The 60,030-nt window shown below is 53.0% G+C and overlaps 2 protein-coding genes across 5 annotated transcripts; both read left to right on the top strand.

The window, feature by feature from the left end:
• Window positions 1–3,557: 3,557 nt before the first annotated feature.
• Window positions 3,558–22,868, top strand: EIF3B (eukaryotic translation initiation factor 3 subunit B). 4 transcript variants are annotated; one of them, XM_032145611.2, is made up of 18 exons: window positions 3,558–3,787; window positions 5,529–5,648; window positions 5,954–6,011; window positions 6,526–6,654; window positions 7,265–7,422; window positions 9,156–9,287; window positions 9,365–9,431; window positions 9,840–9,886; window positions 12,267–12,477; window positions 13,972–14,044; window positions 15,487–15,609; window positions 17,340–17,418; window positions 18,201–18,339; window positions 20,175–20,300; window positions 20,834–20,911; window positions 21,270–21,378; window positions 21,530–21,647; window positions 22,403–22,868. In XM_032145611.2, the coding sequence occupies exons 3-17, from the start codon at window positions 5,958–5,960 to the stop codon at window positions 21,631–21,633; spliced, it is 1,629 nt and encodes a 542-aa protein (XP_032001502.1). In that variant the 5' UTR covers window positions 3,558–3,787; window positions 5,529–5,648; window positions 5,954–5,957; the 3' UTR covers window positions 21,634–21,647; window positions 22,403–22,868. The 4 variants fall into 4 exon arrangements, with proteins under 4 accessions (XP_032001502.1, XP_032001500.1, XP_058290367.1 ...); XM_032145609.2 differs by having other exon boundaries at window positions 3,587–3,787; window positions 22,408–22,868; XM_058434384.1 differs by lacking the exon at window positions 3,558–3,787 and having other exon boundaries at window positions 22,540–22,868.
• A 3,932-nt stretch (window positions 22,869–26,800) lies between these two features.
• Window positions 26,801–59,792, top strand: LOC116463021 (kinesin-like protein KIF19). The gene is made up of 15 exons (XM_058434437.1): window positions 26,801–26,935; window positions 30,167–30,277; window positions 33,818–33,905; window positions 35,501–35,612; window positions 36,287–36,446; window positions 39,324–39,518; window positions 43,749–43,901; window positions 44,815–44,937; window positions 46,613–46,763; window positions 48,977–49,154; window positions 49,285–49,398; window positions 51,972–52,158; window positions 57,051–57,175; window positions 59,162–59,297; window positions 59,691–59,792. Exons 1-15 carry the CDS (start codon window positions 26,801–26,803, stop codon window positions 59,790–59,792), a joined length of 2,070 nt encoding a protein of 689 aa, XP_058290420.1.
• The last annotated feature ends 238 nt before the right edge of the window (window positions 59,793–60,030 follow it).

Here is a 60,030-nt window from a genome sequence, read left to right on the forward strand (position 1 = left end):
CTGTCACCCAGGCTGGAGTGCAGTGGCGCGATCTCGGCTCACTGCAACCTCCGCCTCCCGGTTTCACGCCATTCTCCTGCCTCAGCCTCTCCGAGTAGCTGGGACTACAGGCGCCCGCCACCACGCCCGGCTAATTTTTTGTATTTTTAGTAGAGACAGGGTTTCACCGTGGTCTCGATCTCCTGACCTCGTGATCCGCCCGCCTCGGCCTCCCAAAGTGCTGGGATTACAAGCGTGAGCCACCGCGCCCGGCCTACACTTTTTTTTTTCATAAAACATTTTAGCATGAAAAGCAGGAAGGACACCACAAACTAGTGAAGACTTTGGGAACATCTAGTCTACGCCCCTCAGTCCTGAGGAAACTTGTGCCTGAAGGTGGGGTAGACTGCTGAGTCTACTGAGCAGTCTCAGCTGAGTAGGGCCGAGTCTTCCAAGGAACAGACCAGAGGTGGCCCAGAGTCCCTGTCTTGCCTTCTTATTTTTTTAGTACAGATTAGCATCTCAAACTGTAATCATCCTTTCAGTTTAATGTTTCAGCTGATCCGGGATTTTAACTCTAAATGTCTTTTTTGGCTCATTAACTATTCTTTCTCTTTCTTTTTGCTATTTAGTGTTGAGAATTGTTCTCTTCTGTTTTTCCTGGAGACCGGTTGGGAATCCGTGAGCCATGTGTAACCAATGCTTGGGCTGAGAGTAATCAGGGCGATGTGTCTTCATGGTGTAGTTACTTCATTTATTTCTTTCCTAGGCGTGGGCAGTTTCTCCCAGACTAGACGCTTTGAGCTTGTGGGAAGGAGTACGCAGTTTGTGTAAAAGCTGAGCTTTTTATTGCAGCCTTATAAATTCAGATCAGGCCTGTCAGGCCATTTAGTTGTATGGTAAGTGCTTTAGAAGTTACCCCAGGATTTGACTAGTTTCCTTAGCAGGGTGTCCGGCACTGCAGTGACTGGCAACTGCCTTTTTCCCTTTTTTTTCTCTTGTTCGTCTCAATTTTAGCATCTTTGAAAATAAAATGACGATTATTTTTTAAGGCAGCATTTTCAATATTTCCTTTTTTTTTTTTTTTTGACACGGAGTCTCACTCTGTTGCCCAGGCTGGAGTGCAGTGGCTCACTGCAGCCTCTGCCTCCCCACTTCAAGTGATTTTCCTGCCTCAGCCTCCCAAGTAGCTGGGATTATAAGCATGCACCACCATGCCTGGCTACTTTCTGTATTTTTGATAGAGACGGGGTTTTGCCTTGTTGGCCAGGCTGGTCTCGAACTCCTGGCCTCAAGTGATTTGCCTTCCCGGCTTCCCAAAGTACTGGGATTACAGGCGTGAGTCACCATGCTGGGTCAGTTTTCAATGTTTCTGAAAGTGTTTTTTTGAGACGGAGTCTTGCTTTATTGCTAGAGTGAGCCACCATGCCCAGCCAACTTTTGAGAATAAATACAGTAAAGAATATTTTCGGATATCTGCATATTTAGTATGTTGAAATTATCATTATTATTATTTGAGATGGAGTCTCTGTCGCCCAGGCTGGAGTGCAGTGGCGTGATCTTGGCTCACTGCAACCTCCATCTCCTGGGTTCAAGTGATTCTCCTGCCCCAGCCTCTCCAGTAGCTGGAATTACAGGCACCCACCACCATGCTTGGATCATCTTTTTTCGTATTTTTATTAGGGACAGGGTTTCACCATGTTGGCCAGGCCGGTCTCGAACTCCTGGCCTCAGGTAATCTGCCTGCCTCGGCCTCCCACAATGCTGGGATTACAGGCGTGAGCCACTGAGCCTGGCCCTGTTCTAAATTCTGACACGTGATGCTTTCCAACAGCCTTGCGAGGTATTTCATCACATCGAGGACAGCTTCACATACCACTAAGAAAAAAGTACTATTAATCTCAGTGGGGGTGGCAGCTCCCACCTGTAGTCCCTGCTACTTGGGAGGCTGAGGCAGGAGGATTGCTAGAGCCCAGGAGTTCGAGGCTAGCCTGGGGAGCATAACAACACCCTGTCTCTTTGGGAAAAAAAAAAGCTGTTTCAGGCGCTTGTATATTCTCCAGTCTCCTAGTTTAAGTGCCGGTCTCTGCCCTGATAGTGTTTTTCAAAAAGCCTCTTTGTGATATAATAAGAAATGTGTATTTGGGCTCTGCCCTGGTTCTTGGCGCTCAGTGTCTAAACCCTTGGAATTTTCAAAGTGGTGTCTTTTTGTAGACAAGGAGTTGATTGATGGCTGGGGCTCCTTGCCAGGGAACCAACCACGTGATTAGAGGGCGGGACCCTTTAGGTCTCCCCCTGCCATCCAGAAGGAAGAGGGCTGAAAGTTGAGTTGATCACCGGTGCTCAGTGATGTCATTAATCACACCTCTATAATGAGATCTTCATAGAAACCCAAAAGGACTGGGTTCAGGGGGCTCCTGCAGGGCGGTGGCCTGGAGAGCACAGGGAGGCTCTGCGCTTCTCCTCCATCTGCCTTTTCGTCTGTACCCTCTGTAACGTCCGTTATAATCTGGCAACCTAGCTCTCTGAATTCTGTAAGCTGCTGTAGCAAATTAATGGAACCCAAGAAGCGGGGGATAGTGGGAGCCCTGCTTTGTAGCCTGTCGGTCAGAACTGGAGGTGACAGCCCACTACTTGCGATTGCCATCTGAAATGGGGGCCGGGGCCAGTCTTTGGGGCTGAGCCTTCAGCCTGTGGGATCTGATGCTAATTCCTGGTAGGTAGTGTCTGAATTGGATTAAGTTAGAGGACACCCAGCTGGTGGCTCCTGGAGAACTGCTTGATGTGGGACCCACATCCGGTGTCAGGCGTTGTGTTGAGTATTACGTGAGTTGGAAAGACACTGCCACATCCCTGTCTCCTGCAGTTCAGTTGTTTATCCTTAGAGCTTTTTAACATAAGGAATATTGGGTAGAGTTGTTCTGGACGAAGGTGCCTGGTGGTGGGCTCTTTGCAGCGGAGAGAGGTGGGGAAGCTCACCCCAGACACGCCTCCTCTTTGGTTTTCTTCCCGATCCCATGTGAATGGCCATCTAGTTCACAGCCTGAAAACACGAAAATCACTGGGAACGGGGTGGGAGAAGAGTTACTACTTTCATCCCAGTTCACTCGAGAGAGGGTTCCTCCTCGAATCATTTCTAGTAGTTTGTGCTGTGAATATATTGAGCATTTACATATTTACTTGTTTGCTACGATCTTCTGTAAAAAGTCAGTTCTCATTGACGTTGGGATGTAGATGTTGCAGGAAACCTTTCAAAATCTAGGGGTCTCTGGAAGACCTAATAGTGGATATTCCTTAGATTGTCTTCTTCATTCGCATTTTGCATTGTTAAAAGCTTTTCGTTGTTATTCTCTTGTAGTCTTTGGTTATTGCCAGAACTTAATTGACCTGTCTTGACTGTTTACATTTCCATCAAAGGGAGAGAGGAGAGTTCCAGTCCCACCAGCTGTCCTGTTTAAAATCTGAAACAAGCTAGGGTTGAGATTTCTTTTGCTCACAGTGAAAGCATTTAGACGATTCATTGTCTCTTCTTGAAGACTTGTTTAGTGTGCTCAGTTAATGTATTAAAATTTTTCTTGGTAAAAAATGATCATTTGAAAAATCTCTCTCGTTCAGAATTACTGGGAGATGTACTCAAAGATCGGCCCCAGGAAGCAGATGGAATTGATTCGGTGATTGTAGTGGACAATGTCCCTCAGGTGGGACCCGACCGACTTGAGAAACTCAAAAATGTCATCCACAAGATCTTTTCCAAGTTTGGGAAAATCACAAATGATTTTTATCCTGAAGAGGATGGGAAGACAAAAGGGTGAGTGTTCTCCTGTTGGAGAAGTATCATCTGTGTCTGGCATGTCGTGATGAGGGAGTGTTGCAGGAGCTCCCTGCAGACACAGCGCCTGCCTCGCCCAGGCACGTGGGCCTTTGGCTTCTTCAGGCCGCCCTCAGCTGGAAGCTATCCAGAGCAGTGAATGAGAAGATGATAAAGTTTGTTTTTTTAAGTTAAGGTCTTAAGGTTTTTAAAATTACCTAGAATAGGCCAGCATGGTGGCTTACACATAAACTCTCAACACTCTTAAAGCCTGAAGCCAGGAGTTGGAGGCTGCAGTGAGCTATGATAATGTAGCTGTACTCCAGTCTGGGTGACAGAGCAAGACTCTGTCTCTAAAATAAATAAATAAAGTAAAAACTAACTATAATAGTTTTAGTTTCTAGAAAAATTATCAAATGCAGGTAATGCTACTGCGTTTTCTATGTTGGGCAGTCAGTTGAAGGATGGCCTCTTGACCCTCCGTTACTCGTGTTATAATGAAACATTCTCTGAGATTCTTTCTTCTTTTTTTTTTTTTTTTTTTTTGGGGGGGGGGGCGCGGGGGACAGAGTCTCGCTGTGTCGCCCAGGCTAGAGTGCAGTGTTGCAATCTCGGCTCACTGCAAGCTCCGCCTCCCAGGCTCACACTATTCTTCCGCCTCAGCCTCCCGAGTACCTGGGACTACTGGCGCCCACCACCACGCCTGGCAAATTTTTTGTATTTTTAGTAGAGACGAGGTTTCACCGTGTTAGCCAGGATGGTCTCGATCTCCTGACCTTGTGATCCACCCGCCTCGGCCTCCCAAAGTGCTGGGATTACAGGCATGAGCCACGGCGCCCGGCCTCTCTGAGGTTCTTTCTAATCTTGCCTGTAATACACAATATTAGACTACTTTTAAGTTTTTTTGTTTGTTTGGTTGGTTGGTTTTTTGAGACAGAGTCTCACTCTGGTCCAGGCTGGAGTGCAGTGGTGTGATCTCGGCTCACTGCAACCTCCGCCTCCCGGGTTCAAGCAATTCTCCTGCCCCACCCTCCCAAGTAGCTGGGCGCACTACCATGCCTGGCTTATTTATTTATTTATTGAGACAGAGTCTTGCTCTGTCGCCCAGACTGGAGTGCAGTGGCACGATCTGGGCTCACTGCAACCTCCGCCTCCCAGGCTCAAGCGATTCTCCTGCCTTAGCCTCCCGAGTAGCTGGGATTACAAGCATGTGCCACCACGCCCGGCTAATTTTTGTATATTTAGCAGAGACAGGGTTTCACCATGTTGGCCAGGATGGTCTCAAACTCCTGACCTCAAGTGATCTGCCCACCTTGGCCTCCCAAAGTGCTGGGATTATAGGTGTGAACCATTGTGCCCGGCCAAGTTTTTTTTAAAACAACTTTATTGAGATATTTGATACACAATAAATCTGCATAGTTTTAAAGCATACAATATAATAGATTTTGATGTGTACATATCACGAAACCATCGCCACAGTCAAAATAATGGACGTTTTGATTAACTTTTCTATAATTTATGATAATAAAACTAGAGACTTCGGATCTTCTGGTTAGGGTTTCCCTCTCACTTAGCTCCCTGGCTGTGGATCTGTCCCTCGTGTGACTGCCTTAGGCTTGAGGCAGGAAGAGCAGCACAGATACTCCTGGCACCGAGGGCTTGTCCGTGGAGGGGGGTGGGGCGGACAGCGCATACCTGCCTAGCCTTACAGTGTGCGTGTGTGCCAACGGCCCTCTCTCAGGTATATTTTCCTGGAGTATGCGTCCCCTGCCCACGCTGTGGATGCCGTGAAGAACGCCGACGGCTACAAGCTTGACAAGCAGCACACGTTCCGGGTCAACCTCTTCACGGATTTTGACAAGTGAGTTCAGACTTGGCCACAAGGAAGTGGATGTTGACGCGCGAGTGACTGGCTGTGTGCAGGTGGCTTGGTGCTTCTTGGTGCTGGTGTCTGTCAGGTTGTTCACGTCCTTTCTGGTCAGGCTGCCGCAGAGCCATTTCACAGCCCTGCCCCACACTCCTGGCCTGCAGTACCCCTCCCCGTTATGCCAGTCACAGCCTTGTGGGCGGGCAGGCAGGAGCACAGCAGGGCCATGCTGGACCCCCCACAGGGTGCTCTTTCTAGTCGTCAGGGCGTGGGGCTCAGCAGTCTCCTTTCTCCTCCAGGTATATGACCATCAGTGATGAGTGGGATATTCCAGAGAAACAGCCTTTCAAAGACCTGGTGAGTGGCCTGAAACCTGCATCTCAGTGATTTAAAGAAATGTTGCTGGGCGTGGTGGCTTACACCTGTAATCCCAGCACTTAGGGAGGCTGAGGTGGGAGGATCGCTTAAGCCCAGGAATTCAAGACCAGCCTGGGCAACAAAGTGAGATCCCCCCCTACAAAATGTAAATAAATACATACATTAGCTGGGCCTGGCATGCACCTGTATTCCCAGCTACTTGGGAGGCTGAGGTGGGAGGATCACTTGAGGCTGGGAGGTTGAGCCTGGGAGGTTGGGGCTGCCATGAGCTATGATTGTGCCACTGGACTCCAGCCTGGGCAACAGCGTGACTCTGTCTCAAAAAAAAAAAAAAGAAAAGAAATGCTAGATGATGTCTTGACTTTAGGTTAGGCTGTGACTTGGGAGTTAAGGTTGTGGACTGAATTTGTCATATCTTTAAGAGCAATAGTTGTGAATGAGTTTTTTATTAAAATTAATGAAATGTTATATTCCTTGCTTTTTTTTTTTTAAGGGGAACTTACGTTACTGGCTTGAAGAGGCAGAATGCAGAGATCAGTACAGCGTGATTTTTGAGAGTGGAGACCGCACTTCCATATTCTGGAATGACGTAAAAGACCCTGTTTCAATTGAAGAAAGAGCGGTGTGTATTTGCTGCCGCTGGGGGCAGGGGGGCAGGGACTCACCTCTTCTGTATTTCCTTAACAAAGTGGAACTTTGTTTCTATCAGAAAACTGAAGAGCAGGTGATGTTATATTTTCTTTGAGATTACTGTCTGAAAACAACTTCTTTTATTCCTCTTCCAGCTTTGAAGTAAATCCTGAGAAGTGAACAGGCTTTGTGTATTTCACTTAAGACTTTGCAGAATAGGCCGGGCGCGGTGGCTCACGCCTGTAATCCCAGCACTTTGGGAGGCCGAGGTGGGTGGATCACGAGGTCAGGAGATTGAGACCATCCTGGCTAACACGGTGAAACCCCATTTCTACTAAAAATACAAAAAAATTAGCCAGGCATGGTGGCGGGCACCTGTAGTCCCCGCTACTCGGGAGGCTGAGGCAGGAGAATGGCATGAACCTGGGAGGCGGAGCTTGCAGTAAGCTGAGATCGCGCCACTGCACTCCAGCCTGGGAGACAGCGAGACTCCATCTCAAAAAAAAAAAAAAAAAAAAAGTTTGTAGAATAGATTCATTGTAGGAGGGGTCTTTGTGTTTGCCGTTTTGTCGTATTAACATTGGCACTGCCTTTTTCTGCAGAGATGGACAGAGACATATGTGCGTTGGTCTCCTAAGGGCACCTACCTGGCTACCTTTCATCAAAGAGGCATTGCTCTATGGGGGGGAGAGAAATTCAAGCAAATTCAGAGATTCAGCCACCAAGGGGTTCAGCTCATTGACTTCTCACCTTGTGAAAGGTAAGCTGTTAGAGAAACATAGAGGAGTCTGTGCTTTTCACCCCATGCCAGCCTTCTACAGGTGATCCTTCATTTTGTAGCATTTCAAACTTAGTAGAAAAATACAGGAGTACAGAGAACGCTAGTATGCTTTTTACTGAGATCTTCTCACATTTGGTTGCATTTACGTCATCATCTCCTGTACAGATACTTTTTCCTGAGCCATTTGGGAGTAAGTTGAAGTAACATGTCCCTTTAGCCCTGAATGTGTATTCCTAGAAATAGGATTTTGTTAGCGCGACCACAGTGCGGGTACTGACTTCAGGGATTTACCGTTCATTTAGTACTTTAATGTATTGCCATATTCTGATTTTGTTACTTGATCTAATAATGTTCTGTATAATATTTACTCTCCTTCAGTTCAGGATCTGGTCTAAGGTCACATATTTTACAGATAATAAATTTTCCTGCCACTATCACCCGGGCTTGGCGCCCCCCAGTGGCACCATTGCAGGCTCGTTGCAACCGCAGCCTCCCAGGGTCAAGCGGTTCTCCCACCTCAGCGTCCTGAGTAGCGGGGACCATAGGCACACGCCATGACATATGGCTAATTTTATTTTTTGTAGAGATGGGGGTCTCACTTTGTTGCACAAGGTAGTCTTGAACCCCTGGGCTCAAGTGATCTCCTGCCTTGACCTCCCAGAGTGCTGGGATTACAGGCGTGAGCCACTGCACCTGGCCAAGCTGTGGTTTTTGATCTAGCTAATTCGGCTGTTGGAGCCCTGCTAGGGAAAGGGGCAGTTGTGGAAGGCAGTGTGAGGGCGAGCTGGGGCCACTCTAGGGAAAGGGGCAGTTGTGGAAGGCAGTGTGAGGCGAGCTGGGGCCACTCTAGGGAAAGGGGCAGTTGTGGAAGGCAGTGTGAGGCGAGCTGGGGCCACTCTGTTTTCGCCCTCACGGGTTGTGTCTGCCTTCCCCTCTGGTGTTGTAAGGGACCGTCTGTTACTGTGTGAACTGAGTAAGCAAGTGCGGTAGCTCCAGACAAACCAACAGTCAGGTAAATCATGGCTGTGAGGAGCCCCCAGGCTCTGAAGTTTCCCATGAGACCTGTGCTGGCTTTCGAACTGGATGGGACTTTTTTTTTTTTTGAAACTGAGTTTCACTCGTTGCCCAGACTGGAATGTAGTGGCACGGTATCAGTTCACTGCAACCTCCACCTCCCAGGTTCAAGCTATTGTCCTGTCTCAGCCTCCCGAGTAGCTGGGATTACAAGTGCCTGCCACCACGCCAGACTAATTTTTGTCTTTTTAGTAGAGACAGGGTTTCACTATGTCGGCCATGGTTGGCCAAGCTTGTCTTTAACTCCTGACCTTGGGTGATCCACCCGCCTCAGCCTCCCAAAGTGCTGGGATTACAGGGGTGAGCCACTGCGCCCAGCCGTATATTTTTACCTTGTTAGTTTTTATTAGACATGGGTAAAGATAGAATTCCACACTGCGCCTCCCTCTGGATAACTCAGCAGCCTTGTGTGGGATCGGTGAGATCTTCTGTGCTGATCTTGGAGAAACCGGAGCGCCTGTGGTGTATTGATATCAGAATGAACAAGCGCTGCCGCTTGTGTCTCTTAGGGCCGGGCAGTGTGGGGTTTGGGGAGAGAGCTGGTTCCACGAGTTCTGATGGCACGTTCTGGCTGCACAGACACGCTGTGATCCTCTCCTGAGAGGAGGATAGTGTACAGTGTTGCCCTTCTCTTCTAGATACCTGGTGACCTTTAGCCCCCTGATGGACACGCAGGATGACCCTCAGGCCATAATCATCTGGGACATCCTTACGGGGCACAAGAAGAGAGGTTTTCACTGTGAGAGCTCAGCCCATTGGCCTATTTTTAAGTAAGTGGACCATTGTAATGAGCTCTGCAGCCTTTGTCTTTTTATGGGAATACCCTGGCACTTCTGTTTCTTCTTAGGTGGAGCCATGATGGCAAATTCTTTGCCAGAATGACCCTGGATACGCTTAGCATCTATGAAACTCCTGTAAGTGGCCTCAGTGATGGAAAACGCCCCGTCCGGTCCTTGCTTGTAACCGGGGTGTGGTGCCTTTCCTTGTTTGTGCTAGAAGAGGAGGAGGAGGTTTCACAGATGCGTAGGAAAGGCCTGTCTCCTGCGCCTTTTTAACTGTCCCTGCTCTGGGCAGAGCTTTTCAGTCACTCCTGCCCACCTGGCGCAGCCGTGGGAAGTCCTGGATGGGAGTTAATGCAGTGGGCTTCGGAACTGCAGTTCTGGGCGGTGGGTGGGTGGGTGGGTTCACTGTCATGCTCTGTGTGCACTGCGCCTAGGCAAACTCACATCAGACCCTTGTTTCCTTTTGTAAAAAGTTAAGTGTGTTTCTGAGACACCGACATGATTTGACTCAACTGCAACCTTCCTTTGTTTTTTGGGCAGTCTATGGGTCTTTTGGACAAGAAGAGTTTGAAGATCTCTGGGATAAAGTGAGTATTCTTACCAGTTTGGTATCTTAGTGTGTTCAGGCTGCTTAACACAATACCATAGGCTGGGTGGCTTATGACAGCAGAGATTTCTTTCTCCCAGTTCTGGAGCTTGGGAGCTTGAGGTCAGGGTGCCTGCAGACTGTCTGGTGAGGGCTCAGCTCCCTCCTCATGGACAGCCCCTCGGTCCAGCCTTCCCTGGAGGAAGGCCTCTGCAGCCTCTTCTGTAAAGGCTCTGGTCTCATTCCCAAGGGCTTCCCCCTCAGGACCTCCCACCCCCAAAAGGCCCCAACCCATGCCATCATCCTAGGGGGGTTAGAATTTCACCCTGTGAATTTTGGGGACACAGACATGGTCCACTGCAGTTAGTTTCCTTTATTTGCTCTCCTCCTTTAGCACTCAGCTTTTTGTTGTTGTTGTTAGAGACAGTCTCGCTCCATCACCCAGGCTGGAGTGCAGTGATACGATCTTGGCTCGCTGCAGCCTCCACCTCCTGGGTTCAAGTGATTCTTCTGCCTCAACCTCCCAAGTAGCTGGGACTACAGGCATGTGCCACCAAACCCGGCTAATTTTTGTATTTTTAGTAGGGATGGGGTTTCACCATGTTGACTGGGCTGGTGTCAAACTCCTGACCTTGTGATCTGCCCACCTCAGCCTCCCAAAGTGCTGGGATTACAGGCGTGAGCCACCATGCCCAGCCTACCACTCAGTTCTTAACCAGTTGGAGAGAAAACGGTGAGTTTGTTCTTTTTTTTAAAATCTTTTTTTTTTGAGGCAGAGTCTTACTCTGTCTTGCAGGCTGGTGTAGAGTGGCGCGATCTTGGCTCGCTGCAACTTCCGCCTCCTGGGTTCAAGCGATTCTCCTTGCCTTAGCCTCCCGAGTAGCTGGGACTGCAGGTGCCCGCCACCATGCCTAGCTAATTTTTGTATTTTTAGTAGAGACGGGGTTTCACTATGTCAGTCAAGCTGGTCTCAGAACTCCTGACCTCAAGTGATCTGCCCACCTCAGCCTCCCAAAGTGTTGGGATTACAGGCGTGAGCCACCACACCCAGCCATTTTTAAATCTTTTTTGAGTTGGAGTCTTGCTCTGTTGCTCAGGCTGGAGTACAGTGGCGCGATCTCGGCTGACTGCAACCTTCACCTCCCAGGTTCAAACGATTCTGGTGCTTCAGTCTCCTGAGTAGCTGGAATTACAGGCGTGCAACCACTACGCCCAGCTAATTTTTTGTATATTTTAGAAGAGACAGGGTTTCACCATGTTGGCCAGGCTGGTCTCGAACTCCTGACCTCAAGTGATCCGCCTGCCCGCCTCAGCCTCTCAAAGTGCAGGGATTACAGGTGTGAGCCACTGCGCCCGGCCTAAGGTGAGTTTGTTCTGGACGCCAGGATGGAGGCTTGAGTCAATGGGCAGCAAGGCTGCTCAGCACTGGGCCTGCCACCCTCCAGGCACCACTTCAGTGACCCCTTTCCTGTGCCCAGAAATGAATCTTCAAGGCCAGAGCCTTGAGTCAGCTTCCTTCCATCTACCTCGTCTTTGACCTAGAAACTTGGTTGCGGGGGGAGGGGGGGTTTCCAGCCTTTTAAGGAAGAGAGGGGACTCTGCTTAGGTGAAAGGTTTTCCTGGTACTCTTCCATCCGAGGCAGGGTTTGGGGAGCCTTCAGCTCATTTTCACCAGCAAAGAATGGGCACGTTTTTATTTATTGGAAAACTTGGGACTGGTCAATATCATAGCAGTGAACTTCCAGCAATCCAAGGACATTGATGTTTCTTCTTTCGTTTTTACATTCTTGGGCAAGATTATGGCTTATAAAATGAAAAGCCCAGGATGCTGGTTCTCAAAAAAATGCAAAACAGCACATAGCGTGTATAAAGATGTTTTTCATGTAGGTGAGCTCAGGAACCGTTCGTTACAGCAGCTCTTCTGTAGAGTGGTTGATACAGTGGAGGGAGTTGCCCTTGTTCTTGCTCATTCCTTACACTTGATTTGCCGTTTTCCCCATTTGCACCTTAATTAATCTTTAGATGACATATAGCCAGATCTGCCAGCCTAAAACTTACTTGCCTTAAAGCAGCAGTGTGCTGTGTCTTAAGAGTGGGCTGATGGAGCCCAGGCTGGAGTCCATATGAGTCTGTGCGTGATGGTGGGGTCGCTAATATTCTGTCTGCATTCACTCCTTGTCACAGTGAGCACAGTAGTGCCACAGGGTCCTCGTGAAGCCACGTTGCATGCCCAGAGCAGTGGCTGTGCGGAGGGAGTGCTCAGCGTCAGCTATGACAGCATTGAGCTTTTATATAGCAAATGAGTTGTTTTATTCTTTTCTGCTTTTCAGTTTCGTCATTACTTGGTCTTTGCTTTAACATTTTATTTTCCTTTTCTGCAGAGACTTTTCTTGGTCTCCTGGTGGTAACATAATCGCCTTCTGGGTGCCTGAAGACAAAGATATTCCAGCCAGGGTAACCCTGATGCAGCTCCCTACCAGGCAAGAGATCCGAGTGAGGAACCTGTTTAATGTGGTGGACTGCAAGCTCCATTGGCAGAAGAATGGAGACTACTTGTGTGTGAAAGTAGATAGGACTCCGAAAGGCACCCAGGTATGTAGATTCCCACGGGAACTGACGATTTCTTATCCTGAGCTCTGAAGTGGCTACCGTATTGTTCAGAGGGTGTTAATGGATTTTTTTTTTTTTTTTTGAGACGGAGTCTCACTCTGTCACCAGGCTGTAGTGCAGTAGTGCGATTTCAGCTCACCGCAATCTCTGCCTCCTGGGTTCAAGCACTTCTTCTGCCTCAGCTTCCCAAGTAGCTGGGACTACAGGCGTCCGCCACTATGCCTGGCTAATTTTTGTATTTTTAGTAGAGACAGGGTTTCACCATGTTGGCCAAGCTGGTCTTGAACTCCTGACCTTAGGTGATCTGCCCGCCTTGGCCACTCAAAGTGCTGGGATTATAGGCGTGAGCCACCGCACCTGGCTGAGAATACTATTTTTTTTCTAAGCACAAAGAGTAGTATACTCAGATTTTTTTTTTTTTTTTTTTTTTGGGGGGGTTGATCATTTAATATTTATTTTATCAAAAAATTGCCTGAGGCTGGGCGGGGTGGCTCACGCCTGTAATCCCAGCACTTTGGGAGGCCGAGGCGGGCAGATCACGAGGTCAGGAGATCGAGACCATCCTGGCTAACACAGTGAAACCCCGTCTCTACTAAAAATACAAAAAAGTAGCCGGGCGTGGTGGTGGGCACCTGTAGTCCCAGCTACTTGGGAGGCTGAGGCAGGAGAATGGCATGAACCCGGGAGGCGGAGCTTGCAGTGAGCCAAGATCACGCCACTGCACTCCAGCCTGGGCAACAGAGCGAGACTCCATCTCAAAAAAAAAAAAAAAAACAAATAAATGTTTTTGTCACCCTACAAAGAAACAACATGCCTATTAGCAGCCTCTGCCCAGCTCCTGGCATCACGAATGTCTGTGATTTCCCTATTCTGAACACACAGCTGGAATTGGATAGTATGCCACCTTCTGTGTCTGACCTCCTTCATGGAGCACAACGTTCCCACAGCTGGTCCACGGTGCTGAGTCTGAGCAGTAATCTCTTGTTGGGTGGACCCCGTTTCTTGGCCTCCTTCCTCTGTTGATGGACATCAGGGCAGTTTCCCCTTAGACTCCTGGAGTAGGGCAGGACTTCTTGAAGGTTATGGCTACAGGACACCCCACTGTCTGAAATGGTTTACCCAGCCCCATTGGTGGGCCTTTAGGGCCCTCAGGACCCTGGCCTGCAGCCTGCAGTGAGGACCCTGGGACTGCTTGTGCCCAAGTGTGGCGGGCAGGGCGGCTCCTGGAGGTGGGATCTGGGTCAGAGTTACTTCATGCTTGTCCAGTGGCTTCCAGTAGACGTGGTGCCGGCAGTTCTCCTCCAGCCTTAGAACCGTCTTCTGTCCTGAGGGCTGTGGCTTTCATCACTGCAGATGATCGTGTGTGAATCAGGCATGCACACTGAATCTTTCATTGTGAAGTTGACCTTTGATTTAAACCTTTTCTCATATTTTCACTGTCCAGAATGTCACCCCTTCCCCCTTTTTTTTAAACAGGGTGTTGTCACAAATTTTGAAATTTTCCGAATGAGAGAGAAACAGGTACCTGTGGATGTGGTCGAAATGAAAGGCAAGTTGTATTTTAGTCACTTTGAGGTGAATGGGGCCTATGTGCTGTTCTACTCTTGGCTTTTAACACTTCCATGTGAGGGATTGTCTGAGCAACTGAGTCAGGACTGTGAGCCCTCACCATGAATAGCCATCTCCAAGTCACAGAACATGTTTAGAGCCTGAGCAACATAGTGAGACCCTCTCTGTACAAAAAAAATAAAATCGGCCGGGTGCGGTGGCTCACGCTTGTAATCCCAGCACTTTGGGAGGCCGAGGTGGGTGGATCACGAGGTCAGGAGATCGAGACTACGGTGAAACCCCGTCGCTACTAAAAATACAAAAAAAATTAGCCGGGCGCGGTGGCAGATGCCTGTAGTCCCAGCTACTCGGAGAGGCTGAGGCAGGAGAATGGCGTGAACCCGGGAGGCAGAGCTTGCAGTGAGCCGAGATTGCGCCACTGCACTCCAGCCTGGGCGACAGAGCGAGACTCCCTCTCAAAAGAAAAAAAAATAAAGTCAGCCAGGTGTGGTGGTGCGCACCGGTAGTCCCAGCTGTTTGAGACGCTGAAGTGGGAGGATCACTTGAGCCCAGGAGCAGAGGTTGCAGTGAACTGAGATTGCACCCCTGCACTCCAGCCTGGGTGACGGAGCAAGACACTGTCTAAAAAAAAGAGAAAAGAGATTGAGCCTGTGTTCTTGTTTGGCTTTTTGTTTTGCCATGGAAAAAAGGAGGAAGGGAGGATAAAAATAGGTGAGAAAATGTGAAACATGGCCGCCCTGCCAGGTAGGGAGACTGGAAGTCAGGATCCCACTGTAGATGCACACTGGGTGTGAGGGAAGTGGCATCCACAGCTGCCGACAACGTTGGGCTCCTGCAGTCCCGCTGTGGGTGTCCTGCTCTCAGGAAGGGAGCGGTTTCACATAGGTCACTTCACACGAGTGGAAGCAGCTGTCTCTGAAACTCCAGGAATGTGCACCTTTCTTGCTGTTGCTTGTTCTCTCGTCCTTTTAATGAACTTTTAAACGTTGGGGGATATTTCTCTGTGGCTGAATAGTGACCATTTTATTTTTTTTATTTTTTATTTATTTTTTATTTTTGAGACGGAGTCTCGCTCCGTCGCCCAGGCTGGAGTGCTGGAGTGCAGTGGCGCAATCTCGGCTCAATGCAAGCTCCGCCTCCCGGGTTCACGCCATTCTCCTGCCTCAGCCTCTCCGAGTAGCTGGGACTACAGGCGCCCGCCACCACACCCGGCTAATTTTTTTTTTGTATTTTTAGTAGAGACGGGGTTTCACCGTGGTCTCGATCTCCTGACCTCGTGATCCGCCCACCTCGGCCTCCCAAAGTGCTGGGATTACAAGCGTGAGCCACTGTGCCCGGCCTGAATAGTGAACATTTTAACTGATTAAGAGCATTATGTTCTGAATTGACCAAAAAGGGAGTGGTCTGTTTTGTCCATTTTAGAAACCATCATAGCCTTTGCCTGGGAACCAAATGGAAGTAAGTTTGCTGTGCTGCACGGAGAGGCTCCGCGGATATCTGTGTCTTTCTACCATGTCAAAAACAACGGGAAGATTGAACTCATCAGTAAGTAATCTGGTCCCTTTCCTCCTCTGAGCAGGTCAGCACGGGTGATGACCCAGTTGCTGCCCAGCAGTGAGCATTTGACTGGCCTAGGACCACTGCTGGGCAGGCCGGGACTCGCCTGTGAATGGGGCGTGTGGGCTTGGCTGATGGAAGTGAGCGATGGCCTGGAGGTGCCGCCTCCTTGCGGGGTGCCTCTCTGAGCCCCGTTGGGTCCTCACGTTTAAGCGAGTATTTCCAAGGCTTCCTTTCTCTGCCATCGTCTCAAGTGAAGCTCTTTCTCTTCTGGCTGTAGCTGCTGTCCCTGGGCTTGGGGTCACTTCCTGTGGACATACTCCTGCCAGTCCCCAGTCTGGGTTGGGTGCCTCTGACCAGGGTGCGCAGAGCTGTTGCACATGGCTGTGCCCTGCCCCCGTGCACCCGGTTCCAGGGGCGCCACAGTGCACCCATCTGGGGCTCGCTCCTCACAGTGGTGCGGGGGCCCTTGCCCATCTCACGGCACCTGCCGCCTGTGCCCTCAGCTCCTCATTTCATCCTGGGGTCTCTGCTCAGCACAGAGCCTGGTGCCCGCGGGGATTGAATGAGCCATTGCTTGTTGCTTCATAGGCATGGTGTATATGTGTGTGGCAGCCAGGAGGTGGCGATGGGCTGTGTTCCTCACACACAGGTCTCTGGCTGCCATGTGCCCTCCTCCAGAGCCATGGGTTTGACCCTGTACCTGGAAGAGGTTGGAATCTCCTGGCCGCACCTTTCGCAGCATGCTTCTGTGAGGAGTTTAGTTTTCACTTTGCTAGAGCTTGGCAGGGTGCGTGGTGCCCTCAGTTGGCAGTGGATCACAAGATTGGCTGTTTCATTAATTCTGGTTGATACAAACATACGGGCAGTTGCAGACTGTCCAGAGACTTGTGTAAGTCTTCTAGGTCATAAAACATAGGCAAGCATAGGCACCTTGTACCTTCCAAACATGCTGCATGACACACCTCTCCTGAGGTTTGGCATGGACGCTGGGGCCACAGCATGTGCTGCATCCCATGCCCGTGGCTGTTGGGGTTTTCGCTTGTGCAAGTCTGAGACCCCTGCCCCCTGCCAGCGTGCACTGTCCTCCCACGTCTCCTCCCCACGTCAGCCTACCCCACGCCTCTTTTTTGGATGTACCACAGGCTGAGGGGAGAGAGGCCACAGGTTGTCAGCTCTGTCTGAGATGCAGGGAGCATATGCTCTGAGGGGGACTTGAGCCAGCCCCAGCTGGCCTTCACTTCTCACTGCTCCAGCGGCTCTGCCCGAGATCCCTTCCGGAAGTAAGAGTTAGTACTTGCAAAGATGATGACTGTAGTCAGTTTCAACAAGCATACAGCTTATCCAAAGGCACCTTGTCACTAGGAGAGTGGCTTTGGTCATTCAGGGTCACACTTCTCTGACATCTCTCTGTTGGGGTCCCTGCAGCAGTGAACATTTGCTGTAAAGGGAATTCTTTGTCAAGTTGCCTTGGGAAATAAGATAGTATTGTTTTGAAATACCCCTGTCGCATCTTCTTTTTTTTCCCCATTTAAAGTATGGATCATGACTTAGGGGGTACTTAGCGATGGACTTTGTAAAATTGTTTTCCGAGGTGGTCCAGCATTACCAGCTCTGCACGCGTGGGCAGCATGAGCACGGCCAAGTCCTCCAGCTTTGGCTGCCCTGGCACTGTGGAAGCCCTCGCAGCTCATGACGGGCGTGCTCTTTCCTTTCAGAGATGTTCGACAAGCAGCAGGCGAACACCATCTTCTGGAGCCCCCAAGGACAGTTCGTGGTGTTGGCGGGCCTGAGGAGGTAGGTGTCTGCGCTCTGAGCCTGTCCGCCTTGTGAGTAGCACTCTGCTGCGGCAGAGACCCCTCAGGCACCTGCACCCAGCTTCTTGGTAGAGGGAGTATTGTGCACTGAAAGGGTTACCCCGGTGTCAGTGGATGGGACTTCATTGAACCTTTGCAGACCCATGGCACTCCAAGACTCAGGCCAAGCTAGGACAGATTGAAATAAGTGCTCCCAGATGCTTTCGTGAAGTGACCAGGCAGACCCGTCTGCGGGTTGTGGTTCTTCGTGATTAAACAAGTGCCTTCCAGCAATCCAGTAACCTCCCCCCGGGGGTCAGTCCCATGTCTTCTAGTGGGAAGGGTATTCGTTACGCAGCTGTGAGGCTGCCTTACCTCTGTGGTTGGTGTCACGGTGTCGGTCTCAGCTGTGTTCCAGCAGTGTGTCGAAATCGTGGAGAAACTTCCAGCTTTCTGCTCTGAGTTAAAAGAATACCCTTTTGCTGCTGCTCTCCCTTGCTTCATTGTACACACTTGCTACTGTATTTTTGGAGGCTTACTTAGCCTCCGATAACATTTCCAGTAAAAATAATATGATGGCAGATGTGTGTAATACTCACTGCACACTCTGCATCTGTGATTTGTTAAGTCTCACAGCGGCCACCAGAGGCTGTTGCTGTGCTTGTTTCCGTGTTAATGCCGAGGCTGGCTCCCTGGGGACCCCGTGCCGCAGCACCTATCAGGAGTGGGATGCCAGGAGGTATGCGTCTCTGTGAAGCCCGACGGTCCTGTCTGTCTTTGCAGTATGAACGGTGCCTTAGCGTTTGTGGACACTTCGGACTGCACGGTCATGAACATCGCAGAGCACTACATGGCTTCTGACGTCGAATGGGATCCTACTGGGCGCTACGTCGTCACCTCTGTGTCCTGGTGGAGCCATAAGGTGCAGGCCTGTGGGGCATAGCTTTGGCTGTGGATAGAAGCAGGGAGTGCCGGCCAGCTGCTGACTGTGGTGCTGTCCTGGGACCTCAGGGAAGGGGCACCAAGCCTCTGTGTTTAACAGAAGCCTTGGCTGGTGTTAGTGGCAGGAGGAGGAGGAGGATTCTGGATTGTAGAAGAGGTGGTGCCGAGTGCAGGAGCAGCCTCTGCTCATGGTTGCGGGAAGGTGGGGGCTCTTATCCTGGGCCCAGGGACCCCTGAAAGGAAGTGAGAATGTCTGCAGAGAGGAGTCATTTCCTTTGAAGTCTGAACAAAGTTCTGTAACCGCAGACATTAAGATCTGTTTTGGGGTCAGTGGTTGAGTCCAGCTGCCGCGTTACCCACAACTCTTATTCCAAAACTGCTGGTTAAGTTTCTCGAGGACTTTCAGTATTTAATGACTTGTAAAACGTTGATGGGGGTACTGACACTTGACCCAGTCCATGCAAATAGAACCTGTGAAACCAAACTCGGGTAATTTTGTTTAATGAGATACAGAACTTGTAGGAATATCAACTTCCCAAATATTACTACAAGTGTCTAGAGTTAGAAATCTTCACATTCGAATCAGGATATGTTGATCACAGCCTGTGTCCAGGTATGTTCTGATGTCACTGCGGTGGGGCCTGCCTCGACACTTGAAATCACTTTAGGCCAGGCACAGTGGCTCACACCTGTAATCCCAGCACTTCAGGAGGCAGAGGCAGAAGAATCACTTGAACCCAGGAGCTTGAGACTAACTAGCCTGAGCAACATAGCGAAACCCTAGCCCCATTTAAAAAAAAAAAAAAAAAAAAAAGACCTTTTAAGCTGTTGACCACTCTCCTTGAGTTATGAACACTTAGCTCCCTAAATGCCGGCCTGCAACAAGGAGTTTATGCTGCGCGCCAGTGAAGGGGCCCTCCTTCATGAGAGAGGCCTGCTATGAGGAGAGCGGAACCAGGCGGCGCGTAGGGATGCAGTTAGCTTACATCCAGCACAGGGTTCCGCACAGCTCACACCCGGCCCAGGGTTCCGCACAGCTCACATCGGGCACGGGGCTCCGCACAGCTTACATCCGGCGCGGGGTCCAGCAGCCAGTAGTGCCATGCAGTTAGCTTATACTCGGCACGGGGCTCCGCACAGCTTACATCCGGCGTGGAGTTCCGCACAGCTTACATTCGGCACGGGGTTCTGCACAGCTTACACCCGGCACGGGGCTCAGCAGCGAGTAGTGCCATGCAGTTAGCTTGTATTCGGCCCGGGGCTCCGCACAGCTTACACCCGGCCCGGGGCTCCGCACAGCTTGCACCCGGCCCGGGGCTCCGGCCCGGGGCTCCGCACAGCTTGCACCCGGCGCGGGGCTCAGCACAGCTTACATCCGGCGCGGGGTTCTGCACAGCTTACACCCGGCACGGGGCTCAGCAGCGAGTAGTGCTATGCAGTTAGCTTACATTTGGCACAGGGTTCAGTCCAGCTTAAATCCAGCACGGGGTTCAGCGGCGCAGTAGTGAGGCCAGTAGCTTACATCCAGCATGGGATTCTTACTGCCAGCCGGAATGCGCAGGCCTGTGCTGTGATGAGCGCTGCTCCAGCTGCTCTGTGCCCTGCACTCTGGGTGCCCCGCACTCTGGGTCGGTTGCATAATGGAGGTGTCTTTCATTGACTGCCCACCTCCCCTGCTGTCAGCTCAGCACAGGCAGAGCTTTGTTTGCTTCACACGTGTTCCCGATACCCAGGACCTTGTTCAGCAAGTGACATAGTCACTGTTGTGGCTTTGCTGACCTCTCTGTGTCCTGGTGTGTCCCTGCCCTGGCCTAGGTGGACAACGCGTACTGGCTGTGGACTTTCCAGGGACGCCTCCTGCAGAAGAACAACAAGGACCGCTTCTGCCAGCTGCTGTGGCGGCCCCGGCCTCCCACACTCCTGAGCCAGGAGCAGATCAAGGTCAGCATGCCCCCACCCCCTGCTGGGCACATGGAGGCGATTGTGGCGTTGAAAACGAGTCAGTTTTTTCTGTTATTGTTAGGGTGGTGACTGGGGGATAGAAACGTGACATTTGCAAGGGTGCCTTGAAGACGACGCAGGAACAGTGAGAACTGAATGGAATAGAACAGCTTTAGGATAGTAACCTGAGGCCTTCAGCTTGTTTAGGGAAGTTTTGCATGAACCGGAGGGGTGGATAAAAAGATGCCAGGGCCATTAAAAAGTCCTGGTGGGATTAGAAGCGGCTTGTCTGGGATTTACATTATTGTGGTAAAATAGGCCAATGGTCTTAGGTCAGAGCGAAGAGGAGGGTTAAATCCCAGGGAGAAAGTCTGTCTCAACGTGAAAGATGGAGGAAGGAGCAGGCGAGCGCTCCTGGGATGCTGTGTTCTGTGAATGACCCTGGGTGTCATGTCATGTTGGCAACTCTGAAGATTGCATTTGTGCTTGTTGCTTTGAATATTAAATCCTGAGTGATGGGTCTTTTGTTTCAGCAAATTAAAAAGGATCTGAAGAAATACTCTAAGATCTTTGAACAGAAGGATCGTTTGAGTCAGTCCAAAGCCTCAAAGGTGAGCCTTGTTCCCCAAAGTGAGGGCCGTGCTGCGACATCCGCCGTCACGGCAAAGGCGGGGCTGCTGTGTGTATGCTCAGAGTTGCCTCTGCCCCGAAGACACTGGTTCTGTTCCGCTCCCTAGGAGGGATGCAGTGGGGAACTGGGGTTGGCATGGGGACCTGGAGTTGGTGACCTCACAGCTGCCTTGTGGGCGGGGGGCAGCGTTGGGGGGAAAGTGAGAACGAATGGACTGGCCATTCCTGCTTGAATGCTTCCGTATCCTGTCCTTCTGGCACCGTCCACCTGGGTGTGGGCTCTTCGCGACGGAGGCCCATGTCTTACCAGTTCTGTGCTTTTCCCAACCTCATGCATAGGAATTGGTGGAGAGAAGGCGCACCATGATGGAAGATTTCCGGAAGTACCGGAAAATGGCCCAGGAGCTCTACATGGAGCAGAAAAACGAGCGCCTGGAGTTGCGAGGAGGTAACTTGGAGATCCCTCAGTCACCAGGAGCTGGCCCTTCTGCCGCCCATAGGCCCCGGTGCCCGCGGACTCCCACGTTCCTTCCCACTGGCCTCAGCGGTGCCACTAGGTATGTGCCCCCGTGGGTGATCTGCGCCCTTTGTCCCCTCAGGGGTGGACACTGATGAGCTGGACAGCAACGTGGACGACTGGGAAGAGGAGACCATTGAGTTCTTCGTCACTGAAGAAATCATCCCCCTCGGGAATCAGGAGTGACCTGGAGCGCTGTGGTGAGCGTCTGCAGGGGGCGCGATGGGGGTCCTGTTGGCTGCTCTCATGCTGTTTCAGTTATCCCCATCACTGAGGAAGCATCTCCTTTAAGGCAGGGGTGAAGCCCTAGTGTCATGTGCCCAGGGTTAGCTGAGCCTCGTGTGAAATGTGGAGTCGGTGCCGACGTGGCCTGGACTGCTCCCTCTGACCACATTGCAGATGGCGCCTTTCAGGCAGTGCTGGGTGAGGGAGGAGCTGTGGCCAGGTGTTGGGAAGTGCCAGGAAGAGGAGGGTGGCCATGCCTGGCCATTTCCTGACGCCTGTGCTAGTGACGGCCGCGGTGTGTCCACCGGAAAGAAGCACTGGCGTGCGCGGCTGTAACTATGGTTTCAGCAGTTCTGAGACAAGAGCCTTCTAAATCGGGCTGGGGAGCAGAGTGCGGGAGCTCCTGAGTCCTGGGGGCCTCCGCGCCTCACAGCATTGGCACGTGTGGGACAGAAGGCCTAATGGGGTGCCTGAGGGTGGCCTGGTTGCTGTCCCCAGGGCGGGACCATGAGCAAGTAGGGGTGGCACATGGGCTCAGCTCTCTGTGGCCGGGGTGGCTCCTCTTGCAGGACTCAGCGTCAGCCCCAAGGCGATGTTCGGGGGTCCTGCAGCCTTTTGAGGTGGTGCTGTTTAGGGCCGCCATGCCTGTCTGTCCCGGGGACGGACTCCACCCACTGCTCCCGCGCTGAGCTGCAGGACGGAAGCGTGAGCCACAGTTCCTCTGTTGCAGTGCAGCCATGTGTGGTGTGGAGCTGAGGCCATCCTGCAGGAAGCCCACGTGACTCCCGCCTCCTCCCCGTGCTCTCTGGCTCTGGACTGTGACTGCGCCTGGATTCTGCCATTGCGACACATTTTTGTGCCTTTCAGCCCCTGGTGTCTGCAGTGGGGGGTTTAAGGCACCCGCTTCCACTTCTTTCTTGTTTGGAGTTTTCTGTTGGAACCGCCGGTGTTGGCTCCGTAGACTTAGCAACGTCACCGGCAGCACCTTCTCCTGCGCCCACTGATGTTTCCATGGTGCCTGTACACAGCCGAGTGGCGTTTCCGTTGAAGGACTTGCATCCCCATCACGGGCAGTGGTGGACATGTCCCGGAGACCCACCGGGAGGGCGCCGCCATGCCTCGTACCCCCACCGTGCAGGTTGTGGCCAGTTTTCTCCACAGGTTGAATGTGGAAATAAAAGCAAACTTCTATGAAACTTGTCTTTCTCCTCTCTTTGAATGTAGATAGAGACCTTGAACTTGGTGCCTGCCTCCCTCCCCAGTGGCAAGGGCCTGCTTGCCAAGCCAGACCTCTCTGCAGGGCACTGTCCCATCCAGTCGTCACGCACACTCAGCCACCCTGTATCCAGCAATGCGCTGGTCATGCCACAGTCTTTTCTGTTGCGTTGTTTTCTGTGAAAGATGCTGGTTATTTTCCCTGGTGAGAACCCTGTGACTTTTCCTTGGAGTTAGACACATTGGGAAACTTGTATTGAGAATGGTCAGTTCTGCCCGTTTTTTTATTTTGAGACGGAGTCTCGCACTGTCACTCGGGTTGGAGTACAGTGGCGCAATCTTGGCTCACTGCAACCTCCGCTTCCCGGGTTCAAGCGATTCTCCTGCCTCAGCCTCCTTAGTAGCTGGGATTACAGGCATGCGCCACCATGCCCAGCTAATTTTTTGTATTTTTAGTACAGACAGGGTTTCACTGTGTTGGCCAGGCTGGTCTCAAACTCCTGACCTTGTGATCTACCCGCCTTGGCCTTCCACAGTGCTGGAATTACAGGAGTGAGCCACGGTGCCCGGCCAGTTCTGCACATTTTTATGCGGTCTTCTTACGATACTGAGCTTGTTTCCTGTTGGGAAGGGAGCACACAAATTGGGGGAATTTCAGCCCCTCCTGTTTACAGGGTCTCACTTCCCAGCAGCACCTGTGACCCTGCAGTTTCATCCACCTCTTTTCAACTCGTCAAACCTGAGGCAGCCCTCAGAACTCACAGCCAAGGGCCGTTTACAAACCTAAGGCAACGTTTGGAGACTGGGAAGGGCTGTAATTCACAGGGCAGAGGACCTGGGCTCCTGACTCCTGGAGGAGTCACACTGGGTCTCCCGGGCGTGAGGAGGCTGCCTTGGTGCATTTTCTTTTCTACGAGCCCTGCATTTCTCTCATCTGCGATTCTAAAATTCTAGAATTGTCGCAATCCTGCCGTTGATCCTGTGTCCCTCCAGTGCACATTTGATTAGTAATTCTTGTTTACACTCATGCTGCTTAAACTCTAGTGCGCCAAGAAACAGTTTTTCTGATTTCATGGAAAGCAGAAAGGCACACAGTTTACCGTATGACAGATTTTTAAAAGATATTCTAAAAAAATTAACTTTCCACTGTTTTAAATGTATTAGTTGTCATTGTTTCATATAATTCGTAAATAAAGGATTTCTGAAGCCCTTGTGTTGGTTTTAACTTTGCTACGGTAGACGTGGATCTCCCAGAGCCGGCCTGCTGTGGAGAGACTTCCTGGGGGTATCAGGGTCCTCACGGCTGGCAGGCTCGGGACATCGGGGGGTCGGGGGGTGCTTGGGACCCCTGCTGCGGGCATGTCCTTGATTGTGTTTCAGGAGGCTGAGGCAGGCAAGAACGCGGGGACCCATAAACGCGTTCCCGGCAAGTGCCTTGGTCAGACGCTGGAGGCTCATCCTCCTAGAGGAATGGGATGTGGATGTTGGAGGGGTAGCCGAATCCACCTGGCAGGGGTTTCCTGCTGCACAGCCTTGACCCGGGTGCCAAGAAAGAGATGGATGTGGCCAAACACATGCCCTGGCCTCACACAGCTGAGCTGCTTACAGGAAAGGCATGGTGGCTCTTGGGAGGGCTTGAGTCGCCCACTCTGGCAGGAATAGACCCCCGGGTCCTTTCAGCTCCGTAGTTGGAATCATGAAGTTGGACTTGCCAGGCTTGGCTTGAATGGCTTGGATCTGATTTTAGTGTGATTTCTTTAGTTTTTGCTGTTGTTGTTGAGACAAGGTCTTGTTCTGTTGCCCAGGCTGGAGTGCAATGGCGTGATCTCGGCTCACTGCAACCTCCACCTCCCGGGTTCGAGCAATTCTGCCTCAGCCTCCCGAGTAGCTGGGACTACAGGCGTGCGCCACGCCCGGCCTGGCTTTGGCGTGATCTCTGTTGGTGGAGGAGTGGGTTTCTGTGCTTGGCACCGACAGTGGCTCTGGGCAGTGTTGTCTGGCACTCTGGTTAGCACAGCCTGGCGGGATCAGGCGACCTTGGGGAGCAGGTTCACGATGCGGTGTCTTCCCATGGGCTTGCCGTGGAAAAGGAGCACAGCCTTTAGGTGTTGAATACACCTGAGAGCCAATTGAGCGCTGACTGGGAAGGGAGGAGACGTGGTCACGGGCCAGGCGCGGTGGCTCACTCCTGTAATCCCAGCACTTTGGGAGGCCAAGGCAGGCAGATCACCTGAGGTCAGGAGTTCGAGACCATCCTGGCCAACATGATGAAACCCCGTCTCTACTAAAAATACAAAAATGAGCCACAAAAATGTGGCAGGTGCCTATAATCCCAGCTACTCGGGAGGCTGGGGCAGGAGAATTGCTTGAACCCAGGAAGCGGAGGTTGCAGTGAGCCAAGATTGTACCACTGCACTCCGGCCTGGGTGACAGAAAAAAAAAGTCGCCGTTGGAAACAGCACTTGCGGTCGAAGTTGCTCAAGTTGCCGCGTGAAGCTTCAGCTGCTGCCATTTGTCTGCTTCAAGGGAAAAGCTCCAGGGCCATCCTGGTCTCTGCGTGAGGGGCCCTGGGGTGGGCAGCACCTCTCCTGGGCTCACGGTGGGAGAGGGACCCACCCTGCAAAGAAGAGGGACCAGCCCCTCCACCTGTGTCCCGGTTGGTGTCAGGCCGGCTCATGTGTACCGGGTGAAGCACATGGAAACCCGGGGTTGCCATAGCGAGGGTGGAGACAGGCTGCTGCGGTGTCTGGCGCTGTCCCTGTGTGCAGAGGTGATCGGGAGGGCCACCCTGCTCCTTGAGGCCCCAACCACGTGAGCGGTGCCAGCCCGGCTCCCCCGAGGCCCAGCTGATGTCACCTAGGCGGAGCGGAGCTGAGCGCAGGCAGGTCTCACCTCTGCTGGGATAGCAGGGAGTGTGTCTCCTGTCCATGCCCTCCCGCCAGGCCGCAGGTCCCTCCCCGGTCCGGGGCAGCCCGGCGTTGAGAGATGGAACCCAAAGACCAGCCACTAATGGTGAGCGCCCTCCCTCATGTTCCCGCCCCCCCACAGTGTGAGCACCCGACGCCGCCTACCAAGCCTGCAACCCCAGCGACCCCTCTGCTCTGTTATCAGCCCGGTCTACTCCACCACTTTCCCTCCCTGGGAGCTAGCTGCCCTGCTGTTCCCCACCGCCTCCGCATCCCCGCCTTGAGCCTCCAGGCACCCTCTCCACCGCTAATCCCCATGCTGCTGGCACCTGGGTGTGCGGGCTCTGGGCTCCCCAGCCCCCTCCCTGGGCCCAATCCAGGCCATCTGCTGGGGGACTCAGAGCCTCTGCTAACTGGACAGCAGTGAGCTGAGCTGGGGACTTGCCCCAGGGCTGTAGCTGGGTAAGAAGAAATGCCAGTCATGACTGTCCCTCAGCCACAGCTGCTGTTTCCACCAAAAAATGTGTCCCTTTTATAGAGGGGGAAACGAGTGTCCTGGGGCCACAGCTCCTATGCAGCTGGGGTGGGTTTGAGGCCGGGATCTGGCCCTCAGAATAGGGAGTGGGGATGGCGAGGCCCCCGGTTTCCCCTTGGGGAGGTTTCCCATGAAGGAGCTCAGCATCTCTTCTGGAGGTGGCAGGACCGGGAGGTGAGGGCTTGGGCCGGCATTACCCGTTCTGTGCCCCAACCTCCCCATCTGCTCAGCGAGGGAGGCAACATCTTGTTGGGGGCATGGGCAGCCCCATGGGAGTGAAGTCAGAGCCCACCCTGAGGGGCACGGGGCTGAGCTGCTGCCTTCACCTCTTTACGGAGACTGAGCAGATCCCAGAGCCAGAGGGCCAGGGAGGGCTGGGTCGCGGGGACGGGGGCCTGAGGGTGAAGAGGCTCCCTCAGGGAGACTGAGCAGATCCCAGAGCCAGAGGGCCAGGGAGGGCTGGGCCGCGGGGATGGGGCCTGAGGGTGAAGAGGCCCTGTGCAGCTGCCCTGGTGACCGCCTGCAGGTGGCACTTCGGATCCGCCCGCTCAGTGACGCAGAACTGGAGGAGGGAGCCGTGGTCATCACCCACAAAGTGGGGGACCAGGTGAGGCTGGGGCTCAGGGGGCTCCCTGCTGTCACACGCTCACAGACGGGGCTCTGTCCCGGAGGTGTGGCTGAGACTGACACCAGGCCCACCCCACTGGGCCCAGTTTCTAGTCAGGGTTGGGGGCACACAAAGTCAGGGAGAGATGAGTGCTACCAGGAGAATACAGCAGAGCCCATGGGGGTGGGCAAAGTCAGGGCAGGGGAGCAGGCTGGAGTCTCCCAGCAGGAGCATGCGGGGGGGCCACAGAGCGGGGAGGGGGCTGGGAGGAGGGCAGAGCCTTCAGCAGGCCCAGCTCTGGAATTGCGTGGCTGGAAAGGGCCTGGGTGGCTGCAACTCAGCAGGGAAGGGTGCCAGTATGCTGCCCGGCATGGGGATTTCTGCAGCTTCGAAGCAGGCTAAGAAGCCAAGCTGTTGCCACAGGTTAGGGATGTCTGTGCCCTCGATGGTCACTCATAAGAAGAAATGCCCACTGTGGGGTGGAATCAGTGTTGTCAAGTGGATCAGGTTTTCCCGTTCGTCATTAGAGAGGCAGCTCCATAAGGAATGAGACATGGCCCCTGGGAGTCATGTGCACTCAGGGGCAGAGGACCCTGGGTGGGTCAGAGGGAGCTCCCCGCTGAGCAGGGGGGCCGGTCCTGGTCCCAGGTCAGGAGGCTCAGGGCATCGTTGTCTGCAAGAAGATGAAATGGACAGAAGGTCAGGTGCACAGACATCCCCAGGGGGAGTGGACTGCAGAGGGGGCAGGTGAATCAGTGCTGAGTTCACGGAAAAGCAAACGAAAGAAACCAGACAGGCGTTTACGTCGAGGGGAGACAGGCTCTGCAGGAAAGGACACGGGAGAGGGGGTCGAGACCCAAGGAATCAGCTGAGAGAGTGGGGACAAGGAGGGTGGGAGAGGATGGTGGCTTCACAGGAGCTTTGCAGAGGTCCTGATGCTTTATATGATGCACCTGCATCATGGATAAAAAGAATGGAAGTTGGCCAGGCGCTGTGACTCACACCTGTAATCTGAGCACTTTGGGAGGCTGAGGCTAGTGAATCATCTGGGTTGGGAGTTCGAGACCAGCCTGACCAACATGGAGAAACCTCGTCTCTACTAAAAATACAAAATTAGCCAGGTGTGGTGGTGCCTGCCTGTAGTCCCAGCTACTCCGGAGGCTGAGGCAGGAAAATCACTTGAACCCGGGAGGCAGAGGTTGCGGTGAGCTGAGATTGTGCCATTGCACTCCAGCCTGGACAACAAGAGTGAAACTCCATCTCAAAAAAAAAAAAAAAAAAAAAGAAAGAAAATGGAACTCACGAGAAGGAACAGAGTTTTGCTCTTGTTGCCCAGGCTGGAGTGCAGTGGTGCGATCTCAGCTCACTGCAACCTCTGCCTCACGGTTCAAGCGACTCTCCTGCCTCAGCCTCTTGAGTAGCTGGAATTAACAGGCATCTGCCACCATGCCCTGCTAATTTTTGTATTTTTAGTAGAGACGGGGTTTCACCGTGTTGGCCGGGCTGGTCTTGAATTTGTGACCTCAAATGATCCTCCTGCCTTGGCCTCCCCAAGTGCTAGGATTACAGGCATGAGCCTCCATGCCCAACAAAGCCTGCTTTCTTAACCACCAGTGCCCACCTGCTTCCTGTAGGATTACTCCTGCAGCCCAGGCCTGGCCGATGGCTGGCACACGCGGTGGGGCTGTGTGGACAGGAGCTGCCCAGAGTCATCCTGTCTTTTGATTGTCTCCATCTTTGGAAGGAGAAAAACATAAAGAAAAGGGAGTTAGTTCACTTAGATTGTGGAAAAGTGCTGGCTAGAAGCCAGGAAGCCCCAGGGACCCAGCCCCAGCCCTGCCACTGACTTCCGAGAACCAGTGGCTGGCCCTGGTCTCCTGGGATCTCAGTTTACAAAGCTGTGAGCCAGGGTGGGGTGCGGTGGGCTGTCCGATGGTGGGGTGCTTGGTCCCACCTAGTGGTGCCTCCCTAGACCCTGTGGCTCCTCTTGGCCACTGGGGTCCCCAAGGTCCTCCTAGCCAGGGAACTCCTTGCTGGATTAACCAGCTGAGGGCGAATTTGGTTTCTAATTGTCCTGTGTCCCCCTCCCAATTCCCTGGGAAAGGCTCCTTTGAACCTATCTGTCCCCAGGGACCCGCATACACTTTGCATCATAATTAGGTATTTATATGAGAGGGTCCTGGGGGCGACCTGGCGCTCAGAGAGACAAACAGCAGGGCTGGGGATCTTGGCTGGGTCATCCAGGCTGGAGTGCAGTGATGCGATTACAGCTCACTGCAGCCTTGAACTGCTGGGCTCAAGCAGTCCTCCTGCCTCAGCCTCCCATGTAGCTGGGACCACAGGCATGCACCACCATGCTTGGCTAATTTAACATTTTTTTTTTTTTTTTTTGAGATGGAGTCTTGCTCTCTTGCCCAGGCTGGAGTGCAATGGAACAATCTCAGCTCACTGCAAGCTCCACCTCCCGGGTTCAAGCGATTCTCCTGCCTCAGCATCCTGAGTAGCTGGGATTATAGGAGCCCGCCACCATACCTGGCTAATTTTTTGTATTTTTAGTAGAGATGGGGTTTCACCATGTTGGCCAGGCTGGTCTCGAACTCACGACCTCAGGTGCTCCACCCGCCTTGGCCTCCCAGAGTGCTGGGATTACAGGTGTTATTCACTGTACCTGGCTTGGTCCTTTGTTCTCCCGTTTCCTGTGTGTGGTTCAGCCCCAGTGAGCCACAGGAGACAGGGCCAGGAGAGGAAACACTCAGGGTCACGTGCAGAAACCCTGAGCACAGCAGCCGGGCACCAGCTCGGCACCTCCCATCCCCTTCCCATCCCCACCCCGTGGGTTCATCGAAGGAAGCCCTGGGCCCTTGAGGGAGGCTGGTGGGTGCTGGGCTGCTGTCCTCGATGTGTTTTGACCAAGGTAGCGTTTCCCAGGCGTCAGTGTGGGTGCTGGACTGCAGAGCCCAGCAGGCCTGGGGGAGCTTCCCGCTGTGCTTTGAGGGTGAAATAGCAGTAAACGCTGCTCCTCAGAAGCAAGTGGAGAGGGTGCTGGGCCGGCGGGTGGGTGCAGGCCCCCAACCCTGCTCCTGGCTCAACCACAGAGGCCCGCAGCCCTTCCCGGACCCGGACCCGGACCAAGCTCCTTGGAGGGGTCCAGGGTGGGTGCCAGGCCTGGAGTCCGTCCAGGGTGCAGACCCTGCCCTATCCTGATCAGCCTGGTCGGCTCGTTGCTTGCAGATGGTGGTGCTCATGGACCCCGGCGAGGACCCTGAGGACGTGGCGCGCACACACCGGTCCCGGGAGCGGACCTTCATCTTCCACAGGGTGTTTGACCAGCATGCATCTCAGGTCTCCACCTGCCCCTGCCATCAATGCATCCTCCTCTGGGGCTGGAACCCCCTGGTGAGGACATGGTGGCCAGGCAGTCTCGACCCCGTCTTCTCACGGGGTCTCCCTGAGGACAAGGAGACTGTGCAGAAAGCCCATCCCAGGGGTGGCAGGAGGAGACCCTTTCACAGTGCAGTGGCCACCAGGTTGCGGCTTTGCACGGGCACTTTCATTCATGCACTCAGCCCTTTATTCCACAAAGTGGCCCTGTGTTCCATGGGGCTGGAGCGCAGCCCTGCCTACCCGCCCACATCCTGGCAGGGGGGCCGACCAAATGGAGAAGCAGGCGCGTTGTGAGCACACGGGGTGTCAGCGAGAGCCTGCAGAGGGGCTGGACACTAGACCTGGGGGAGGACAGAGCCAGAGGGACAGGGATCCGGGCGGAGGCTTAATCATGCCCGTTTCACAGCAGAAGCACCCTACAAGAGGTCGCATGGTGAGGCCCGGAGCTGAGCGTTTGGACCCAGAGTCAGATCACACTCCCTCCTAGTCCTCCATGCCAACACCCTCTACTAGGGACAAACACTGTCAATACGTCACCAGACCCCCACCTGGGAGGGGGGCCACAAAGGGGAGCCAGGACCCAGGGATGGGTGATGGAGTGAGGGGCACCCCTTGCTGAGTGGGGCAGGTGGGATTTGAACCCTGGCCTCCTGAACTAGGAGCGACAGACCATCACCAGGGTGAGCAGTCGGGAGATGTTTGGCCCCAAGACAAAGCTCAGCGGAGGACTTTATGCTCCTTCCAGGTCCTGCAGCCAAGTGACTTCCGTTCCTGTGGTGAAGGGTAAAATCAGGGCTCCCCATGCCCTCTGCACCCCACCTTCCTTTAACTTCTTTTTTTTTCTTTTTTTTTTTTTTTTTGAGACAGGGTCTCACTCCATCACCCAGGCTGGAGTGCAGTGGTGCTATCTCGGCTCACTGCAACCTCCACCTCCCTGGTTCAAGCAATTCTCCTGCCTCAGCCTCCCGAGTAGCTGGGATTACAGGCGCCTGCCACCATACCTGGCTAATTTTTGTATTTTCAGTAGAGATGCGGTTTCACCACGTTGGCCAGGCTGGTCTTGAACTCCTGACCTCAAGTGATCAGCCCGCCTCAGCCTCCCAAAGTGCCAGGATTACAAGTGTGAGCCACCGTGTCTGGCCCCCACCTTTAACTTCTGAGAAGCCACGGGCCCCAGGTGTGCACAGCTGTCCCCGAGTGACCAAAGATGGTTGCAGAACAAATCACTCCAAAGCCAAGTGGCTTAGAACTGTCATTGATAATCGTCTTGCACAGTTCTGCGGGCTGACCCGGACCTGCTGGGCAGCAATCTGATGTCAGGGGGCTGCGGTCATCTGGGCCACGTGTCCACGGTGGTCTGTTCACACGACTCTCAGTGGATGCTGGAGATGGCTTGGCCTTCCGCTGGGGCTGTCGACATGAGATCGTACAGATGTCTCCTCCGTGTGGCTTGAGCCTCCTCAAAGCATGGCAGCCTGGGGGCTCCAAGAAGGCCAGGTGGAAGCCACCAGGTCTATTGGAGGCATGGCCTTGCCTCTGCCACCCTTTGCTGGCCAAGCCAGTCCTAAGCCTGGCCAGGTTCAAGGGGAGGAGAATGAGACTCAGCTTCCCAGTTGAGAAGTGGCAAAGAAGCTGTGGCCATCGTTAACCTACCACCCAAGTCCTCTCGTCTTCCCACTGGAGCCTGGCCACTGGATTCACATGGAGAGCTTCTCGGGAAGGATGCCGGGTGCAGGAAATGGGCCCGCTTAGAACACTTAGGCCGCCTGTTGGCACCAGGAGCTTAACCCCTGGATTCGGGACTCAGCGTGAAGATAGAGGATTCGCTAGCAACGGCAGCTCCAGCTGCTGTCTCAGAAAACAGCTTCTGTCACTCTCCAGATCTGAACGGCATGGAAAGTTACAAGGGCCCAATCGTTGACATTTATTAAGGCCAAGCGCAGTGGCTCACGCCTGTAGTCCCCACACATTCGGAGGCCAAGGCAGGAGGATCACCTGAGCCCAGGAGTTTGAGATCAGCCCAGATGACATAGAGAGATTTCATCTGTACAAAGAAAGGTTTTTTTTTTTTTTTTAGATTAGCTGGGCATTGTGGCACATGCCTGTAAGTCTCAGCTACTTGGGAAGCTGAGGTGGGAGCATCTCTTGAGCCCGGAGTACAAGGCCTCAGTGAGCTGTGATCGTGCCACTGCACTCCAGCCTGGGTGACAGAGCAAGACTCTGTCTCAACACAAAACAAAAACGTACTTACTGAGTGGCTACAACACACCAAGGGCTGTGTTCAGGGCCTGGCACACACTGCTTCACAAGCCCCACAGCCACCCCATGACTCACACAGCAACAGGTCCTTGCTTTACAGATGAGGAAGCTGAGGCTTGGGGAGGCTGACGCCCTACCCAGGTCTCTACAGCTACAGGGCTGTGGACCCAGGATTCGGTCCCAGCCATGTATGTCCAAAGCCAGAGGTAAGTGGTGCTGGCCTCGGAGCCTGTGCAGCCTGGGCACAGAAGCGGCTTCTTCCCTCTGGAAGCTCAGTGAACAGCCAGGGCTTCTGGGATATTTAAATGACACAAAGGCCCTGGAGGGGGCGCCAGAGATGCAGAGGAAGGGACTGCTGCTTCTATCAAGTCCAGCCAAACCTACACACCCTCATGCACCAGCCCTGGAGGTGTCCTTGCTTGAATGCCCCTGTGGACAGGGAGATCACCACCTATCTTCCTAATGCTGGGTATTGCTGCCTATGTCAACTTCTGCCAGCCTGAAACTTTCACTCCCTGGTCCTAGTTCTGTCCCAGAAAGAGGAGTCATGGTGCTCTTTCCAGACTCACAAGTCTGTTGCCACCTTGAGCCCTTTGCCACTCTCTTCTTTCTTCTGTTCTTTTTTCTTTCTTTTTTGAGATAGGATCTTGCTCTGCTGCCCAGGCTGGAGTGCAGTTGTGCCATCACAGCTCACTGCAGTCTGAACTCCTGGGCTCAAGCAATCCTCCTGCTTTAGTCTCCTAAGTACCTGGGACTACAAGCCTGCACCACCATGCCTGGCTTTATTTATTTATTTATTTATTTATGATGGAGTCTCACTCTGTCGCCTAGGCTGGAGTGCAGTGGCGCGATCTCGGCTCACTGCAAGCTCTGCCTCCCGGGTTCACCCCATTCTCCTGCCTCAGCCTCCTGAGTAGCTGGAACCACAGGTGCCCGCCACCACGCCCGGCTAATTTTTTGTATTTTTCGTAGGGATGGGGTTTCACCATGTTAGCCAGGATGGTCTTGATCTCCTGACCTCGTGATCTGCCCGCCTCAGCCTCCCAAAGTGCTGGGATTACACCGTGCCCGGCCGTGCCCGTGCTCTTTTTAGCCTTCCCTCCCCTGAGTATGGCTCTGTATCTGTCCGGAGGGCTTGGAACCTGTGCAGACACCACACACCTGTCCTCTGCAAACGGCCAGGCCCCCTGACTGTGGCGGGGCTGTCTGTGTGAATCTCGGTCCTCTGTCTCTCCACAGGAAGACGTGTATGCTGCCACCATCCAGCATTTGGTGGAAGGCGTCATCTCTGGGTACAACGCGATGGTGTTTGCCTACGGCCCCTCAGGTACCATCAAGGGCAGTGTCCCAGGAGTAATCGGGGACTGTGACAGCAGGGTCTCGCTCTGTTGCCCGGGCTGGAGTGCAGTGGCACAGTCACAGCTCACTGAAAGCCTCGACCTCCCGGCCTCAGGCAATCCTCCCACCACAGCCTCCCAAGTAGCTGGGACTGCAGGCATGTACCACCATGCCCGGCTAACCTTTGTATTTTTTGTAGAGATGAGGTCTCCGTATGTTGCCCAGGCTTGTCTTGAACTCCTGGGCTCAAGCGATCCTACTGCCTCTGCCTCCCTAAGTTCTGGGATTACAGGAGTGAGCCACCATGCCCAGCCTGGTACTCTTCTTTTTTTTTTTTTTTTTTTTTTGGGGTTTTTTTTTCTTTGTCACCGCGGCGGGGGGGGGGTGGTGCCATCTCGGCTCACTGCAACCTCTGCCTTCCAGGTTCAAGCAATTCTTCTGCCTCAGCCTCCCGAGTAGCTGGGACTACAGGCGTGTGCCGCCATGCCTGGCTAATTTTTTGTATTTTTAGTAGAGACACGGTTTCATCATGTTAGCCAGGATGGGCTCGATCTCCTGACCTTGTGATCTGCCTACCTCGGCCTCCCAAAGTGCTGGGATTACAGGTGTGAGCCACCGTGCCTGGCCTTCTTCTTTCCTTTTCTTTCTTTCTTTCTTTTTTTTTTTTTTGAGACGGACTTTTGCTCTGTCACTGAGGCTGGAGTGGTGCAGTGGTGCGATCTCAGCTCACTGCAACCTCTTCCTCCCAGGTTCAAGCAATTCTCCTGCCTCAGCCTCCTGAGTACCTGAGATTACAGGTGCCTGCTACCACACCTGGCTAATTTTTTGAGCTCAAGTGATCCTCCTGCCTCTGCCTCCCTAAATTCTGGGATTACAGGCATGAGCCACTGCGCCTAGCCTCTTTTTTCTTTTGAGACAGGGTCTCTCACTCTGTTGCCCAGGCTGGAGTACAGTGGTGCGGTCATAGCTCACTGTAGCCTTGACCTGCTGGGCTCAAGTGATCCTCCTGCCTCACCCTCCCAAGTAGCTGGGACTACAGGTGTATTCTACCACACCCAGCTAATTTTTCTATCTTTTGTAGAGATGGGGTTTCACCACGTTGCCCAAGCTAGTTTTGAACTCCTGGGCTCAAGTGATGCACCTGCCTCAGCCTTCCAAAGTGCTGAAATTACAAATGTGAGCCACCACATCCAGCTCTTTTTTTTTTTTTTTTAGATGGAGTTTCGCTCTTCTTGCCCAGGCTGGAGTGCAACGGCTCAATCTCAGCTCACCGCAAGCTCCACCTCCCAGGTTCAAGCGATTCTTCTGACTCAACCTTCTCAGTAGTTGCGATTACAGGCGTGTGCCACCGCGCCCAGCTAATTTTTTGTATTTAGTAGAGACGGAGTTTCACCATATTGGTCAGGCTGGTCTTCAACTCCTAACTTCAGGTGGTCCACCCGCCTTAGCCTCCCAAAGTGCTGGGATTACAGGTGTGAGCCACTGCGCCCAACTCTCTTTTAATGGCCAGCACTTCCAGGTGAAGCATCTCAGCCCACCTCGGGAGTCCCCCAACCCTGGCAGGTGTTTCTGCTCCTCCTCCAGGTGCGGGGAAGACCCACACCATGCTGGGTGTGGACGCGGAGCCTGGCATCTACCTGCAGACCCTCACTGACCTCTTCCAGGCCCAGGATATACTGTCCATGTTTTCCTCGAGGTGAGCCTGCCTTGATTGCCTTGTCTGCAAAAGGGTGATGGACCAGAGAAAACAATTTTTTTGAGATAGAGTCTTGCTCTGTCACCCGGGCTGGAATGCAGTGGTGCAATCTCCACTCACTGCAACCTCCACCTCCCGGGTTCAAGCAGTTCTCCTGCCTCAGCCTCTCAAGTAGCTGAGATTACAGGCATCCGCCACCACGCCTGGCTAATTTTTGTATTTTAGTGGAGACAGGGTTTCACCATGTTGGCCAGGCTGATCTCGAATTCCTGACCTCAGGCGATCCACCTGCCTCAGCCTCCCAAAGTGCTGGGATTACAGGCATGAACCACCGCACCTGGCCACTTTTTTTTTTCTTGAGACAGAGTCTCGCTCTGTTCCCCAGGCTGGAGTGCAGTGGCACAATCTCGGCTCACTGCAAGCTCCGCCTCCTGGGTTCATGCCATTCTCCTGCCTCAGCCTCTTGAGTAGCTGGGACTACAGGCATCCGCCACCACCCCCGGCTAATTTTTTGTATTTTTAGAAGAGACGGGGTTTCACTGTGTTAGCCAGGATGGTCTTGATCTCCTGACCTCGTGATCCAGCTGCCTCGGCCTCCCAAAGTGCTGGGATTACAGGTGTGCACCACCATGCCTAGCCGCCTGGCCAGTTCCTGTAATTCTTTTGCACCAAAGCTACTTTGCTCCCAGGCTTTCTGTTCCACCCCAGATTTACAACAAAGTGATCCGGGACCTCCTGAACCCATCCTCGGAATTTCTGGACCTCAGGGAAGATTCCAGGGGCAGCATCCAGATTTCAGGCATCACGGAGGTCTCCACCTCAAATGCACACGAGGTGAGGGTCACGGGGGCCCACAGAAGCAGACGTGGCTGAGCCACGGCAGCCACACACATGCCAGAGCTCACGAGGTCCTCCTTCAGGTTCACTGAGCAGAGACAGACTCGCAGTTCTCCTGTTGTTTCCAAGTGCGGACCTGATCTGGGGGGTCGGCACCCTTGGCTCCGGCCTTCTGCCCAACGCTCAGGGCACTGTCACTGACAGAGCCCACACTCTTGCCTCTGCCTCCAGAGGCAGGCTCGGGATCCTTTTCAACACGGCACTCCAGGGCCGGGCGCAGTAGCTCATGCTTGTCATCCCAGCACTTTGGGAGGTCGAGGTGAGTGGATCGTCTGAGCTCAGGAGTTTCAGCCACTGCACTCCAGCCTGGGCAGCATGGTGAGACCCAGTCTCTACTAAAAATAGAAAAATTACTTGGGCATGGTGATGGGCACCTGTAGGCCCAGCTACTCGGGACGCTAAAGCACGAGAATTGCTTGAACCCAGGAGGCAGAGGTTGCAGTGAGCCGAGATTGTGCCACTGCACTCCAGCCTGGGTGACAGAGCGAGACTCTGTCTCAAAAAATAAAATTAAGGCCAGGTGCGGTGGCTCACGCCTATAATCCCAGCACTTTGGGAGGCCCAGGCAGGCAGATCACAAGGTCAGGAGACCGAGACCATCCTGGCTAACACGGTGAAACCCCGTCTCTACTAAAAATACAAAAAATTAGCCGGGCATGGTGGCGGGTGCCTATAGTCCCAGCTACTGGGGAGGCTGAGGCAGGAGAATGGTGTGAACCTGGGAGGCAGAGCTTGCAGTGAGCGGAGATCGCGCCACTGCACTCCAGCCTGGGCAACAGAGTGAGACTCCGTCTCAAATAAATAAATACATAAAATAAAAAACACAGCACTCCAGCCAGTCACAACCCTCCGAGCTGGCTCACGTCTGAAACCTGTTTGCTATCCCTGATGCTAAGAATCACTCTGGTAACACGGGCATGGAAGCTGTAAACATCTCCCCGCTGGCTGTCTTTCCTTCCAGCTCTGCTCTCTGAGCCACACCCAGCACTACCAGCAGCGTGCGCTTCCTGAGACAGATCTGGCTGCGCATCTTGTTTGCTCACAAAATTCAACAGCTCCCTGTGGCCTCCAGAATGAGTGTAGACCCAGCCCCTAATGACCATGTGCTCCAGCCATGCTGGCACCAGAATCCACAGGCCCTTACCATTGTCCCTCACGGGCTGGAGTTGTGGGGGAGCCTTCTGGCCTACTCTTGTTTTCTGTTTTTGTTTGTTCGTTTGTTTTTGAGACAGAATCTCGCTCTGTTGCTCAGGCTGGAGTGCAGTGGCACAATCCCAGCTCATTGCAGCTTTGAACTCCTGGGCTCAAGTGATCCTCCTGCCCCAGCCTTCCAAGTAGCTAGGATTATAGGTGCCTGCCATCACGCCCAGCTAATTTTTTTTGTATTTTTAGTACAGACAGGGTTTTACCATGTTGCCAGGCTGGTTGTGAACTCCTGACCTCAAGTGATCCACCTGCCTTGGCCTCCCACAGTGCTGGGATTACAGTCATGAGCCACCACACCTGGCCCTGCCTCAGCCTTCTGAGTAGCTGAGACTATGGACACGTGCCACCATGCCCAGCTAATTCTTAATTTAATTTTTTTTGTAGAGACAATGTATTGCCATGTTGCCCAGGCTGGTCTCAAACTCCTAGGCTCAAGTGATCCTCCCGCCTTAGCCTCCCAAAGTATTGGGATTACAGGTGTGATCCACTGCACCCAGCTCTGTTCTTTTTCTTTTCTTTTCTTTTCTTTTTTTTTGAGATGGAGTCTCACTCTGTTGCCCAGGCTGGAGTGCAGCAGCATGATCTTGGCTCACTGCAACCTCCACCTCCTAGGTTCAAGCAATTCTCCTGCCTCAGCTTCCCAAGGAGCTGGGACTACAGGAGCCCACCACCATGCCCAGCTAATTTTTGTATTTTTAGTAGAGACAGGGTTTCACCATGTTGGCCAGGATGGTCTTAATCTCTTGACCTCGTGATCTGCCCGCCTCGGCCTCCCAAAATTTTGAGATTACAGGCATGAGCCACTGCAACTGGCTGGCTCTGTTCTTTAATAACAGCGACTATATCACTTTTCTCCCCATATATATTCTATAGTCCTGGCATGAGGGTAGTGCATAGTAGGTGCTCAGCAGAGGCTCAATGGCATGACTTTTTTTTTTTTTTTGAGACGGAGTTTTGCTCTTGTTGCCCAGGCTGGAGTGCAATGGCACCATCTCGGCTCACAGCAACCTCCACTTCCCGGGTTCAAGCCATTCTCCTGCCTCAGCCTCTGGAGTAGATGGGATTACAGGCCTGTGCCACCACACCCGGCTAATTTTGTATTTTTAGTAGAGACGGGGTTTCTCCATGTTGGTCAGGCTTGTCTCGAACTCCAGACCTCAGGAGATCCGCCTGCCTCAGCCTCCTGAAGTGCTGGGATTACAGGCGTGAGCCACCGTGCCCAGCATGATTTTTAAAGCTGCCTGCATGGCAAATGTGTTTCAGCCCATCCGCCAACTCCAGCAAATCAATACAACTGGCTGGAGTTCTGTACTGAAAAGGGTCCTGGGGCTGCTCTGGGCTCTGAAGAAGAGGTGGGCAATCCATTGGTGATGTCTGCCACAGGTAGAAGAAAGAGAGGGGTCAGTGCCAGTGTTAGGGATCTGCCATTTCTTTCAAATCAACTCAATCGATCAGTTCTTGCTGCACACCAGAAGCTGCTTCTACCTGATGGGGTCCTGCTGTAAGCATCCCAGCCACAGGGGCCCCACAGCTCCTACTCTTGCCCAGGTGTTCCTGGAGGGCATATGTCGCCCCTGACCTCCCGCCTGCCTCTGCCTCTGTCCTCAGATCATGCAGCTCCTCACCAAAGGCAACCGGCAGCGCACTCAGGAGCCCACGGCCACCAACAAGACATCGTCCCGCTCCCACGCCGTGCTGCAGGTCACCGTGCAACAGCGGAGCCGCAGCACAGACTTGGCGGAGGAGGTGCACGTGGGGAGGCTCTTCATGCTGGACCTGGCAGGCTCGGAGCGGGCATCCCAGGTTCCAGTCCCTGTTCGTTTGTTTGTTTCTCGAGACATGCTCTGTCATCCAGGCTGGAGTGCAGTGGTGCCGTCATAGCTCACTGCAGCCTCAGGTTCTCTGGCTCAAGCTGTCCTCCTGCCTCAGCCTCCAGAGTACCTGGGACCACGGGCGCATGCCACCATGCCCAGCTAATTTCAAAAATATTTCAGGAGATACAGAGTCTCACTATGTTACCCAGGCTAGTCTCAAACTCTTGGACTCACGTGATCCTTCTGCCTCGGCCTCTCAAAGTGCTGGGGTTACAGGCGTGAGCTTCCGCACTTGGCTGTCAGTCCCTCTGACTTGCCTCCACCCTTTTCAAATCCATGATAATTACTCGCTTTGTGTCTGTCCCCCTCGAGGCTGTGAGCAGGACCTTGTCTATCTTCCAGCCGCACCTTCAGCACCTAGAACAGTACCTGGCCCAGAGGCGATGCTCGCTAGTTGCTTGGTGAGTGAATGAATCCTCGACAGGAGTGGGCGAGGTGGCCCACGGAGCCAGTGTTCATGGAGGGCGTCCTGCCTGCCAGGCCCTTCCTGGGTGCTCGAGACACCAAGACAGACAGCACCCAGACTTGCCCTCCAGGAGCTCAGAGCCCCCCAGGGAGACAGACGTCTGAGCAGAGAATGACAGCACAGGGAGGCACATATTTTAAGATTCCAGGTGCACAGAGGCCACAGGAGCCCAGGGGAGGAAGGGGTGGAGGCGGTGGGTGTCAGGGTGAGCCTGAAAGGGTCATTAGGAGACTGAGGGTATAAGAAAGAATGTTCCAGTTGGGGGGAAGGTATGAGCAGAGCTGGTGGGAGGATGGTGAGATTCACCACGGTGTGAGGCGGCTGCAGGCCCGGCTCATTGTCACTGCTGGGGACCAGCCCCAACCCCCTACCCTAAGCCCCGGCTCATCTGTCATTGGCTGCACCTGTCGCAGAGGGTGGGCGTTGTGCCCACTGCCTGTTGCCCCCGTGGCCTGAGCATTTCTCAAGGGATGGACCCAGCCAGGGCCAGGGACAGAGAAGGGACTGGATGAAGGTGGTGTCAGGATAAAAATGACATTATCAAGAAGTGACATTTTAGGCCAGGCACGGTGGCTCACGCCTGTAATCCCAGCACGTTGGGAGGCCGAGGCGGGCAGATCACGAGGTCAAGAGATCAAGACTGTCCTGGCTAACATGGTGAAACCCTGTCTCTACTAAAAATGCAAAAAAATTAGCCGGGTGTGGTGGCAGGCGCCTGTAGTCCCAGCTACTTGGGAGGCTGAGGCAGCAGAATGGCATGAACCTGGGAGGCGGAGCTTGCAGTGAGCCGAGATCGCGCCACTACACTCCAGCCTCGGTGACAGAGCAAGACTCCGTCTCAAAAAAAAAAAAAGTGACATTTTCGGTCAGTGTAATCTCAGCACTTTGGGAGGCTGAGGTGGGCGGATCACTTGAGGTCAGGAGTTCGAGACCAGCCTGGCCAACATGGCCAAATCCCATCTCTACAAAATCAGCTGGGTGTGGTAGCACATGCCTATAATCCCAGATACCCAGGAGGCTGAGGCGGGAGAATCGTTTGAACCCGGGAGGCAGAGGTTGCAGTGAGCCAAGATTGCACCACTGCACTCCAGCCTGGGCCACAAGAGCAAAACTCCATCTCAAAAAAAAAAAAAAAAAAAAAAAAAAGAAGTGACATTTCCATGCCCCTTTAACACACCAGGCACTTAACATCCAGTAGTTGGTGCAGAACCAGGCGGTGGCCCCGTGCCTGTTTCCCGACACAGAGGCTGTGGCTCAGGAGTGATGTCACTCACTGTACACAATGATATTGAGTGGCAGGAGGACCTGAGCTTTGAACCTGGGGAAGTCTGGCCCCAGACCTCCTGCAGCTGTGATATTTGTCCTCCGATGTTCATGCTGAGCGCTTTGTCTCCCTGGGGTTTGAACGACTGCTGAGTTGTTTTGCTCATTCGGTCACTCCCTGCACTGCGCCTGGCCATGCCCCTGGTGCTGGGGCTACTGAAACCGGCAGGGCTAGGGGCCCAGCATCAGGCTGCTCTAAGATAGAGGGGATTAGTAGGAAACTTGAGGTGCAGTGAGCCCAGCAGATCAGTAGACGGCTGCCGTGGAAAAGGTCGCCTGTTACTCACAGATCCCAAGAGGATGGGGCAGGGCATGCCACGGGCCACACGGAGACACACCAAGGTTGGTCAGGAGGGAGAGGAGGATGGGGACGTGGGTGAGAACCCCAGGATGGTCAGGAGGGAGAGGAGGAGGGGGAAGTGGGTGAGAGCCCGAGGACGGCCAGAAGGGAGAGGAGGAGGCGGATGTGGGTGAGAGCCCTCGTGGTGGCTTTCACAGGAAGGAGCAGGCAAGGCCGGGTAAGCAGGCTTAGGGTTGGCTGTTTGGGTAATTTCAGCAGGCTCCAGGGCCTGGGGGCTGTCCTTGGTTATCTGGTAACTGGCCCTGGGTGACAAGGGCAGCCAGATGGTGGCCAAGTGTGAGAGCCTGGTAGAGGAAGAGTGGAGGAGTGGGCTCTGGATTGGTTGCTTTGTAGGTGAAAGGTGTGCTCACAGGTGAGCCGCTTACTGCCTCTAGGAACCGACTAGCCCTGGGAGGACCGGTCCCTCCAGGGTCAAGGCCCCAGATGTCAAAGCAGTGGAATATAGGAAAGAAAAAGGCAAAAAGACTCAGACAGGTGGGGGCACAGACAGTTTCCTACAGACACAGCTGAGTGTGAAGGCGGAAACAACACCCGGCCCTGGGCAGGAGTGAGGAGGCCAACCTGGCCAGCTGGACTTGGCTGTGTCCTCCGGAGACGAAGTGGAGACCAGCCTCCTGGGGTCTAGTTCTGCAGGGGTCACCAGGCAGGGAGTCCAGGCCTTGTGTCCTCGTTCTGGCTCTGCTCCAACTTGCGGTGTGTGTTTGGGAGGCGCTGTCTCAAAAAAAAAAGTTAGGGGAGGGATTATAGTAGTACCTGCCTCATAGGGTCTTGGTGCTTTAGCTGTACATTCAGCGGCCTAGGTGGGCTGCGTTTGGGGGTGCTTGGCTCTCACAGACTATTTTTACATAGAAAAGCACTCACAAAAGAGTTTGCTCCAGTGCACAAGTCCTCCAAGAAAGGCCCAACCCGGCTAGGTGCAGTGGCTCAAGCCTGTAATCCCAGCACTTTGGGTGGCTGTAGTCCCAGCTGCTAAGGGAGCTGAGGTGGGAGGATTGTTTGAGCCCAGGAGGTCGAGGCAGCAGTGAGCCATAATTGCGCCCCTGCACTCCAGCCCAGGTGACAGAATGAGACTCTGTCAAAAAACAAAGAAAAACCTGGAGTTGTTCTGCACAGACTTCCCTCTGATCTATCTTTACTTTATTTATTTAGAGACGGAGTCTCACTCTGTCACTCAGGCTGGAGTGCAGTGGCATGATCTTGGCTCACCGCAACCTCTGCTTCCTGGGTTCAAGTGATTCTCCTACCTCAGCCTCCTGAGTAGCTGAGATCATAGGCGCCCACAACCACGCCCGGCATTTTTTTTTTTTTTTGGAGACAGAGTCTTGCTCTGTCGCCCAGGCTGGAGTGCAGTGAGTGGCGCGATTTCGGCTTACTGCAACCTCTGCCTCCCAGGTTCAAGCGATTCTCCTGCCTCAGCCTCCTGAGTAGCTGGGACTACAGGCCTGTGCCATGATGCCCGGCTAATTTTTGTATTTTTAGTAGAGACAGGGTTTCACTATATTGGCCAGGCTGGTCTCGAACTCCTGACCTCGTGATCTGCCCGCCTCAGCCTCCCAAAGTGCTGGGATTACAGGCGCCCGCCACTGTGCCCGACTTTTTTGTATTTTTAGTAGAGACGGGGTTTCACTATGTTGGCCGGGCTGGTCTCGAACTCCTGACCTCAGGTGATCTGCCCGCCTTAGCCTCCCAAAGTGCTAGGATTACAGGCGTGAGCCACTGCTCTGGCCGGTCTTTACCTCATTTAGTGATGAGCATCTTTTCAACACCGGCCGAGATCTCTGCATCGTGGCTTCCGGTGACTGTAGCGTAGTGTTCCTCCCACGGCATGCTACATCCCCAGGGGGTTCACGAGTGTAATCAGTGCCTGAGAGCTCGAGCGCCTAGGGCTGGCGGGGGGGCGGGGTTATTCCACCCTCTGGGCCTCAATCCCCTCCCTGGGAACCCGGATGGGGCTTGGGAGCTAGGAAGGACTAAGACCTCTCCTCTCAGCCTGGCCCCTCGCTGCGCAGACGCAAAACCGAGGCAAGAGGATGAAGGAGGGCGCGCACATGAACCGCTCGCTGCTGGTCCTGAGCAACTGCATCAACGCGCTCAGCGAGAAGGGCGGCAGCCGGGCGCAGTACGTGAACTTCCGGGACAGCAAGCTCACGCGCCTGCTGAAGGTGGGTGCTGCGGGCTCCGGAGGGTGGGCGCAGGCCCTGCACTGTCAGGAGGTACCAGCCAGGAGAGAGGCCAGACCTGGGTGAGGGACAGAAAAGACGGTAGATGCCATCTCTAGTCACTGCCTGACTCCCCCGGAAGTATGATCCGGCTTGTGCTTGCATACCCCTGGTGAGAGGGAGCTCACCACCCATCCACAGCTGCCTCCCCATCATGGAGGGCTCTGACCGTGAGAAAACTCCCCTTTATTCTGAGTTGAATGGCGGCACTTCCATTCCATAGCAAGGTGGGGTATGAATTAACACAGAGATAAAACAGTAGGCCAGGTGCAGTGGCTCACACCTGTAATCCTAACACTTTGGGAGGCCAAGGTGGGTGGATCACCTGAGGTCAGTAGTTTGAGACTAGCCTGGCCAACGTCGGGAAATCCTGTCTCTACTAAAAATACAAATAATTAGGCGTGGGATTACACACCTGTAATCCCAGCTACTTGGGAGGCTGAGGAAGGGGAATCGCTTGAACCCAGGAGGCAGAGGTTGCAGTGAGCTGAGATGGCGCCACTGCACCCCAGCCTGGGTGACAGAGTGACAGTCCATCTCAAAAGCAAACAAACAAACAAACAACAACAACAACAACAATAAAATGGTAATAAATGTTTCTGTAAACTCGACCCCTTGGTCCAATCTGCTCTCGTCAGAACTGATGTCAGACGGGGTGGGCCTGGAACAGGTCTCACTTCATCCTCACGGTCACCTCCCTGAGGACTGACCCCTGGGTTCTGGCACTAGCTGCCCTTTCCAGGGCTTGGAGCTGGAATCTCAGACGTCCTGGTGACGGCTGGGGCAGGGCCAGTGCCCCTGGGCAGGCGGGGCCCTGAGGCTCCCCTCATCCCACTTGGCGGTTCCCCCTGAACAGGATGCCCTGGGCGGGAATAGCCGCACAGCGATGATTGCTCACATCAGCCCAGCCAGCACCTGCTTTGAGGAGTCTCGGAATACACTGCTGTACGCCTACAGGGCCAAGAACATCAAGACGAGGGTGAGGCGCAGGCATTTGGACTTCAGATTTCTAAGTGTGCAGCCAGTGGCATTAAGTACATTCACGTCTTTGTGCAGCCATTACCACCATCCATTTCTAGAACTTTCTCGTCCTCCTAAACTGAAGCTCCACACTTTTTTTTTTTTCCTTTTTTTGAGACAGGGTCTGGCTCTGTCATCCAAGCTGGAGTGCAGTGATACCATCACGGCTCACTGCAGCCTTGACCTCCTGGGCTCAAGCCATCCTCCTGCTTCAGCCTCCCAAGCAGCTGGGACTACAGGTACGCACCACCATGCCCAGTTAATTGTTCAATTTTTTATAGAGACAGGATCTCCCTGTGTTGCTCAGGCTGGTCTTGAACTGCTGGGCTCAAGTGATCCTCCTGTGTCGGCCTCCCACAATGCTGGGATTACAGGTGTGTGAGCCACTGTGCCCGGACTCTGCACCCAGTAAACCGTAACTCCCCACCCCTCACCCAGCCGCTGGTACCCTGCATTCTACCTTCCGTCTCTATGAATTTGAGGACTTGAGGGACCTCATGTACGTGGGTTTTTTGTTTGTTTGTTTTTAGATGGAGTTTCACTCTGTCGCCCAGGCGTGAGTGCAGTGGCACGATCTTGGCTCACTGCAACCTCCACCTGCCAGGTTCAAGCAATTCTCCTGCCTCAGCCTCCCGAGTAGCTGGGACTACAGGCATGTGCCACCATGCCTGGCTACTTTTTGTATTTTTATTGGAGACAGGATTGCATCATGCTGGCCAGGCTGGTTTCAAACTCCTGACCTTGTGATCTCCCTGCCTTGGCCTCCCAAAGTGCTGGTGCTGGGATTATAGGCATGAGCCACCGTGCCCGGCCTTAGGTGGTTTTTTTTTTTTTTTTTTTTTGCCCAGGCTGGAGTGCAGTGGTGCGATCTCGGCTCACTGCAACCTCTGCCTCCCGGGTTCAAGTGATTCTCCTGCCTCAGCCTCCCAAGTAGTTGGGACTTTTTTTTTTTTTTTTAAGTGGAGACGGGGTTTCACTGTGTTGGCCAGGCTGGTCTCAAACTCCTGACCTCAAGTGGTCTGCCTGCCTTGGCCTCCCAAAGTGCTGGGATTACAGGCGTGAGCCACCGCACCTGGCCAAGGACCTCATGTAGGTGGAATACACAGTATCTGTCCTGCTGGGTCTGACTTATTTCACTCAGTAGTACGTCCTCGAGGTCCATCTATCTTATAGCAACTCTCAGAATTCCCTTCCTTTTTTTTTTTTTTTTTTTTGAGACAAGGTCTTGGCTGTATTGCCCAGGCTGGAGTGCAGTGGTACAATCATAGCTCACTGCAGCTTCAACCTCCTGGGCTCACGTGATCCTCCTACTTCAGCCTCCCGAGTAGCTGCGACCACAGGTATGAGCCACCACACCTGGCTAAGTTTTAAAATTTTTGCAGAAATGGGATCTTGCTCTGTTGCCCAGGCTGGTCACAAACTCCTGAGCTCAAGCGATCCTCCTGCCTTGGCCTCCCAAAGTGCTGAGATTACAGGTGTGAGCCACCATGTCTGGCCAATTCCCTTCCTTTTTCAGGCTGAATAGCCTTTACTTGAATTTTATAACAAACGTGTGTTTGCATTCTTTCAAATGCATCCTTCGTGGGGCATTTCCCACCAGGTCTGACTTTGGCCGTGTGTCCTGCCCCTGCTAGGTGAAGCGCAACCTGCTGAACGTCTCCTACCGCATCGCGCAGTACACGGAGGTCATCTCCGACCTGCGCAGGGAGATCGAGCACCTTAAATTAAAAATTGAGAAGCAAGAAAAGGAGAAGAACAGTGAAGCCGGCATCCGGGACGCCCGAGGTAGGTAGGCCTAGTGGGGCGTGGCGCCCCCTGCAGGCTCAGCAGCACTGTCGCCCTCCCAGGGCTCCCAGGACACGTCCCTGTCCTGCTTACCCCTCCCTGTCTGGGGCTGAGTGCTCCAGCCACTCTGAGCACTTGCACCCAGAGAGCGCTTTGGTGGCCCTACCTAGGCTTTATTTCCAACCTGGCCACTACCTCCCTGTGTCCCTGACCCCGGGCTCTAATTCTTCCCTTGTAAATGGGGGTTGGATTCTTTTCTTTTTTTTTCTTTAGAGACAGGGTTTTGCTCTATTGCCCAGGCTGGAGTGCAGTGATGCAATCATAGCTCACTGCGGCCTCAACCTCCTGGGTTTAAGTGATCTTCCTGCTTCAGACTCCTGAGTAGCTGGGACTACAGGCATGTGCCACCACATACAGCTAACTTTTTTTTTTTTTTTTTTTTTTTTGAGATAGAGTTTCGCTCTGTCACCCGGGCTGGAGTGTGGTGGCACGATTTTGGCTCACTGAAACCTCCGCCTCCTGGGTTCAAGTGATTCTTCTGCCTCAGCCTCCCGTTTAGCTGGGATTACAGGCACCTGCCACCATGACTGGCTAATTTTTGTATTTTTAGTAGAGACGGGGTTTCACCATGTTGGTCAGGCTGGTCTGGAACTCCTGACCTCAAGTGATCCACCCGCCTCGGCCTCCCAACATGCTGGGGTTACAGGCGTGAACCACTGCATCTGGGCTGAAAACCTTGTTTTAATGGCTGCAGCGATTCTGTCATCTGGATGCACCATAATTTATTTTGCCAACTCCAGATTGTTCAACATTTAAGGAAAAGGCAGCTCTTGACCACTGCCCTCAAGGTCATGGGAACAGACTGGACAAACTGTGCATGTCCAGGGTGGAGCCATCTACTGGGGCAGGCAGGGAAAACCATTGATTAGCTGCTGGCAACTATTAGGTAGGAACTTACTGTGGGAAACAGGAATGATTTTGCTCCATGGAGCTTCCATTCCAGCAGGAAAGACAGATATGAAACATTTTTCACAAAATGTTACTTAATCATAGATGTACCGAGCACTGTGAAGGAGAAGGCAGGGTGTCATCAGAGCAGGTGACAGGTGGCCCAGAGCGAGGGTCTGGGAGCGTCTCACTGGGAAAGTGAGGTCTGAGCTGAGATGGTTGGCCCAGACTCAACACTATTTGGATTCCTGAGACTCAAATCCGGGTAGCCTGACCCCAAGCCAGGCAAACAGGGGGTTTAAATTCTTCTAAATCATCTATCCATTTATCTACAAGTCCAACTATCCATCTACCCATCCACCTATTTACACATCTACCCACTCACCTATCAATCCATTTACCTTCTGTTCACCTATCTACCCATCCATCCACCATCCATCCATCCGTCCATCCATCCATTCATCCATCCTCATCCATCCATCCATCCATCCACCCACCCATCGATTGATCCATCCTCATCCATCCATCCATCCATCCATCCATCCATCCGCCCATCCATCCACCCATCCCCCTCCCTCATCCATCCATCCACTCACCCATTGATTCATCCATCCTCATCCATCCATCTGCCCATCCATTCATCCATATCCATACATCCATCCATTTATCCATCCTCATCCATCCATCTTTTCATCCACTCATCCATCTATCCATCCGTCATCCATCCATCCATCTACCATGCATCTATCCATTCATCCATCCATTCTTCCATCCATCCACCCATTCCTAACCATTCATCTCCATCCATCCATCTACCCGTTCATCTACTCATCCATCTATCTATCCATCATCCATCCACCGTGCATCTATGCATCCATCCATTCTTCCATCCATCTACCCATCCCCAACCATACATCCTCATCCATCCACCCTCTATTCATCCATCCATCCATCCATTCATCCATCATTTACCCATCCATCCATCCATCCATTTATTTATTTATTTATTTATCCATTCATCCCCAACCATTCATATTCATCTATCCATCTACGCTCCAGCCTCCATCTGTCCATCACTATCCATTCATTCTCTCTCTCCATCCATCCACCATCCACCACCCACCCATCCATCTCCATTCACTCATCTATCCATGTATACTGAGCTTCTCCGTGGGCCAGACACCATCTTGGTGGGCGGGCATGGAGTTCAACCCTGGCTTAGGTGCCACTGCTCCAGGTTCAGCCAGCTCCCTTCCTGCCCGCAGTCCCAAAGCTGTCCCATGATACAGAGGAGGACAGCCATGTGCAGATGAACAAGATCCGGGCACAGCTCATCGGGGCCTTCAAGGAGCAGATGGAGATGCGGCACAGCCTGGTGGAGCTGGAGAACACCAACATCGAACTGCACATGGACGTGTCCCGCCACCTGCTGACCAATGCAGAGTGAGTGTGCCCACTGGCTCGGCCCCACCTGGACCCCAGCGCTAACAGGGTGGGGCCGGCCTGCCAGAGCAGAGGGGCTGCTGCTGGGAGCTCCTTTTGCTGCTGTCCAGCCACACTCTGCTGCCTGCAGGTTCCTGTTCCTCCCCTGCTCGCCTGCCCCTGTGGCTATGCTGGGCCAGGTAGGAGAGGCTTCCAGATTCCTTTCATCTCTCACACAGGCTGGAATCCAGAGGCAGCCCGTTAGGTCAGCTAGGCTCAACCCCACTATGGGAGGGGACACTGAAGCTTAGAGGAGATGTGGGCTTGCCCCGTCCTATGCCAGGGCTTTTCTCTCATTGCACACTCACTCCCTGCTCAGACCCACTGAGCACAGAGTGGTTGCGTGCAGAGACACTGGCCATGCGATTACCATCCACACCAGGGTACATCTGGAGGTGAAAGGGGACTGTTAACAATTACACTGGGCTGGCCAGGCGTGGTGGCTCACGCCTGTAATCCCAGCACTTTGGGAGGCCGAGGTGGGTGGATCACCTGAAGTCGGGAGTTTGAGACCAGCCTGTCTAACATGGTGAAACCCCATCTCTACTAAAAATACAAAAATTAGCTGGGCATGGTGGTGGGAGCCTGTAATCCCAGCTACTCGGGAAGCTGAGGCAGGAGAATTGCTTGAACCTGGGAGGCAGAGGTTGCAGTGAGCTGAGATCACGGCACTGCACTCCAGCCTGGATGACAGAGTGAGACTCCATCTCAAAAAAAAAAAAAAAAAAAAAAATCCCACTGGGACAATCGTGTCCCCTGGGACTGCACTGGACAAACTAGGACCCATGGCCACCACACTTATGGGTGACTTAAAACCTGGTGCTGGCCGGGCATGGTGGCTGCCTCCTGTAATCCCAGCACTTTGGGAGGCCGAGGCGGGTGGATCACTTGAGGTCAGGAGTTCAAAACCAGAGTGGCCAACATGGTAAAAACCTGTCTCTACTAAAAATACAAAAAAAAAAAAAAAAAAAAAACAAAACTAGCTGGGCATGGTGGCATGCACCTGTAATCCCAGCTACTTGGGAGGCTGAGGTGCGAGAATCGCTTGAAACCGGGAGGCAGAGGTTGCAATGAGTCAAGATCACGCCACTGCACTCCAGCCTGGGTGACAGAGCGAGACTCCATCTCAAAAAACAAAACAAAACAAAGCCTGGTGCTGTGATTTAAGCCCATTTCTTCTCCTTCACCTTCTGCTCCCAATTCTCCCCCCACCATCTTTATCCTATTCCTCCTTCCTTTTATTTATTTATTTATTTATTTATTTAGAGATAGAGTCTCACTCTGCGGCCCAGGCTGGAATGCAGTGGCATGAGCTTGGCTCACTGCAAGCTCCGCCTCCCGGGTTCAAGCGATTCTCCTGCCTCAGCATCCCGAGTAGCTGTGATTACAGGTGCCCACTACCATGCCTGGCTCATTTTTGTATTTTTAGTAGAGACAGGGTTTCACCGTGTTAGCCAGGATGGTCTCCATCTCCTGACATTGTGATCCACCCGCCTTGGCCTCCCAAAGTGGTTACAGGTGTGACCCAATGGTGGTTTTTTTTTTTTTTTTTTTTTTTTTCGCCCAGGCTGGAGTGCAGTGGCATAACCTTGGCTCACTGCAACCTCCGCCTCCCTGGTTCAAGCAATTCTCTGCCTCAGCCTCCCCAGTAGCTGGGATTACAGGTGCCCACCACCACGCCTGGCTAATTTTTGTATTTTTAGTAATGATGGGGTCTCACCATATTGGCCTTGTGATCCACCTGCCTCGGCCTCCCAAACTGCTGGGATTACAGGCATGAGCCACCATACTCGGCCTACTTTTTATTTTTTTATTTAATTTGTCTATTTTGAGACGAAGCCTCGCTCTGTTGCCCAGGCTGGAGTGCAGTGGTGCAATCTTGGCTCACTGCAACCTCGACTTCCCGGGTTCAAGCGACCCTCCCACCTCAGCCTCTTGTGTAGCTGGGACTGTAGGAGTGCACCACCATGCCTGGCTGGTCTTGAACTCCTGACCTCAAGTGATCCACCTGCCTTGGCCTCCCAAAGTACTGGGGTTACAGGTGTGAGCCACCAGGCCCAGCCACACACCTGGCTAATCTTTTATTTTTTGTAAAGATGGGGTCTCACTATATTGCCCAGACTGGTCTTGAACTCCTGGCTTCAAGCAATCCTCCTGCCTTGGCGTTGCAAAGTGCTGGGATTACAGGAGTGAGCCACCACACCTGGCACATTAGAGGAATTCCAAATAAAAAGAAATGCACTCACCATCTCATCCATTTCCAGCCAAACGTCTGCACCTGCTCCCTTAACCCTCCTGCCATGCAGTTTCCATGGGATCCTTGTAGTTTGGATTTGATCGGGCACCTCTTTTTTTTTTTTTGAGACAGAGTCTCACTCTGTCACCCAGGCTGGAATGCAGTGGCTCAGTCTCGGCTCACTGCAACCTCTACCTCCTGGGCTCAAGTGATTCTCATGCCTCAGCCTCCTGAGTATCTGGGATTACAGGCGCTTGCCCCACCATGCCAGGTTAATTTTTTGTGCTTTTAGTAGAGATGGGGTTTTGCCATGTTGGCCAGGCTGGTCTTGAGCTCCTGGTCTCAAGTGATCCGCCCACCTCAGCCTCCCAAAGTGCCAGGATTGCAGGCATGAGCCACTGCGTCCAGCCATATAGCTCCATTTTTATGCCCATGTCTGTGCATAAGTCACTTGGGGCCAGGAGGGGCTGTGGAAGTGGAGGTGCCAGGACGCCCAGCCCCCGGCATGGCTTGCACGCTGACCCCTTCTGTCCTGGCTGCAGCTGGGAGTGGGAGAAGACCCAGCCCCGCACCCACAGGGACAGGGGTAAGCTGGAGAAGGACGAGGAACCGGCGGAGGCTGATGCCGACGGGGATGAGGACGAGGCCTCAGAGCCGCACGAGGTGGCGCTGGCCAGAGAGGAGGTCAACCTGCTGTTAGCCGAGCAGCGGAAGACTGCGGCGCTCAAGGTGGGGGAGCGGGCTGTGTGCGGTCAGTCACGACAATGATGATGACCACAGCGATAAGAGTCGCTAACACTTATTAACTGCTGACCCTATGGGCTCTGGGTGAACTTGTTTTTACTCATTTATTTATTTTAGAGATGGGGTCTCACTATATTGCCCAGGATTGTCTTGAACTCCTAGCCTCAAGCAATCCTCCTGTCTCAGCCTCCCAAGGTGCTGGGATTACAGGCTTGAGCCACTGTACATGGGCTCGCTTTTTTTTTTTTTTTTTTGAGACGGAGTTTCGCTCTTGTTGCCCAGGCTGGAGTGCAATGACTCAATCTCGGCTTACTGCAACCTCCGACTCCTGGGTTCAAGCAATTCTCCAGCCTCAGCCCCCCGAGTAGCTGGGATTACTAATGCCTGCCACTATGCCCAGCTAATTTTTGTATTTTTTAGTAGAGACGGGGTTTCACCATTTTGCCTAGGGTGGTCTTGAACTTCTGACCTCAGGTGATCTGCCTGCCTTGGCCTCCCAAAGTGCTGGGATTACAGGTGTGAGCCACTGCGCCTGGCTGGGCTGGCTATTTTTTAAAAGTTACTTGTAGAGACAGTGTCTCCCTGTGTTGCCCAGGCTGGTCTCGAACTCCTGAGCTCAAGTGATCCTCCTGCCTTGGCCTCCCAGAGTGCTGGGATTACAGGTGTGAGCACTGTGTCCGGCCACTGGGTGAACTTCAGCTCATCCCATGCAGTAGGGCCGATCACGACCATTTTACAGATGAGAAAACTGAGGCTGGGAGAGGTGAGGTAAATTGTCCCGAATCTGCAGGGGGCAGGAGGAACAGAGCTGGGAATTGACCTGGGTCTGACTCCAAAGCCCGTGTCCCTTCATGTTGGAATTATAGTGACACCAAGGGCGGCGGGGAGCAGAGAGCAGGGCTGGAGCTTGGTGACCACCGAAGCGGGTTACGAGCAGGGGCGTGGGGTCCGCCACACCCCCTGGCCTGCCTTGCCTTCTGTGGATGATGTCTGAACGGCAGCCTCCAGCTTCCATGAGATCGCTCTGGAGTAACCCCCAGAGAGCTAGGGCTTGATGGCTTGCAGCGTGATTTCCGTCTTGCCTGGTCCGCCCCAGTTCTGGTCTTGGTCACATCCTTGGAGGACCAGGGACATGGCCAGAAGGAAGCCCACACCTGAGCTTCCTCTCTGGAGAAGGACGTCTCTTGACGTTTTTGTTTTCCTTTTTTTTTTTTTCTTTAATTGGGATGGAGTCTCGCTCTGTCGCCCAGGTTCTGGAGTGCAGTGGTGCGATCTCAGCTCACTGCAAGCTCCGCCTCCCGAGTTCACACCATTCTCCTGCCTCAGCCTCCCGAGTAGCTGGGACTACAGGTGCCCGCCACCACGCCTGGCTATTTTTTTTGTATTTTTAGTAGAGATGGGGTTTCACCGTGTTAGCTAGGATGGTCTCGATCTCCTGACCCCCGTGATCCACCAGCCTCAGCCTCCCAAAGTGCCGGGATTACAGGCGTGAGCCACCAGGCCCGGCCCTCTGTCTTTCTTTATTGTTCATGACTTTAACACTTGAAGAGCACTGGTCAGTTACTTTGTAGAATTTCCCTGTTTGGGGTTTGCTAGTGTGATGTTTTCTCATGATTAGATTCAGATTATGCATTTTTGGCAAGAAAACCACAGAAGCAATGTTGTATATCAGAGGCTCACAGGGTCGATTTGTCTTATTGCTGGAGGTTAACTGGGGCCGTGGTTAAGGTGGTGGCTGCCAGTTTCTCCATTTCACTGTTTTCCTTTTGTCATGAATGAGGATCTTGTGGGGAATACGCTGAGACTTTGCATACATCCTGCATCTCCTCATTCTCTTGTGCATGTAACGTAACGTAATTTTATGTTTATTTTTATTATTTTTGTTTTTTATTTTATTTTATTTTATTTTATTTTATGTTATGTTATGTTATGTTATTTTATGTTATTTTATGTTATATTTTATGTTATATTTTATGTTATTTTATGTTATTTATTTTATTTTATTTGACAAGGTCTCACTCTCGTGCCCAGGCTGGAGCGCAGTGATGTGATCATGGCTCACTGCAGCCTCGACCTCCTGGGTTCAAGCAATCCTCCCATCTCAGCCTCCCAAATAGCTGGACCCACTGGTGTACACCACCACACCCAGCTAATTACAAACAATTTTTGTTGTAGAGACAGAGTCTCACTCCATTGCCCAGGCTGGCCTCAAACACCTGGCCTCAAGCGATCCCCCCACCTTGGCCTCCTAAAGCGCTTGGATTACAGGCCTGAGCCACTGCACCTGGCCTCATGCATGCATTTCATCCCTATCAGTGGGTCTCTCCGGGAACATGCAGTGTCAACCTTAGCTGATGCTGTGTCCCCACACCCTGCTCATCCTTAGCACAAACTCCATGAATGCATCTGCTGGGTGTGGAAGTCTCTTTAGTATTCTTGCCGGTAGCCAACCGCGGTGTCTCACACCTGTAATCCCAGCACTTTGGGAGGCCGAGGCAGATGGATCACCTGAGGTCAAGAGTTCAAGACCAGCCTGACCAACATGGAGAAACCCTGTCTCTACTAAAAATACAAAAATTAGCTGGGCATGGTGGTACACATCTGCAATCCCAGCTACTCGGGAGGCTGAGGCAGGAGAGAATTGCTTGAACCTGGGAGACAGAGGTTGCAGTGAGCCGAGATCGTGCCACTGCACTCCAGCCTGGGTGACAAGAGTGAAACTGTCTCAAAAAAAAAAAAAAAAAAAAATTCTTGCCAGCATTACCCTCCGCGGGCCTGGACCATCTTACATGCCTATCACAATGTGTCATGTCCCCACCTGCTTCTTGCTCCAGGGTTACATTTATCTCTGTCAATGTGGGCAATGTGCTGAGAACTTCTTGGTATCTAGATGCCCTGGCATAAGCACATAAGCATCTCTCTCTTCATGATTGACTTTTTTTTTTTTTTTTTTTTTTTTTTTTTAAAGACAGAGCCTTGCTCTGTTGCCCACGCTGGAGTGCAGAGGTGCAATCTCAGCTCACAGCAACCTCCGCCTCCTGGGTTCAAGCAATTCTTGTGGCTCAGCCTCCTGAGTAGCTGGGATTACAGGCGTGCGCCACCACACCCAGCTAATTTTTGTGTTTTTAGTAGAGACTGGGTTTCGCCATGTTGGCTGGGCTGGTCTCTAACTCCTAGCCTGAAGTAATCACTGCCTTGGCCTCCCAAAGTGCTGGGATTGCAGGTGTGAGCCACTGTGCCTGGCCATGATTGACTTCTACTTAGACCAAATTCATACATGTCTTTCACTGTGAATAGTGCTTTTTTTTTTTTTTTTGGCCTCAGGTGGGAACTACATGTCTCAGGTTTCCAAACCCAGGCCCACCCTGGTCCTCTCCCCAAACATGGCCCATCCAATGTGCCTACATGTACTCATTTCTTCTTTTTTTAAAAAAAAAACAAGGTAATTAGGCCGTTCACGGTGGCTCACGCCTGTAATCCCAGTGCTCTGGGAGGCCAAGGCAGGCAGATCATAAGGTCAGGAGATTGAGACCATCCTGGCTAACGTGGCGAAACCCCATCTCTACTAAAAATACAAAAAATTAGCCGGGTGTGGTGGTGGGCACCTGTAGTCCAAGCTACTCAGGAGCCTGAGGCAGGAGAATGGCGTGAACCCAGGAGGTGGAGCTTGCAATGAGCCAAGATCGCACCACTGTACTCCAGCCTGGCGAACAGAGCGAGACTCTGTCTCAAAAAAATAAAAATAAAAAAAGTTAATTAATATACATTTTTTGGATTAAAGATAGGGTCTTGCTGTGTTGCCCAGGCTGGTCTCTACCTCCTGGGCTCAAGTGATCCTTCCACCTTGGCCTCCCAAAGTGCTAGGATTACAGGTGTGGGCCACCATGCCTGGCCCTTCTTTCCTTTTTTTTTTTTTTTTTTTTTTTTGACACAAAGTTTCACTCTGTCATGCAGGCTGGAGTATAGTGGTGCGATCTCAGCTCACTGCAACCTCCACCTCCTGGGCTCAAGTGATTCTCCTGCTTCAGCCTCCCAAGTAGCTGGGATTACAGGTGTGTGCTACCATGCCTGGCTAATTTTTGTATATTTACTAGAGACGGGGTTTCATCATGTTGAGCAGTTTGGTCTCAAACTCCTGACCTCAAATGATTCACCCGCCTTGGCCTCCCACAGTGCTAGGATTACAGACATGAGCCACCGCGCCCAGCCTTTTTTCCTTTTTAAGGCTGAATAATATTCCATGTATGGACTGACCACATTTTATGGTTTATTCATTCTCTGTGGATGGACCCGTGGGTTGCTATTGTGAATTGTGCTGCTGTGAAAGTGGGTGTACAAATGTCTCTTCAAGACCCTGCTTCTAATTCTTTGGCATGTACCCAGAAGTAGAATTGCTGGATTATATGGTAATTCTATGTTTAACTTTTTGAGGCCCTGCAGGCTATTTTTCTTTTTTAATGAAATGGGGTCTTGCTCTGTTGCCCAAGCTGGACTTGAACTCCTGGGCTCAAGGATTCTCCCACCTTGGCCTCCCAAGCAGCCAGGACTGCAGGTGCGTGCCACCATGCCTGGCTCCTGCAGGTGTTTGAAGGTGCTCTGACAACATGTGTCCCCTTGTGCATCATTTTCTCCAGGCCAAGACTGTGTGGATAGTCCCTGGGGAGCCTCCGGAGCCTCCTTCTGTCTCCATGGTGGGGGCCCAAGGGACAAAACTGACCTGCTGGCTTTCCCCCACCTCCCTGCTCTGGTAGTTTCCTCAGAGTGGTGGCAGCAGGAACGCAGTGGAGCTCCAGTTAACCCTCAGAGGCCCACTGCTCGGCGACACAGCTTGCCCATGTCCTTGCTGGCCTCACACAGACCCCCCTGTCTGGTCCCAGGACAGTTCTGTTCTGAATCTATCTCCTGCACTGGAGGAGTCCAGCCGAGACCAGCCAGATGACAGGAAGGACCTGCCATGGGGAGCCCAGTTTGAGCTACCTCCAGTGTTCCTGGAGAGGGACAGGTAGGTGGGCTTCCTCCTCTCCCATGCAAGGGTGTCACCAAGCCTCCTTCCTGCCACCCTGCTTCCCAGGCCAGGTGGCGATGACAGGGCGATGGAGGCAGGCATGAATCCTGAGTCCCAGGCCAGGTCAGCACTCATTTCCTCTTTCCCGAAGTGCATCGCATCACCCCTTCCTCGCAGGGTTGTCTGAGAATAAGAACCATGTTGTTGGAGCTGCTCACTGCTTGGGGCAGCTCGCAGCCTGGGGAGTTTGTTCCAGAAATGCCCTTCCCATTTTATACGTATCTTCGCTCTGTCCCCCAGGCTGGAGTGCAGTGGCGCGATCTTGGCTCACCGCAAGCTCCGCCTCCCGGGTTCACGCCATTCTCCTGCCTCAGTCTCCCGAGTAGCTGGGACTACAGGCGCCCGCCACCAGGCCTGGTTAATTTTCTTTCTTTCTATTTTTTTTTTTGTTTTTGAGACAGAGTCTTGCTCTGTTGTCCAGGCTGGAGTGCTGTGGTGCAATTTCGGCTCTCTGCAACCTCTGCCTCCTGGATTCAAGCAATTCTCCTGCCTCAGCCTCCTGAGTAGCTGGGATTACAGGCGTGTGCCACCACGCCTGGCTAATTTTTGTATTTTTAGTAGACGGGGTTTCACCATGTTGGTCAGGCTGGTCTCAAACTCCTGACTTCGTGATCTACCCGCCTCAGCCTCCCAAAGTGCTGGGATTAGAGGCATGAGCCACTGCACCTGGCCTTTTTTTGTATTTTTTTGTAGAGACGGGGTTTCACTGTGTTAGCCAGGATGGTCTCGATCTCCTGACCTCGTGATCCACCTGCCTTGGCCTCCCAAAGTGCTGGGATTACAAGCATGAGCCCCCGCGCCCGGCCTAAAAAATTTTTATTTATGTATTTATTTATTTTTGAGATGGAGTCTTGCTCCGACGCCCAGGCTGGAGTGTAGTGGCATGATCTCGGCTCACTACAACCTCTGCCTCCTGGGTTCAAGCAATTCTCGTGCCTCAGCCTCCCACGTAGCTGAGGTTACAGGTGCCTGCCATCATGCCAGGCTAATTTTTTTGTATTTTTAGTAGAGACAGGATTTCGCCATGTTCGCCAGGCTGGTCTTGAATTCCTGACCTCAAGTGATCTGCCTGCCTCGGCCTCCCAGAGTGCTGGGATTACAGGCATGAGCCACCGCGCCCAGCCTTGCTTGCCTATTTAAAGTAAAATACAAACATCATGGCATTTCACCCCCACATACTTAGTAGGCCGTTCCAAAACAGGGACATTTCCCTCCAAAACCACAGTGTGGTTATCATTCCCAACCAAACGAGCAGAGCTTCCTTAGTATCCTCTGGCATCTCGCTTATTGCTCCATTTCCCAGTTTTCCCCCAGATACCTTTTGCGGCTGGTGTGTTCACCCCAGGATGCAGTGAAGGTTGCACACGGGCTGCAATGCCCAGGTCTAACCTTTCCCCTCCGCAGTGCAGTGAAAACCCCAGGCTCAACACAGAGGACAGGGCGGCTCCCTTAGTGTGTGTGTACATGCATGCATGCTAGTGCCCATGCCTGTGTGTGTGTTTGTGCATTTCTGTGTGTGCACATATTTGTGTGCACATGTTATAGGTGCACATGCATTTGTACACATGTGTATTTCTGTGTGCGTGTGTTTTTGTGAGTGCATGAATGTTATTTGTGTATGTGTGTGCACAAGCGTGTTTGTGTGTACACATGCCTTTGTGTGTGTATGCATGCATGTACCTGTGTGCATATGGGTGTAAAAACAGTGCCCCATCCCCCAATCAGAACCAGATGCCACTCCCACCTCCTCCCGTGCCCTGGGCTGCCTTCTTGCTCTTAGCCTGCAGCTGCTTGTGAACCTGTAGCTTGGCCATGGATTCGAGAAGACAGGTGTCAACCTCACTCTGAGAAAAAGAAGCACAGACATGGGACTACTTGTAGGGCCATACGAGTGAACCCAGGGCCCTCTAAACTCTGATCTAGAGAGGAGGCACGTTTCCCCCTCGCCTCTCCTGGAGCCATCCCTGCAGCAGCAGCAGAGACTGTGGTGAGACAGTGGGCTGAGCTACCTCCAAGCTGCAAGCTGGAATGGTGGCTCCAAGCCCCGGCAGCAGGACAGGTGAGGTCCAGCCATGCTGTCCCTCTGGGAAAGGGCCTGCCAGCTCCCAGAACATTACCGAGTTCATCAACCAGGAAGCCACCCCGAGCCTTGGTGCCCATGCTTTTTACTGGGTTCCATGACACAGGCAGGAATGGTTATGCTGGGGACTGGATCTCCAGCCATCCTTGCCTGCCTGGAAGAGGTTGGGCCATTGAAGGTTCCCACCCTCTAGTCACTTGCTTGGTCTTTCTGGTGACTAGCCCCTTCTGATGCTATCTAGGAGCCCACCCAGTAGCATAGCAAAGATATTCCTATCACTCAGGGCAGCTAAGGCTTTTTGAAGGTCTGAGCCAGGAACTAGGGACAGAGACCAGACCCCCAGGGAGGTCTGTGCTGCTGACCTGTCTGCAGCAGTCTCTTCCTGCTCTTCTCCCTCCTGTCTTCTTCGTGGAGCTGGCAGCTGTGGTCTGTACCTCCTCCTTTGGGTTCTTTGATGTGTGTCTCTCCCCGTAGATGTGGCATGTTAGGGCAGGGGCCATGTCTGCTAAGATGGATGCACACCTGGCTCTCCATATGGGGTCTGGCTGTCAGGGACTAGCATGTATATGTTGGATGAATGAGCCTAGTTTGGTCTCAAATCACCAAAGCGTGGCAAAGGCCACTTGCTCTGACACGATGCATGGGCCACGGAGGCCCAGGCTCTGTCTTCTCTCTGGCTGCGATGAAGGATGCAGGCCCTAGGCAGCTGGCC

The sequence above is a fragment of the Hylobates moloch genome, unplaced genomic scaffold (assembly GCF_009828535.3).
Source record: "Hylobates moloch isolate HMO894 unplaced genomic scaffold, HMol_V3 SCAFFOLD_24, whole genome shotgun sequence".
Lineage (NCBI taxonomy): Eukaryota > Metazoa > Chordata > Mammalia > Primates > Hylobatidae > Hylobates > Hylobates moloch.

Bases quoted from the DNA above. Each gene is read 5' to 3' on its own strand.
- LOC116463021 (XM_058434437.1), top strand. From the start codon at position 26,801: ATGGGGCCTGAGGGTGAAGAGGCCCTGTGCAGCTGCCCTGGTGACCGC. The intron at 33,906-35,500 runs GTACCATCAAGG...CTCCTCCTCCAG, and splicing joins GTTTGCCTACGGCCCCTCAG to GTGCGGGGAAGACCCACACC. The intron at 35,613-36,286 runs GTGAGCCTGCCT...TTTGCACCAAAG, and splicing joins CTGTCCATGTTTTCCTCGAG to CTACTTTGCTCCCAGGCTTT.
- EIF3B (XM_032145611.2), top strand. From the start codon at position 5,958: ATGACCATCAGTGATGAGTGGGATATTCCAGAGAAACAGCCTTTCAAA. The intron at 18,340-20,174 runs GTGCAGGCCTGT...GCCCTGGCCTAG, and splicing joins TGTCCTGGTGGAGCCATAAG to GTGGACAACGCGTACTGGCT. The intron at 20,912-21,269 runs GTGAGCCTTGTT...CCTCATGCATAG, and splicing joins GTCAGTCCAAAGCCTCAAAG to GAATTGGTGGAGAGAAGGCG.